The sequence below is a fragment of the Mirounga leonina genome, unplaced genomic scaffold (assembly GCF_011800145.1).
Source record: "Mirounga leonina isolate KUSES-001 unplaced genomic scaffold, KU_Mleo_1.0 Mir_168, whole genome shotgun sequence".
NCBI lineage: Eukaryota > Metazoa > Chordata > Mammalia > Carnivora > Phocidae > Mirounga > Mirounga leonina.
In genome coordinates, this window is record NW_023270426.1 from 25,109,373 (window position 1) to 25,177,147 (window position 67,775).

Sequence of the window (67,775 nt, forward strand, 5' to 3'; positions counted from 1 at the left end):
CAGGGAAAGGTTCACATTTGTGGTTACTATAGTATCTACCATCACTCTTCACATACACATTAAGATAATGAGCAACTGGGTGGCTCAGATGGTTAAGCGTCTGCCTTCGGCCCAGGTCATGATCCCGGCGTCCTGGGATCGAGCCCCGCATCAGGCTTCCTGCTGAGCGGGGAGCCTGCTTCTCCCTCTCCCTCTGCCTCTCTCCCTGCTCATGCTCTCTCCCTCTCTCTCTCTCTGTATCTCTGTGTCTCAAATGAATAAAAATATATATATATATATTACAGACATCCTCTTCTAACTTGTTAAAAAAAAAAAAAAGATAATGAGCAACTACTTACGTTGGGCACTGTGCTAAGCACTTGACGTGTTTTATCCCAATGTATCTTCACCAACCAGCATCACACCATTTCAAACACCCAGGTTCAAAAACCTGAACTCATCTTCTACTCCCTCTTAAGCCAGTAATCTGCCCAGGTTTGTCTAACTGGTAACTAGAATGCTCTACTAACTCCTTAATATGAGTAACACAATCCACGTAGAATGCATACACAGGGCCTAACGTAAGTGCTGAATGAATGTTAACTATGATTTTTATTATATACATCATCACCCCCCTTCCTTCTCCTTTCATACATAGTCAGCTAGCAAGAATTAAGAATATTCCCAGGAAGGCAAAAGGTACAAAAAATACCAACTTGGTTTATTGGATAAAAACAGTGATAAAATGGACACAAAGCCAAAAGTTAGAACAGGACATTTTCACATCCTCCCCGGACTCAAAACCGTACTTCCTATCATCTGGGGTTAAGGTGTTAGGGAGCCAGAGCCCTCCCAAATCCCTCACTCTTCACCTGCACTGGAAACAAGGCCTGTAGTAGGAGAACCCAGGAAAGGAGAAAGTCAGAGGCAAAGTCAGCCCTGTCTACACCCTCATCCCTAAAAGTCTCTGGGTTGGAGGGAAGCAGGGAAGGAGTAAGGGGGCCAAAGTGGCTGGGACCAGCCTCTAGGGCCCACTCCCCAAGATGTCCTAGAGGAAGTTATCCTTGTCCCCATCCAATCCCTAATAAGTACCATTGTCAGGCCTTGGGAAAAAGAGGAAAGGGGATAGTTGGTTCAAAAACCAGATGTGGTCTCCAAACCCTCTTCCAGCATTGGGTAAAAGCCCGGAAAGTGACCATCCAGGGCTGGGGGCGCCACACCTTTTCCCTCCTGATCAAACAAGAGGTAAAAAGGAATTCCTTGGGACAGAGCAAGCCCAGCTGCTCTTAAATCTCCACGTCGCTTTCCTTGTCATTGTCATGGTCTCCATCATAGAACTCGTTGGGTGCCTCTGGCCTGCAAAGCAAGGGAGACAAATCAGGGTCCTATTCTCCAAGTTCTCATCTTCTCCCACACAGCTACCCTCTCTGGAACCACTTATTAGGCCCCTTTTGTCGAGGAACCACTCCTCTCCTGTTGGAAGATACTGGTCGCTATCCATCCCATCCACTCATGCAGTCAATAAACATTTATGGAGAGACACTCTGTGCCAGCCACCATCACAAGCCTCAGCGATACAGTAGAGATAGAAGTTGGATAAAATTTCTGCCTATCCTCAAAAAACTTACCGAATAAACAAGACTGACAACAACTAACAAAGTAAATAAATAAAGATGGTAATTTCCCATGGTGGCAAGAGCTCTGACACAATGAAATGAAGGGATGTGACCGAGGGTGAAGGGAGGAAAAGGGTAAATTTCAGGCAGAATTATTAGAGACAGCTGTTTTAGGAAGGTAAGACTTCAAGTCTGAGACGGGGCTGGCCAGGCAGAGATCTCAGGAAGCCCATTCTGAGCTGCAAGAAAGCTAAGTACAGAGTTGGAGGGAGACTGACGTATTCCAGTAAGAGCACAGAGGCCAGGATGGCAGGAAGCGGTGTGCGGGGAGGGGAGTAGTTACAGATGAGACCATGGACGTAGGGAAGCACCAGCACGTCTTTTAAAGCCATGGTCAGAAAATGGAGTTTTGTTCTAAGAGCAATGGAAAGGAGAGTTGTATGTGGGGGAGTGAGTGAAGGGATGTGAAAGCAACACAGGGCCCAGTAAGTACTCAATACTGATTTCTTTCTTTTTGGAAAACTCTTCTCTGGGAGAACACAAACAACTGAAAACCGAATTACCTTGCCCACAGCTAATAACTAAGAAAGAAGGGAGAAAGTCATCAATGAGAAGCTGGGAAACAAAGTCAGGAAAGGCCCTATCTGCCTGGTAAGCAATGTCTCAGTTACCTCTGAGTGCCTCAGGTGTGGAGGTGTGGAGTCAGAGACTCAGGTTTGATTCCCAGCCCTGATATTTAACTAGCCGTAGGACCTCTGGCAAGTTACTTAACCTCTCTGAGCCTTAGATTCCTCCTCTGGTAATTTACGGTTAACAGCCACCTCTCAGGGTTGTCTGGTAACAGTAGAATGATGACGTGATGATACGTACATTTTAATATAATGCATTTAGTATTGAGTCTGGTTCTTAGCAAACCCACAAAAAGTCATAACTCCTATTATTACTACTCTGCAAGTGATATGCAAGTTGGAGCTATAGGCATCAAAGAACAGGAGCTTGGTGGGTGGTCTGACAGTGAGGGAGGGTTTAAGGCAGGAAGAGGCCTGAGCTTCTGCTGGCTGTTGAGAGGGGTGGTACTTTACAGACACTAGACCCAGATACCAGCCTAGAACCAGAGATGAAAAAGCCCAACTTTGCCAAAAGGAGTAATTTAAAACAGGTTTTTTTAAAAAAATCTATTTCTAGGGGCGCCTGGGTGGCTCAGACATTAAGCGTCTGCCTTCGGCTCAGGTCATGGTCCCAGGTCCTGGGATCAAGGCTCCCTGCTCAGTGGGAAGCCTGCTTCTCCCTCTCCCACTCCCCCTGCTTGTGTTCCCTCTCTCGCTGTGTCTCTCTCTGTCAAATAAATAAATAAAATCTTAAAATAAATAAATAAATAAAAATTAAAAAAATCAATTTCTAGAAGTCAAGCTTCAGAGACCTGAAGAAGTTGACAAGGAGGTGAGACGTTAAAAAGGAATCCTTAGGCCAGATGTTCAGATACTTCCTCAACAAGGAGTGGGAATAAGGGAGTGTTCATGGAGGAGAAGGAATGGACTGGTCCCAAAGGTCCAAGTAGCAAAGCTCAGGTCTAAAGGAGAGATGTGGAAGCTGACCTCTGTATTAATACAGAGAAGCAGAGTCTGGAAGGGTCTGAGAAGGCCATGTGACTCTGCAGCAGAGTCAGCTCAAAGCTCTAACACTGCGTGGGAGGTGCAAGCGTCCAGCTGTGGTTATCCCTCAGCCACGTAAGGATATCTGTTCTCCATTAAGTACATCTGTTTCTCCACTTCTGTGTTCTGTTGTCTCTCCCCTTCATTTTCCAGACAAGCCTATTCTGGGATTAAAAAACAACAACAACAACAACACCTCTATCCTAATCTCTTTTTTTCCTAATTCAATGCATCTGCAAATATTTTAGTATGTATCTCAGAAAAATAAAGATTAAAAAAAATAACAATGTAATTATTATATCTGAAAAAATGAACAGAGGAGAGAAATCAAAAGGCCTTAGAGGGCAGTATGTGAGCAGTGGCCTGTCTAGCTCTGAACCTGGAAGGAGTAAAATGCTCAAAAGATTATAAACTGTTACAGATTGTTTGGAAGGCAATTTGGCAGCAGATACAAACAATTTTAGTGCACACAGCCTTTGACCTAAGCAGAAACAATTCTGGGAACATGTGTATCTATGGAAGGGGTTTCAAGGCCACGTTCTTTGTAATGGTGAAAAAATGGTAAATAATATAAATGCCATCAATGGTACTTGGTTAAGTTATGCTACATCCACACAATGGAATATTATAAAGCTGATAAAATAATGAAGCAGATCTATATATAATCACATGGAAAGACACACTGTTTTGTTAAAAAAAAAAAAAAACAGTTTAAATTGTAGAGCAACCTGCATAGAATGATCCAACTTGCATTTAAAAAAAAAGATGCACAAACTCTAAGAATGAGTGTGCATGTGCATTTGTGTTCCTACGTGCATGCTAAATAGTATACTTAAAACCGATTAAAAAAATCTATTTGAAAAGATATAAATCAAACTATTAATAGCAGTTACTTTGTGGAACTGGTCAGGGATTATGTGAATGCAAGCTTATCATATTTTGGTGCTGTTTAAAATTTTGACAATAAATATATTACTTATTTATGGCCACACACACACACACACACACAGAAAGAATGGGGGATTACAAGAGACCAAAGAGTAGGCATACTAAAGCAAGTAAGCCAGGGTCGATTAAGCTAATGCCTTCCAATTTACTTTTTTCCCTCCTCAATTCCCCAACAAGCCTGCTGGAAGCCCCTGCTCTCAAGTCGCTGCCCCAGACCTGCTATAGTTCTCCTCAGGACCCCTCTCCTCTGCATCAGCCTCATCAGTTCTGTCATAGGTCAGGAGGTCTGCGGGCACATCATGAATCTGGACGCTGGGTGCGTGGTTCAGCATCTTCAGGTTTTCAAAGATTGTCTGGCGGATCTGGTCTAAATACTGGTTGGGGATTTGGAATAGAGAGCGAGTGATTCCCAGAGCATCCACCCTTCTAGCTGCCTTCCACCCCTACCGTCCTAGTTCTAATCCCTGCACCTGATAACTGTCCCTCCCAACCCGGACTGCCTCTACTTTAACCTGGGCTGCCTCCTAGCTGATTAACAGTGATAGTGATAGCTGAGAACTTTTTTCTCTTCTCTGGTTTCTCCAGTTTCCCACATCCTGAACCCCTCCTAGGCCCTCCCCACCTTTGTGTTCAACTTCTCCAAGCTGCTGACCTGGCGTGAGTTCTGATTTTCGATGCGGGTGCTGACATCCGGGTGGAGCGTGAAGTCCGGGGCAAAGTACTCAAAGTATTCTAAGAGGGGAAAGGGAGATTAGAGGAGAAGACATGGCTCAGACAGAGACAGGCAGGTCCCAAGACTTCCCAATCTATTTCCTTCCCATTCAAAACCCCTGCATAATAGCTGTCTAATCTTTTCCCTGCTCTGAACTCAGCAATTTAGTCTGCAGAGCTCCTGGAGTGTCAAATTTCCCAACTGTAATAAAAAAAAATTTTTTTTAAATTTCCATCTGCCTTCAAATCAGGCCATTCTGGGGGCGGCTGGGTGGCTCAGTCTGTTAAGTGTCTGCCTTCAGCTCAGGTCATGATCTTAGGGTCCTGGGATCAAGTCCCACATTGGGCTTCCTGCTCAGCGGGGAGTCTGCTTCTCCCTCTGCCTCTGTCCCTCCTGACCCCCCACCTGTGCTCTCTTTCTCTCTCTCTCAAATAAGTAAATAAAATCTTTAAAAAACAAACAAAAAACAAATCAGGCCATTCTGGGGTCTTCTGAGAATGCCTCCTGCTGTGGGGTAGCAGGGAGTGGTCCTTACCACTATAGGGAAGCTCCTCACTAATGGCTTCTTCTACCAGCAGTGATGTTTCGTATGTCCTGAAACCAAATAGCAGAGTGGGCTAGGCTGAGCAAGTGGGCTGAAGGGCTCACCTGGCCATCTCTCAGGGAGCCCCCAGCTCACCAACTCACACCGGACAAGGGGGAGGAGGAAAATCAGGGAGCATGCTCACCAGCAGCGGGCAACATTTCGAACAGTATAGCCACCACCACCTAGCACCAGTAGAGGGATATTGAAGCTCTTGACATATTCGACGCATTCCCTGTTAAAAGGAACCACAGGAATGGCTGGAGGAAGTAATCAAAAGCCAAAGTATACGTCTCTAGGTATTGCCTGGAAAGGGCACAAGGGAACTAGAAAAGGTAGTGAAATTCACTGAGTTACACTCTTGAGATACATGTACTTTATTGTCTATATGTTGTGTCTTAGTAAAAATTGAAACATAAAGGGCATTCCCACCTCTCTCCAGCTCAACACCCACCCTGGCACCTCATCTGCTAATCAACTATTCTCATCAAAGTACCAGCAAGTGCGGTCAGCTCCAGCCTCCACAATATAATTCTAATCACTTACTTCTCATTGGCCACCAACTCCACCTAAGCCCAGGCACCACATCTACCTCTGGACAACACCAATAGCTTCCTAACTGGCCTTCCCACTCCCACTCCTGTCCCGACCCTCACCCCAAACCTTCCTCCATTCAGCAGTCAGAGCAGTTGCTTTCAAACATCAATTGGATCATGTCCCTTCCCTGTTTAAAATCTTCCAGCAGTAGGGCGCCTGGGTGGCTCAGTTGGTTAAGCGACTGCCTTTGGCTCAGGTCATGATCCTGGAGTCCTGGGATCAAGTCCTGCATTGGGCTCCCTGCTTGGCAGGGAGTCTGCTTCTCCCTCTGACCCTCCCCCCTCTCATGAGCTCTCTCTCTCTCATTCTCTCTCTCAAATAAATAAAATCTTTAAAAAAAAAAAAATCTTCCAGCAGTTTCCGATCATATTTGAAATACAATCCAGACTTCTCACCAGGATCTAATGGCTCTGCACGACCTCACCACGGCCAACTTCTTAGGCCTCACATCAAACCATCTCCGGCTTTATCCCCATGTTGTCGCCTCACCACTTTGACTTCATCTCCTCATTGGCAACACCAGCTCTTCCCTGTCTCAGTGCCTCTGCGTGGGCCCTTCTCGCTGCTTGGGAGGGACTCTCTCTCTCCTCTTCCTATGGCCCTTTCCCCAACTACCCCCACTCCAGGTACTGAGGCCCAAAGCCACTTGAAAACCTGGGGGCAGAGAAGGAGGGCAGGTCTCACCCATGTCCTCGAATGCTGAGGTTGAAGCAGCCCAAACGATCACAGCCCAGGGAGTCAGCTCCACACTGCAGAAAGCAAAACCCCAGGCAGCTGCAGTGAGATAACTGATCAGAACGTCCCAGATGTCCTTCACTTCTTTTTCCCGACAAACGCAGGGGCTATCCTCCTCCCTGATCTCTTCCCCTAAGCCCAGGGAGAGCCCTCTTGAGGAAGCACCGGCAGTATTACCTGGAGCACAATGCACGTGGGTTGGTAGAAGTCCACCACCTGGTTGATAACCGGCTGGAAAAGGTGCTTGTAACCTGGGAGAGGGCCAAAGATGGGCACCTGGCACCCCAAGGGGATGGGGAGACAGGGAACAAAAGGAAAAAAGGGGTTGAGAGAGCATGTAGCCCAGGAAAAGGGACAACCCCAAGAACCAAATCACTGGTTCTGAACTTCTGGATGGGGTCCCAGACCACTTTGAGTGACTGATGGAAGCTAATGACCCTTTTCCCAGAAAAATGCACATACACATAATATGTTGCATATAATTTCCGGGGGGTTCATGGTCCCTCTGAAGGCCATTCTTCCTTGAGGACACCTGGCCCAACAGTAAACAATACCAGGCAGAAGACGTTAATTCCAGGAGAGGAAGAAGGGGCCTAGTAAGCAGGGAAAAGACCTCAATACTTACTCTGGTCATCAATGCCATCCCGCAAGGGCACATTGAGACAGTAGTAGCGGCCACTCTCTGCTCCAACCTCATACATATCACCTACAGGCAAGCGGAGAGTAGGGGTTAGGAGCTATACACAGGGGGCACCCAAATCCAGCTGCTTCAACTTCAATACATACACTGAGGGCCTCTCACTACATCTGTGTACCTCCACCACACATTCCCTAGGAACACTTAGTCTCCTGTGGCTTGCATTCATTCAACAAATAATTTTTGAGGGCCTACTATGAGCCGACCTATGGACTAGGCACTGGGGATACAGCAATAGACGGAACTAATGAAATGAATGAAATGCCACCAAGCTTATATTCTTGGGGGGTGGGCATGATGAGGGAGACAGTAAACAAAACAAAATTCAAACAGCAGTGAGTGCTCTGAGAGAGGCACACTGACATGACAGAGAAACAGGGAAGGACGAATCACCTTAACTGCGGTGGTCAGGATAGACCTCTCTGAGAAGCCACCTGAGCCAAGATCTGAAGGCTGAGCAAGAGGCTGTCACCGTAAAGGGCCGAGGGTGTGAAGAGGATGGTTATACCTATTCCCATACCTGTGCCAGGAAAGAAGTAGTTTCCATATTTGTGGAAGGAGACTGTCATCACCCGGTCAGTGAGGTAGAAGGCTTCCTGAACTCCATCACCATGGTGGATGTCAATATCAATGTAGAGCACCCGAGGGTGGTACCTGCGATGAGAGCCAAGCCAGGGTCTGAGGTAGAGTGGAACCCCAACCCACTCCTCCCAAAACAAGGTTTGGAATTATGAAGAGTCTACTTAAGCCCAAGTCTCCTGAAACCTAATACCACCAGTTCCCTACGGGCAACCCTGGGACTCCGCCTGGAGGCAGGGACAGGAGAGGGATGTGCAGAGAAGACTGAAATGTGAGCAGGCAGCAGGGAGCCTGCAGCAGAGCACGGAAGAGGTAGTCTGAGTAAAGCATTAAGAACTGTGGAGAAGCTAGTGTGGGGGTGGAGGAACGGGACAGGGCCAGCACAGCGTGAGATACCTCCTCAGCCATGGGTCTCATAAGTCCCTCCATCTCCTCCCAGGCTACTTACTTGAGCAGCTCCAGGATGCCAATCACAATGTCATTGACATAGCAGAAGCCAGAGGCCTATGGTGAGACAGTGGTCTTACAAAGACAATAACAATTCCTCTACCCAGCTGCCCCCTGGTGTCATGCTGACAACCTAGACTAGGGCAGTCATTGTCTCCCCCATCACCTCCTCACTCACCTCAAACTTCTTGGCATGGTGCAGACCACCAGCCCAGTTAATGGCAATATCACAGATCTGAAAAACACACACCCAACTCACAGTCCTCCTTGCTCACCCCCAAAGCTGGAAGCTCAGGGTCAGGGTTAAGGCCTTGAGTTGGAAGGACCCACAGGAAAGGGAGAACAGGACTCAGGGCCATGGTCACCTTGTTGTTCAGCTGGGTTGCTCCTTGTAGAGATGCGCCTGTGTAACGGGAACAGAACTCAAAGAGCCCGGGAAACACTGGGCTACAAGGAAGAGAAGCGAGTCAGAGTCCTTTACCTCTGTCTAGGTCCTTCCTACACCTCTCCCCTGACTCCAAACCCCTCCAACCTCCATTCTTCAAAAAACTTCTCCCAGCCCCTATACATCTAAGTTATCTGCAAATTTATTCAACAGATATTTTGGACCATGTACCAAGCCCTGTGTAAGGCAATGGATGGGAAGTAAAAAAGCATTTAACTCTGTCAGGGAGTTTGTATCCTGGTTGTGGAGAAAAGTAGGCAGCTTCTAGGTACTTAATCACACATGCCAAAAAGGAAATAATTTGAAAGGGAACATAAACTTCGTTTCTCTTTAAAGATTCTTTTATGATATCATATCATATTTTAACACAATGTTCAATAACATTCTTTAAGAGTCACACATTTTTGGGGCGCCTGGGTGGCTCAGTCGGTTAAGGGTCTGCCTTTGGCTCAGGTCATGATCCCAGGGTCCTGGGATCGAGCCCTACATGGGGCTCCTTGCTCAGTAGGGAGTCTGCTTCTCCCTTCCTCTGCCTGCCGCTCCCTCTGCTTGTGCTCTCTCTGTCAAATAAATAAATAAAACCTTAAAAAAAAAAAAAGTCACACATTTTTAAGCAAGAACTACATTCCTATATACCTGAAATAGTAATAATAATAATCCACAAAGAGCCTTTAACACAGTTAACACAGTGTGTGGTACCTAGTATTCTACACGTTGATAAATACTAATTATAATTATTACCATCTTCTTTTTTATAAAAAGGAGAGGCCTGAAGCCGGATACAAAAGGTTATATACCATAAAGCTCCATTTATATAACACTCTGGAAAAGGCAAAATATAGGGACAGACCTCAGATCAGTAGTTGCCTAGAGGTAAGCTGGAGAGAAGACATTGACTATAAAAGGGTATATGGGCCCTTTGTGGGAAAATGGAAATAAACTATATTTTGATACATACTGTCAAAACTCTTGAACTACACACCTAAAAAGGGTGAATTTTACCATATGCAAATTACACCTTCAAAAACTTGACTTATGAAAAAGGAAAGGCTTAAAAGATCCTTACTTTTAAGTCTCAAAAAAAAAAAAAATAGTGCAGCTGACACATTTAGCCATGTGAAAAAGAGAACTACAGGAAGTTTTATAGTTTCTCAAAGGTTCTAGGAAGAATTAATGATTAATACCTAGAAAACGAAGCAAATGAAAAAACAGTGCAATTATCAACTCCAGGAAAAACAAAAAGGTGTAGAGGAAGTAAGATTAAACCACAGTATACTATTTGGCTCTATAGTAAATGAATTTTCAAGATTTCAACAATGTAAACATAGAATAGTTATTTAATAAAAATTGTGATATAACTGTACTGTGAAGCTGGGAGGGGAGGGCAAGCCAGGGTGATGGTATGAGGAGACTAAATGCTCATTTCCCATACTAAGAGCTTTATAGACAATGCTTGAAATTGAAAAGTGAAAAAATAGCAATAGTAGGCATGAAGTATTACAGATTATTAGTAACAGTAGTAGATTAGTATCATTGCTTTGAAACCCAAAGATAAATACCAGAAAAAATAGCTAAAGGAGCTGAAAGTTGCTGCCCCTGGGGAGAGGGATTTATGAGTGGGAGGCATGGATATGGGACTGTTTTTTTTTTTTTTTCCATCAAAAGCCTTGCAGTATAATTGGGCTTTTTATATTGGATTAATTTGAAAACAATCAGAAATTAATTAAAAGGGAAAATCCCTGATTCTCAGCTGCAATACACAGATAAGCATGATTGTAGCTTACGTCTAACAGCACAACTGATGCAGTGCCAAGGGCCGAGTGGTAGTATTCCCTAACTGCACAGAGCAGTTACAGAGCCCCAGTTGGGGCCTGAGGGCTGACTCTGCATTCCCACACCTATAAAGTGAGCTCAGAAATAACAGTAGCAGCAATAACAAAAAAACAAGAAATCTCCCAAGATAGCATGCCACTAAACACCAAATGACTAGGGCAGCGTGTACAGGACAGACCTCTGCGCCTGGTGTGGTCAAGAAAGGTTTAGTGGTGTGAAGCTTGAAGGTGGTGGGAAGGTTAGGAAGGCCTTGGAGAGGTTGAATGAGGAACAAAGGGCATTCCAGGAAGGCATCCTGTGCAAGCAGGGGTTTAGGGATAAGCCTGGAAAGGTGCTCAATGCCAGCCTTCTATCTTCCAGCTCAGAGTGCTTCTATTGGTAGGATCTTCAAGGAAACAGTGTTGTGTTTAAAAACCAGGGCTCCAGGGGCGCCTGGGTGGCTCAGTCGTTAAGCGTCTGCCTTCGGCTCAGGTCATGATCCCAGGGTCCTGAGATGGAGCCCCGCATCGGGCTCCCTGCTCTGCAGGAAGCCTGCTTCTCCCTCTCCCACTCCCCCTGCTTCTGTTCCCTCTCTCACTGTGTCTCTCTCTGTCAAATAAAAAAAATTTTTTTTGTAAATCTTTAAAAACCAGGGCTCTGGATCTGAAACCTGCCACTTCCACTGATCAGTTTTGCAACTCAGGTTAGTTACCTAAATCTCCTCAAACTTTGGTTTCCTTATGCCTAAATTAAGGCACAAGACTATTACATCTCACTGTTGGTGTGAGAATGAAGTGAATGTACCAGCAAACCTCAGCACAACAGAGTAAGCACACAATAAATAGTAGCTGTTGTAGGAAACTCTATAGGACCAATAGCCTGGTTTCTTCAAGAAATAAATTCAAGGTAGAGGGGCGCGTGAGTGGCTCAGTTAAATGTCTGCCTTCAGCTCAGGTCATGATTCCAGGGTTCGGGGATCGAGCCCCACATTGGGCAACCTGCTCAGCGGGGAGTCTGCTTCTCCCTCTCCCTCTGCCCCTCCCTCCACTTGTGCTCTCTCTCTCACCCGCTCACTCTGTCTCTCAAAAAAATAAATAAAATCTTAAAAAAAAAAAAAAAAGGAAGAAATTCAAGGTAGAGAAGGAAACACTACAGATTAAAAACCTCAAGAGATGTATCAACCAAATACAATGTACGGACCTTGTTTATATCCTAAATACATCAACTGCAAAAAAGAAAAAATTAGGATGCAGTTGGAGAAATTTGAATACTGATTGCAAATATGATGATATTAAGGAATTACTGTCAATTTTTTAGGTGTGATAATGACAGTGTTGAGTGTGTGCATGTATGTTTTTAAGAGTATCATTTAGAGACACACAATATTTATAGTTAAAAAAAAGTGACATCTGAGATTTGCTTTAAAATAACCTGGGATGCAGGGGCGCTTGGGTGGCTCAGAGTTGGACTCCTGATTTCGGCTCAGGTCATGATCTCAGGGTTGTGAGATCCAGCTGGCATCAAGTCCTGTGTCTGCCCACGTCCCTATTGGGCTCTGAGCTGGGCATGTAGCCCGCTTAAGATTCTCTCTCTTCCTCTGCCTACCCCCCACTCCGCCCCTGCTCACTTGCTCCCCACCTCTCTCCTAAAAAAAAAAACAAAACACTAATCTGGGATGCAGATGAAGTAAGAATGGCCATTTGCTCTAAGTGTTACAGGTGGTGACAGATATATGGGAATTCACTGTACTATTCTTTCAGAAACATTTGAAATTTTCCTAAAAAAAATCTAAAAATAAGTTGAGTAAATGGTAGCTGTTATGATCGCTACATTTTCATGAATATATATGAGAATGTAAGCAAGGATATTGGTTTATCTTTGTTATCTTCCCTTCCCCACAGGGCCTCTGAGTCTTCTTCATATGATAAAGCTCAATGTAAACCTCTCTCAATGTAAATCACTCTCTTGCTTTTAGGACACTTTGATAATTTCCCTCTACTCTAGGGATAAGAACCCCAAATCATAATAGGGCTATTTAATTTTTAAAGGCCCTGCCCATCTCTTTAGCCTTGATTCAGATCACTTTTCTATTCATATTCAGTGAATGACCTTTTTTCTGTTCCTCAAATGAGTGACACACTAACCTCTCCTAAACCCTCAGCATACGTTGTCCCTAATTTCCACAACATTCCTGCCCTCACACCCTATCCTCCCAACCACCTTCCATCTAATTATCTCCTACTCTTTCTTCAGATCTCACCTCAATCTCCATTACATCCTCTAGCCTCTACTGACCAGCCCACTCCCAAGACAGGTAATTCTCCTGCATATACACTCTCACAGTCAGCCACCTACCTCTCCTTCACAGGACTTAGCACAACTGTAATATTAAAATTTTGTTGTTATGTATCATTGCGTTGCCAGCACTTAGCACAGGGCCTGGCCTAGAGCAAATGACCAATATCTGTTGAATAAACAAATCAGTAAATGATGATTCACTGACAAATAGGACCCCCTTCACGTGTTCCCACTGCTGCCACAAGACCTCACTCAAGTGTTCTATATGGCTGGCATTAAAAATCCCAGTTCTCCCCTCACCAGTCATCGCCCACGTTGAAGGCATTAAGGCTCTTGGTGAAGCCTTGCATATTGGTGGGGCTGACTCTCTGCAAGAAGTCGATGTAGTCCTCAGAGTGAAAGCGACACATGTCATGCTGGGAGGCCTGGTACGGCTTGAAGACCTCGGGATGGAAACATAAGGAGAACCCAGGGGAGATCAGTCGCATTCATCGGGCTGAGACTGCCCACACTGAACCCAGCCCCGTGGACTGTCCAAATTCACACACATCAGCAGTCTCCTCACCCCTCCGATCCTTGTTATTCTATTAAGCAAAGGTCAGTGAAGAAGAGAGGCTCTGATTAGCCAGGTGGGGTACTATGATCAAGTCTCCCAAAGAACAGTGCACTTGCCTTCTCCTTCCCACTTCCAGCCCAACCTTTCCCCACCTTCTCAACCTTGAGCCCTTATCCACCTACCCTGTTCCTTGGATCTCCTATGTTTTATTCTTTCCATACTCATCTCCTCCCCCTGGCTCTGATTCCGTCCTCTCCTCCGAATCCTTAATTTTAGAGTTAAATAATATGGGATATGTGACAACCTTCTAATTAAAACCCTGGGGTGCCAAGGTGCTAAGCCAGAGATTTATTATCTTTTGGAGGGTTCACACACTTCTTTAGAAATTGGGCAAGAACAAAAAGCTTCTCTCCCCAGAAAATGCACACAGGTATGTACCAGCAAACAATTTCAAGGGCTTCATAGATTCATGCACTAACCTCACCTCAGTCTTTTCTAAAGCTAATTCACTTGTCTGTGCCTCAGCACAAACAGTGGACAACATTCATTCATACTGTTGACTAATTTCCCTCGTGACGCATGAGGGCTGAGCTTAACTGTTATAATCGCCTATCACAACTATAAATTCCAAGTTGGGGGTTGTCTATCTCCATGTGCATATCTGGGAGATGGAGGATTGAGTAGCAATTAAGTAGAACCATGTGGGGAGTATTCTAAGTTGATAAGGAAATACCCAGGACATCTCCTGCTCTCTTCCACACACACATACACATTTGCACACAGGGCTACAGAGTCCTCCCTGGAGCTCTAGCTCCTTGGAGGTGGAGAGAGGTGGCAAAGAAAGGGTGAGAACTGCGGTGGGAACACCTACATCCAGATAAAGTGATCCAGCCCCTCTCTCCTGAAGCCACAGCACTGCCCACATCCTAAGATGCTGGGGAGGAAAACACTTTCTATCGTCAAACCAGCCCCACTCCACCCTAACCACAGGCCAGATGTTGGTCTACCTGAGGTCAAAGGGTGGCCGACCTAAGGTGAAAAAGTAACTCCCATTAGGTCAGTGGATCCATCCACCTACACTCTGCATATGGCGGGTGTTCCTGGCTCCTTCCATCCACCCTGCCCCCCACCCCAAGGGTGGGTTGCACTTGGTGCATTCAGGGCAGCCCACCTATCCTAGGGCCACACAGCTCGCCGCACCCTCAATACCCAGCAGCGATGGCGAGACTCACGATCATCTTCTTATAGAGACCGTAGTGAAGGACCAAACTATGGGTCAATGCCAAGCGATGGGGCTTCATAGGGTGCCCTGCCCCTGGGGGTGGGAGAAGAGAGTTCGTCAGTTCCCGACGCCGGAGTTATAGCCCCCGCCTCGAAACTTCCGCGTCCCGAAGCTCCTCGTGTACAACCTTGCTCCCTCACCGTAGTGGAAGTTGCCCACGTCGGGGTCGTAGAAATAGGCCACGGTCTTGGCCATGGTGCCGGCGGGAGCAGGCCCCGCGCCTCCGCCGCCCGCCCGGCCGCCTGCCCCACCCCCGCTCCTACGTGCTGCGTAAGCACGCAGCCTGCCTCTGCGGAACCGGGAAGTCCAGGCCCCGCCTCCCTGACCACGCCCCCTGCGGAGTTCCGCCCCTCGCTCGGCTTTGCCCTTCTAGGTTCCCGAGCTTAAGCTTCTGGGCTCTGCGGAGGACGGGTAGTATGGTCCTAGGATGCGAGGGTCATTTCCTTCCGGGCGGGGGTCAAATCCTCGGGAATCCGAGACATCTCGTCCAGCCAGCTGCCCCAAACGGGGCGCAGGCCGTTGTCACCAGTCTAGGAGACTCCAGAGAACCGCCACGCCGTCCCTCTCGGGTGCGGAAAGCCAGCTTCCCCTGGCCCGTTGAGAAGGTTCCTGGCTATCCACCGGACCGAAGCATTTGAGGGCAGGAGCCGCGCCAAGCATGCGGGATAGACCAGTGGAGAGCACTTTGTTCTGACCCTGTCCTCCCCACCCAGACCGAGACTCGGCGGCGCACACTCCCCCCGGGGGGGTCGGGGGGGCGGTGCAGTCACGTGCGCCCCACACTTGCGCTCACAAGCGCGCAAGGCTCTCGCTCTCCGCCCCGCACACCTGCGCTCCGCCCCCTGGTCCCGGGCTGGCGACCGGCGAAGGCATTTGGGAACCTAGATCGGCTGCGGCGGCGCCCCCACCCCCATCTCCTTCCCCTTTCCACAGCCAGAGTTGTCCGGAGCCAGCCGCCGCTCCCAACTAGCCCGCATCCCTCTTCATCCTTCCCTCCCCCTGCCTGCCGCGGCACCGGTATCTGCAGCCGGAGCCCGGAGCCGGTGAGGCGGCGAAGGGGGGAGGGGGAGGAAGCAAGGGATGAGCGCCGGGAGGGCGTCGGGGGCCCTGAGCCGGACTAGGACGTCCCTGGAGCCGGAACCGGAGCCGGAGCCGGAGCCAGAACCAAACCACCGGTACCGAGTGGGCCAGGTGGTGAGGATGGGAGGAACCGAAAGGGGTGGCGTTGTGCGGGCATACAGGCAGGGGAGGGGGTTGCAGAGGCCTGGCTCAGGCCGAGGCGGAGGAGGTGCGGACGCTGACTCAGGCGCGATTCTTGCGCCGGCCGCCTGAGAATTCCGTCCCATCTCGCTCTGCAGTGTCCTTGGGAGGGACGGAAGCGCAGGACAAGCTGGAAAGGGGAACGCTCTGGGCGTCGGGGAAGCAGGATCAGGGTCGTGGAAGAGGGCTTGCGCAGCCGCCGTCTGGCACCCTTGCCCCGGACCAGCACCCCTGGCACGGACAGCTCCTTGGTTGGGTAGGGGGGTGGGGCGGGACCTCAGAGGCTCGTCGGTTTCGGGTCCTGAGGACCGAATTCCTATCCCTCCCCCAGTCCCTAGCTGCAGCCCCCTAACCCCAGGAGGCTCCCTGGCCCGCGCTCGCCCCCCAGGGCCTCATGTCGGAACCACAGCCAGACCTGGAGCCGCCCCAACATGGGCTATACATGCTCTTCCTGCTTGTGCTGGTCTTCTTCCTCATGGGCCTCGTAGGCTTCATGATCTGCCACGTGCTCAAGAAGAAGGGCTACCGCTGCCGCACGTCGAGGGGCTCAGAGCCTGACGATGCCCAGCTCCAGCCCCGTGAGTGAGGAGCCTAGAACCTGGCTCAGTCACCTTTCTCCCATACCCTTCACCCTACACCTATTTCTGCCTTCCTGGCCAAGAGGCGAAATCCTGACCAAGCCTTCAGGAGGCTTAATGACGCTTTCTTGAGTCAGCAAGTGGGATGACCCCACCCTGAAAGCAAGCCTAGGAAAGGCAGCATGGATGGGAAGGGCCCACTGTTGGTAGTCTTGGGCTCCCACTGACTTTCCCATTTTTTCTGCCCTGACCCCTAAATGTTAACATCCAGCATGATGGCAAATAGACAAAGGGATAGGTCTTGAGCAGTAAGCCACAGAAGCCACCAGGTAATGTCCACCCAAAGCTGACTCATTTCCTGCTTCCTTGCCAACCTCTCATCCTTCAGCTGAGGACGATGACATGAATGAGGACACCGTAGAGAGGATTGTTCGCTGCATCATCCAAAATGAAGGTGGGTGTAGACTGGCCCTTTGCTCTCCCCAGCCCCGCTCAACTTTCTCTTGCCCTGACCTCCACCTCCACTGACTCCCTCTTTTCCTTCTCCCCTCAGCCAATGCTGAGGCCTTGAAGGAGATGCTGGGGGACAGTGAAGGAGAAGGGACAGTGCAGCTGTCCAGGTGAGCTGGAAACAAGGGCCAGCATGACTTAGCTTGCCTTGGAGAGTACCCTCTCCTCCAGCACAATCCTTTCCCAATGTTCTCGCATGTCTGGGGGGAGGGGGGAGGCAAAGCTGCCTATCCTATATGAAGAAAGAAGTTTTATAGAAATCTGAGTTCTTCAAACCATACTTCCCATCTGGGTATCATCAAGCCTGACATTTATCCCTGTGCCATTCTTTTGAGTTAAACATTGCTCTCTTTTTAGCAAACAACCCTGGGAAAAAGAACACATGACAACTAAAATCTTAATATTGTGTTTATTAGATAAATACAAGAATGCTGGGGCCTGGGGAAAGTGGGGCATCTGGGGGTTTAAGAAGCTGAAAGAACAGGAGCAAATGGAAAAGGAAAGGAAATGGTAATGTCACTCCTGCTCCCTTCTTCCCTATTGTCCAGCGTGGATGTTACCTCCAGCCTGCAAGATGGAGCCCCTTCCCATCATCACACAGTGCATCTGGGCTCTGCAGCCCCTTGCATCCACTGCAGCCGCAACAAGAGGCCCCCACTTGTCCGCCAGGGACGCTCCAAGGAAGGAAAGAGCCGCCCCCGGCCTGGAGAGACCACCGTGTTCTCTGTGGGCAGGTGGGGATAGAAAGCCCCAGAAAGAGGGAGTTTGAGGTGGGAGCCCCGTGATCAGGCGCCTGACTCCAAAGGTGGGCCCCAGCTCTGTTCTCCTAGACTGTGAGCTACAGCAGAAGTCAGGCTGTACAATGTGCCCCATAATCTGGGGAGGTCTCTCCCCTCCCCCTAGGCCAGAGGGAAGTGGCCATGAAACCCAGGATGTCCCTGGTTGAGGGGAAGCCGAGCAGTCTCTGAGTTGTGGTAGTAAGCCCCAGTGTTCCCTCCCTTCCCAGGTTCCGGGTGACACACATTGAGAAACGCTATGGACTACATGAGCATCGTGATGGCTCTCCCACGGACAGGAGCTGGGGGTCTGGTGGAGGGCAGGACACAGGGGGTAGTCAGGGGTCTGCGGGAGGGCAGCCCAGGGCAGGGATACCTGCCACTGAGAGTGTGCCCCCTGAGAGGCCACAGCCCCTGGGCCTCGCCAGTCCCCCAATACAGAACGGAGGTCTCAGGGATGGCAGCCTAGTCCCTTGTGCACTTGAGGGGAACCCTAGAGCCTCTGCAGAGCCCATGCTAGGGGCTGGAAGGAAGGGCCCAAGCCCAGGACTGGCCAGTCGAGAGGCAATTGGACAGCCAAGCAAACTGGACACCTCAGATCACCAGGTATGAAGGCATGGGCAGGGCTACGGTGGGCTCAGCTCTTATTGCCTCCTACCCTGGGCGCAGGGGAGATGGCACTTTTATGACCCACATCCTGTTCTCCCATTGTTGACCACTTCTCTCTCACAGGTGTCCCCACCACGGGGAGCAGGGGGTGTGTGAGGTGAGTCTGCTTGGGCCCCAAATCAGATAATCTCATTCTCCCACCCCCTACACTCCCACCCCCTACGTACACCACCTAAGCCCATAGCTCGCTGTACTCCCAGGGATGGCCTTTGCTACAAAGTCTGGTTTAGTGGTGGGGAGTGGGCATGTGCTCCAGGAGACAGGGAAGGTCCTGCAGCCCCCGGGGAAAAGCTGAGACACATCCTGAATAGGAAGCAACACTGTTACCCTTCCTCTCCTCCAAGGCTCCTTCTTCATTGTGCTGATGGGACTACGAGCTGGCAGGGCCAGGGGGTGGGTGGGCATAAAGGAGCTCCTTTCCACTGGACAGCACTGCTCCCCAGCTGAGGAACCAGCTCTACGTCCATCTGGAGTTGCATGGTTTCAGGCTGGGGGACCTCAGGAGAAGTCTCCCCACCCCCATCCCTCAGTTTCTTTCACTTCCCCTGCCTGCCAACAGGCCGCCTGACCCCTTCCCCATCACCTCGCTCCATTTGCTAGAGCGTGGCAGCTGGGAGCAGGCCCCTGCCCTCGGTGGGCCCTTAAAGCAATAGCACCTTAGGCCCCCTGCCCTCTTGGCACAAGAGGCCCAGGCCCTGGCTTGGGCTTAGTGCCCTTTATTCACTGTCAATAAATCCGCTCAGACCATTACAGCTGTTTTGCATACTGGCTCCAGCTCCTTTTGACAGGCCTGCTCCTGTCCCAGCCCCCAACCCCAGTGGCCATGGGTCACAGACCCAGTGGGGTGGGTCACAGAGCCAGGGTGGAGACACAGATGGGCTAGAGCCACTCAAGACTTTGGAGGATGGGTTCCAGCCCCAGATATTTCAGAATATTTCACCACCCTACAGATGGGGTGGTGGCAGAAGAAAGAGGGGTAGTTCCAGCCCTAGAGATAGCAGAAGTATGATGGGGGAAAAGGAGTGAGTTCCAGCCCCAGAAATGGGGAGACGGAAAGTTTCTACCCCCGGAGGTGAGAGTGGAAATGGGGGAGACTGCAGCTTTTGGCTGTGTCACTCCAGATCATTGAGGGGTTGGTCTCTGACATCATAGGAATAGGGACAGCAGCATCACTGGGGGGACAGCAATCCCCCTGGCTTCAGGTGAGAGAATCTGGGTGGCCAGGATCCGGGGCTTTAGCTGGTGGGGGAGGCGGTGGACGCATCTGTAGAGAACACAGAATCAGTACTCCAGAACCCTCCCTTGGGGATATCCCTATCCATTCCCTCAGCCTCGCAGACAAAACAGGACAAGTTGGAATGACACAATCTCCTCCAAGGGAGGGAACCTTACCGGCCTGAGTCGAGGTACCATCATGTCCAGGGGTCCAGGGCAGTCCAGGTCTTGGTCTGCAAACAAGAACCACAAGTCAGTCTTCAGGCTTTGTTTCGTTCATTGCTGCATCTCCTACACTTAGGACAGTGGAACTCTGTAAATATTTGATGAATTAATGAAGAGTCCCTAATCTTAGAGCCATAAAATCCATCAATCCATCCATCCTCCACTCTTACTTGGCACCTTGCTGAGAGGGGGAGATGGACTCACAGCACCCCCACTCCCAATGGCTGTCAGCAACCCAAGAGTGAAAAAACAATAAACACAATGAATGACTGACTGCTAAATCATTCCAAGTGAACTACAGATGCCGGAGCAGGGGGTGCAGAAAATGCTCACAGGGACCTCTGGAATCAGCGAGGGAGACTTGGTGAAGAAAGTGGAAGTACCAGAAAGTTTTAGAAAAGGTGGGCATTCCAAGAAGGAAAATGATGACACAAACCACGGCGTGGGCAGGATTCAAGAACATGAAAGGCAGAGGATGTGTAGTGGGAAAAGCTGGCTAATTTGTAAAATAATCTTCAGGAGAAAACAGCTGCTGTGGGCATGCGTACTATGGGCCAGGCACAAAGCTAGGCCCATCTTTCTAACTCTCACAACAACTCAGTGAGGTAGGGACCTTTCTCCTCACTCTGTAAAGGCCCAGGCAGGTTAAACATCCACCCCAAACCACACACTGGGAAGTCACAGGCAAAGTCTCAACAACACACTTGCCTCCCCTCCAAAGCCCAAGCTCTTCTCACCATCATGCTTCTGTGAGCCTGATGGAGGAGGTTCCTGAGGGCAGGCAGAGGAGCCAAGGGCAACCTTTCTCCTCCTTCCCATCTCTTCCCCTCCCAGGGCCCCCAGGGCCCTCTACTCACCCACAGGCAGCACAGGTGCAGGGGCTCCATCCAAGGCAGAGGTGGGCACAGGAGGTGAGAAGCTAGGAGGAGAAGGGGATGGCAGCATCTGGGAATGAGGGGCACACAGAGTTATTCCTGGCACGTGGGAATTGACTCATTCCTCACCAGCATCCCATGAGGTAGGGATTTTTATGATTTCTCATAGAGGTGAGGCTCAGGTTAAGCCATCTATCGAAAAGCATGGAGCCTTTTAGTGGTAGAGCCCCGACTAGAACCCAGCTCTCCTGACTCCCTCTCCTAGGCTCTTCCTGCTGTAACGGTAGGTACCACATATTAAAGGACCTCCTGTGGGTCACTGGGCTAAGGGCTTTACCTCCATATCTCTAGTCACAACAGTTGGGCTGCTGAAGTTGGTATTATGACCCCTGTTCTACATGTAAAGAAATTTGTGCAAGGTTATATCACTGCCCGAGGCAATGCAATACGATCTGAACTCAGATCTATCTAGCACTAAAATAGGACCACCACACTCTTATGAAGACTGCCTGAGTTTCCCTCTTCTCTGCCCAGCCAAAGGAGATTGGGAGGTCCAAGCCAATATAGGAAGTAAATCGGGAGAAGGAAAGGGGCATTAAGATGAATATGGGGCCTCATTGGAGTGGAAGGCTCAACCTAGAGGTGCCTGGGGACCCAGGGAGAAGGAAGCCTCACCTGTTCCGGGTCTGAGAGTTCAGGCGGTGCTGGGGGACCAAGCAGCTCCTCCACTAGCAGGGAGGGGAAAACCCCCACATGGCCCCCGAATTCTCCCCTCCAGAAGCCATCATCCACTCCATCCTGGGCCCGGGGCAGCAGGCGGATAAGCGCCCCCTCGGGGAAGCTCAGCTCCTCTGCACTCTGTCCTGTGTAGCTGTATAGAGCACGGGCCAGGAAGGCTGCAGAAGCCCAGGAGAGGTGGTGAGGGGAGTTGATGGGCAGCAGTGCCCCGGGGCCACGACACCTCAGGGCCACAACTACTCAAGGTCCCCTGACCCAGAATTTCCCATTCTCACCTGTGGGCTCTGCCCCTGAGGGATTGTCGCTGTCGTGGCCACTCTCAGGGAAGGAGAGGTCCGGGAAGTTGAGATACCGCTCAGGGACAAAGCCTGCCTCGCCGTGCTGGTTTCGAGCCTGTTCACCCAGCAACGTGAACAGATAGCAGACTTGCCTCAGCAGCCCGTGGCCCTAGCCCTCCTCCTCGGGCTTCTAGCTTTGTCTGGCTGGGTCCTTGCAAGCCACAGAGAAGTCCTTCCCATTGCTGTGCCCCCTGCCCACCACCAAGGTCAGAATCTAAGGTCCATACCCACCTTGACCCATTCATCAGCATCTCCCTCTTCTATGACCTCCAGCCACTCGCCCTCTGTGATGGTCAGCTCATCCTCATGCCCTGCCTGGGCCCCACAAGGAAGGATTCAGGACATGGCTGTCGCCCATCCCCACCTAGGAGATCCCCACCCCCATGCCCACCTGATACCTGATAGCTGAACACCACATGTGCGGGGCAGGGGAGGGGCCTAGTGGTCAAGGCTGCTGGGGCAGGCTCCTCAAAGAGCTCCCCTGTCTCCTCACATTCCTCAAAGTCAGAGAGCTCAGCATCCTCAGCCTGGAGGGGATAGAGAACAGACATCATTGGGGGGGCCCACTCTCAAGTACCCATTTTATCTCCCACGCCTCCATTCTACTCTTAAAGAACACCGATAGATCACTCCCCAAGGTGGTACCACCCATCTGTCCACCATGTATCACAAACAAAATCACCTCAGAGCAGGGTAACGCCAACAACAATCGCAGAATTACAATACTGAGTGCTTACTCTGTGCCAGGTATGACGCTAAACATCTTATGTATAGCACCTCATTTAATCTTCACAATAACCCAGTGATATTTTACATAAGTGTATCACCTGTTTTACCTATTTTTTTTTTTATGTTTTAAAAAGACTTTATTTAATTGAGAGCAAGAGCACGCCCATCCATGTGTGCACACACTGGAGAAGGAGAGAAACAAGCAGACTCTGTGCTGAGCATGGAGCCTGATATGGGGCTCGATTGCACGACCCTGAGATCATGACCTGAGTCAAAACCAAGAGTCAGATGCTGACTGACTGAACCACCCAGGCGCCCCCACCTCATTTTACTTAGGAGAAAACCGAGGCTCAGAAAGGTCAAGCCACTTTGCAAGATCACACAGCTAGTAGTAAGTGGAGTGGCTGGCACTTGAACCACGTAGAATCCATACTTTGAGCTTTAATTCATAATTGTCATCCTATATTCATGATAAAAGTTCACTGAGAACACTGTGTTACAAACTATGCAAGAAAATTATACATATTTCATTCCAGCCTCACAACAACCTCTTCGACTTCGGTACTGTTAGGATCCCCATTTTATAGAGTCTGCCCTACTCTGGGGAGATCTACCCTTTACCGTCCTGGGTGTACAGGGGTAGGGAGCAAAGGGCACTCACCGTGGGAGAGAGGTCCCTCTGGGACAGCCGGGCCTCACTGAGCCGTCGCTCCTGCTCCACCTCATCCTGGGCCTGGGTCATGGCTGGCTTCAGCCAGCGCTGCACATCGAGGCCAGCCCCTCGTAGCAGGGCCAGCCGGGCAGCCCCCTTCACCTGGCTCACCTGTCATGGGGAAGAGAGATCAATCAAGGCTATGGACGGGCCTGCCTCTGGGCGGTGAATGGAACCACCCCAAACATGTCCACCTTCTACCTCCTGCCTCCCTGCTCCCCACCAGGCAGATAGAGAGGAGGAGGGTGTTGCATGAGGAGCTGGGATCTCAGGGGTCCCAGGCACAGGGCTACGCCTCACCTGTGCCCGCCGGATGCTCTCCCTCACTTCCTGCAGCCGCTGATCTATACCTGGAGCCTCCCGCTCTGGAGCCTGCTGTCGCCTCTGCTCCAGCCGCTGCAGCACCTGGTTGCAAAGGCGGAGAACAGAGGTGGGTAGAAATACTCTGTGGGACAACGGACTATGGACCTGGCACTTTGCTGTTGGCTTCACGTGCATTAAGTCACTTAATCTTCCTCATGCAGCGGGTACTATTATTGGCCCCACTTTAATGATAAGGAAACTGAAGTCCAGAGAGGTTAAGTCACTCCCTTACTTGGGGTTACATAACGAGGAAAGAACAGAGCAGGATCTGAACCCAGGTGGGTCTAGCTCCCAAAGCTGTGCTCTTAAATACTGTACCACACTATTGGCCTAAAATACCTTTCCTTCCCCTCCTGCCTGCAGCCCTATGACATCCCCCACTGACTGCAGGGTCCTCATCTCTCAGCTCTTCCCGCCCACCCACAACACCTGCACCCCCCACCTCACCCGATGCCCATGGTTCTGGATCTTGTAGTCTCGGGCAGCTCGGCTCGTCCAGCGCTGAACCTCTTTCTCCAGGCTATGGTCCCCTGCCATGCCTCCTGCATCCTCCTCCAGCTCCAGGGCACACACCTCAATGAACAATGTACACAGATGCTCAGAGGAGGACCTGCTGTTGCCCCCGCTCTACAGTCTCTTCCTTTTTCCTTCTCTCCATCCTAACCTCCAGGGACAGGGACAAAGAGGTGAGGACACAGGTGTGCATTCCTGTGGACACACAGAGAGTCCCCAAAATGGGATCTGGGTTGAGGGACAGAGGGAGAAGGAAGAGGATAGTGTAGTGAAGGGCCAGAAAGGTGGAATAAAATTTGTTTGTGTCCTGGTGGGAGGGAGATGAACTAGAGTTCTGAAACCCCTTCTCCACAGTTGAACAGTCATCAACCAGGACAAGGATGATGAGGGAGAAGGCCTAAACCACAGTCCCCTTTACATGTAGTTTGGTTCCAATGAACAGAAAAGTCTCACCTGATCAGTCCCTGCAGGCTGAAACTCCTGAGGCGGTGTAGGGGAAAATACTCCAGGCTCCTGAAGAAAGAGCTTCAGATCCTGCTCCCAGCTTACCTGGGGGTTGGAAAAGGTCGAAGTAGTCGCTCACTGGTTACCACTCCAAGCCTGTCCCCAGCCCCTCTTGGAAGAAGAAGGATGGGTGAGAATAAAAGGGGCAGACATGCAGTGGGTGGTCTGTACTGAAAGAGCAGGGTGAAGAGGATCTCTGGGGAGCTTTTATAGGGCACAGCCCTCACCTGGGAGGTTGCCTGCCCTCCACGGCGGGCATGCTCCAGGGCCATCTCTGCAGCTTCCAGCTCAGTGCGGCTTAGGAAGGTCAGGGGGTCCCTCAAGTGTTCCAACAGCTCGCTGACCAGGGCCTGGAGAGAACCCCAAGATAATGACACCACCCTTCCCCCAGCATCTACTGCAAAGTAGGCTCTCTGCCCAGGTTTAGATGGGTGATGGGCATGAGGAATTGGATTGAGGGAAGGAATAAGACAGTTAACTGCTTCTAATAATAGGCCCTCATGTATGCATAGACCTTAACAGTTTAAAAAGCATTTTCACATCCATTCTTTCCCCGGAGCCCCATTAGTCCTATAAAGTAGGCAGAGCAGAAGTTGTCCCTAATGAGGCAACTAGGCGTTCAGAGGGGCTAAGTGTCCTGTACAATGTCATGCAGCCAGCTAGAAGCAGAGCCCAAACCAGAACCAAAGGATGTAACTTCTACCCACTCAAAGCAGGCTGGGTCCCTAGCCCCACCCAGCCTGACAGTGGTAGGAAGCAAGGAGAGGCTCTCCCACAAGGCAGAGGCAGGAGAGGCAGGGGTATCTGGGCTGGGACTGGCCTTGAGCAGGGCTGGCAATTCCTCCTGGTAGTAGTGGTCAAGGTGGGCATTGGTGGCCACCAAGTTGAGCAGGTACTCATTGCGGGCTGCTCTCAGCTGCTGCGAGTACTGGGCTGACTGGGCAGACAGCTAGGAGGAGAAAACAGGTGTCAGCAGGGAGCCCTGGACCCATGGGGTCCTTCTAAGGCCAATCCAGATCCAGAATGGATTCTCACATTATTGAGTGCTTACTATGCACCTGGCACTAGACAAAAAATTTTGCATACTCGACAACTCCTGCTCAAAATGCTCGAGTGGCATCTATGTCCATTTAAAACAAACTCCCCACTGCTCCTTACTGTGGCTTGCCAGGTGCAAAAAGAGCTGGCCCCTGCAACCTCTCTGACCTCTTTTCACAGTGCCTGTCCCCTTGCTCAGAGTGCTCCAGCCACACTGGCCTTCTTTCAGTTCCTCGAGCCCACAAAGCTATTCCCACCTGGGAACCTCTGCACTCACCATGTCCTCTCCCTGGAATGTTCTTCCCCTAGATCTCTGCATGGCTGAACACATTCAGGCCATGTGTTCAGACAGCCTTTCTCTCTAAATTACATCCTGTTACCCTTTACCATAGCACCTTGTTTTGTTTTCACTTAATCTGCTTGTTTCTTTACTTACTATCTGTCTGCCTCCCACCAGACTCTGAAGGTAGGAACTCCACAGACTCCTCAATAAATGCATAGTAAAGGAATAAAAAATAAATGTACTATTTCCACATTCCAGATGAAGAACACAAGACTCCAAGAGATCAAGTTAACCAAGGGCACACACTGAGGATGTAGCGGAGCCTGGATTCGTCCCAGTCTCTCAGATTTATGCCCCTGGGTTCCAAACCACTAGACTACTCTGCCCACCTCTTTCCCGCCTCCACTCATGTCCACATCCCCCCAAACCTTGGTGCTGAGTTTCTGGAGACTAGTCCGAGTGTGGAAGAGCCCGTGGTCACTTCGGTTCAATCTGTGCAGGAAAGGGAGAAGAGTCAAGGTCAGGCCCAGCTGTGGTGCCTTGGCTCCCTTCCCCCAGCCAGGTTTCCCAACTCCCCATGAACCCACCTAGACTGGACATCAGCCGCCTTCTCCTGTGCCAAGGCCCACACACGTTCTCGCTGGCCGTATAGCTTCCGACTTCGGCTCAGCTCCCGGATAGACTGCAGCACCTCAGCTTGCGCCCTCTGGAGGTTCTCTGCTCCCTAGGGGCATGGACACACACAGTCCTGACCCAGACCACTTCCAACCCCACGCCAGCCCTTCCTTCAGCCCATCCACTGCGCCATACCTTCCTGAGCACCTGCTCCTTGGCACTCCGCCCTGTTCCCCCTGCCAGGTCACGGTATCGGTCAGACGCCTGAAGCCGGGCTTGGCCCCCAGCCACGGTGGCATCCAGCAGGCAGCGCCAGGCACCAAACACCATCCTGCCTCTCCCAAGAGAAGGTCTGTGTTGAGGAGGAGAGCACTCCAAAGCTTCATGAGAGCCCCCCCCCCCCCCCACCAAACCGAACACCATAGGAGACAGAGTGCTTTCCCATCCCCCTTGTCTGGGAGCCTATAATCGATCAGTGCATTAGCTCAGCCACAAGGATCACTCATGCCCTCCGCCTGCACCCACAGTGTCCTTGCTGGGTCAGCTCCTCTCTGGCTGCTGTGTCAGCTCTACCTGAAGCTCACATGCCCTCCCCCCTCACTAGCCCTTCACTCCCATAGGTTCCTGAGTTTGAGCTCCTCATCCCTTCTAGGGCCCCTGAACTCCCCCCTCGATGGGACCCACCTGCTGTCCATCTCCCCACTCCGGTGACCTTCCCTCTTCAGGAATGGCCCAGCCAGTTTCTGGAGTGCCTGGTGGGAAAGCCATCACAGACTCAGTTACCTTTCAAAGACTCTCACCAACTGGGAGAAAATGAAATCAGAGTATAATAATGCCATTCACCAGATGCATATTATGTGCTAAGTGATTTACATGCATTTACCTATTCCATCCTTACAACAACCCTGCATGAAGATATGATTATTATTCCATTCTACAGAGAAAGAAATTGAGGCCAAGAAAGGCTAAGCACCTTGTCCAAGGTCACACAGGCAACAAGTAGCACGAGAGATCTGACACCAGTCTGCCTAATTTTAGGCCATTGCTCTGGACCAGAAGAGGAGTATGTGCAGAGAGACAATGCTATGTGTAAAGGAGGCTACAACAAAAGGGAAAATCCAGAAAAAGGAGTCCCATACCTGTCCATATTCCCGTTCAATGGTTGCCCTCTGCTTGCTGTAGGACCTATGAAGATTAGAGGGGAAGAGTGGTGTCACTGTCTAGTCCTGTTCTCCCACCCTCAATCCTCTCCTCAGCCTGGGCAGGAAGAAGAGGGGAGCCAGGCCTAAAGTGTGAGTACACCAGGATGGAATGAGACTGAAGAGAGAGTCCTTGAGATCACCTCAGGCAGCCGCAACCCAGAACAACCTCACCTCATTGTTCAGAGCCTCGGCAGGATCCTCCCCACCCCTGGAGAACCGTCTCCGGGCTTGGAGGTGAGGACGGATGGGGGCCTGGATACGTTCCAGCCTTCCAACAGGTATGGAAGAGGGAGGGGAGATTCTGCCCCAAGCTTGATTGTGGGGCGGACGGAGTGGTGTGGAGTCAGTGGGTTTGAGAGAGGGTCCCTGTATGTTTCTGTGTGTTGGGTTAGGAGGAAGAGTAAGTCCTATCCGGTATCTGGAGAGACAGGCCGACAGTGAGGGCCGGGAATGGGCAGGTTGGAGAACTCTTCACCCCCTGCTTTCCCCTCCCCCGTCCGGCTCCCACCGACATCTGTTCGAGAAGAGGCGGGGCGCGCAACAGCGAAGGTGGGGGTATGTGGCGGAGATCAGAAGCTACCTGATGTCCTCCAGCAGATCCGCCTCCCTCTGCTGCCGGGTCTGAAGGATGCTCAGCTGCTCCAGGAAGCGAAGCTTGACCTCCTGGGCCGGCTTCACCTGTGAAGGTTAGAAGAGGTTGAAGACCCCTGGCGCCGGGACCTGAAAAACACTCCGCGCAGGGAGCGGTGAGGGGGCGGGACCGGGGACGGACTGGGGTGTTTCCTGGGTTACTTCAGGGTTAGGCCCTGAACCTTTACAACTCCTCGCCCCCCACTGCGGGTCCAGTGCCCCCCTCAACTCCCACCATTCCCCCAGCCCACCAGGAGTCCCGATTCCCAGGACCAGCTCACTTTTCGGGGCGGCGGCTGCATCTCCACTCCGGCCAAGGGAAGCCACTCGACTCCGGAACTCGAGAACGCCCCGCCCACGCCAGAGCCCCGCCCCGGACCCGGCCCGGCTCCGCCTCCGTCCCGCCCACGCCTGGTCCGGCTACGCGCAGGGCTGCTAAGCGCGAAGGTGCCGCTGAGAAACCAAAGAAACTCCTGTTAGTGCTGCGAATACCCCGGAGAGGGTCCCGACCGCCGAGTGGACGCGGCGTCCGCTGCGCGGTAGGGGAACCCCAAGTTTCTGAGTCAAGACGCCTGGATTCTATTTCTAGTGGAGCCACTGACTCAGCCCGTAATTACTACTAATCACTCATTTACATATGCAGATCTCTGGTCGTCCGGTCCTCCCTCCAGCGCGAAGCGTGACGCTTGGCGAGGAGGGACTCAATTTGTGACCAATTTGTCACTGGATGCCTGAGCAAAGATGCTTCTGACAAGGGAAACAGGGCTGGTCTCAGACCTTTCCCAAATTCCCCCAGAACTGGAAAAACCAGTGAGTGGTGCTGAGACGATTGCCCGGAGCCAGGAGGAAACCAGTCCCAGGGGAAGACAGGTATGTCATGGGCCAATGGAAACTAAATGATACTAGTGAGTGGACGTAAGTGGGGAGATGGGTGTAGGGCCTTGCGTCCCAGGAAGCCCCTGTCACCATTAGGGTCTGCCTTTCAGGCTCTGCGCCCCAGCCCTGTCACTGCTTTCTGAGAATCCCCACGCCCTTTCTTCATCCCCCTCACCTATCCTTGGCCCACACCCCTGACTTGGAAAAAAGCAGTCATCTGTGGCTCCAGACTCCAGATTCACATTTCCAACGGCCCATTGACACCCATTTGTAGATCTAACAGGTACCTCAAACTTTTAAAACCGCTCGTCTACCTGATCCTTCCCCAGACAATATACCAAATGGCACCTCTCTCCATCCAGTTAGGAAAGTCTGAAACCCAGAGTCATTGTGCCCTTTCTCCTACCCCACATTCCGTCCATCAGCAAGTCCTGTAGGTTTTATTTCTAAAAGATCTCATATTAATCACCTTCCTTCAATTTCCAAAACCACCAACCTAGTCCAAGCCCCAGTATCAGTCCCCTGTCTAATATCTGGTCTCTCACTCTTCCCCCCCATAACCCACTGCTCACAAAGCAGCCAGAGTGATTGATGTTTTTTTAAGACTTTTTTTTTTTTCATTTGAGAGGGAGAGAGGGAGCAAGTGAGAGCACAAGAGCAGGCAGAGGGAGAAGCAGGCTCTCGGCTGAGTAGGGAGCCCGATGCGGGACTCGATCCCAGGACGCTGAGATCATGACCCAAGCTGAAGGCAGAAGCTTAACGGGACTGAGCCACCCAGACGCCCCCCCCCCCTTTTTTAAAGATTTTTGTTTGTCTGTTTGTTTTTAAAAAGTAAATAAGATCTCATCACTCTCTCCCTTCAAACTTCTCGATTGCTTCAGAATAAAATCCAAACACCCTAGCATGGCCTATAAGGCTGTGCATTATTGGCCCCTGCCAGTCTTTCCCCTTTTAGCCCATACTCTTCTCTGACTCCCCACTCGCTATGCTTCAGCCACTCCAGCCTCCTTTCTGTTTCCCCAACAGGCCAAGTCTCTTCCCACTGCAGAGCCTTCATGCTTGAGGCTTTCCCTCTTCTTCTGGAGTGCTCCTTCTCCCAGCACTCCACATGTCTGGCTTCTTTAACTCTTCACAGAGGCCTTCCCAGCCTAAAGGCCACCTCCACAAGCACATCATTTTGGTTTGATTTCTTCACGGCACTGAATTAATTTGTGTATTTTCTGTCTTCTGTTCCCCCTCTACAGTGGAATCTCCATAAAAGCAGGACCCATCTATTTTTTTTTAAGATTTTAAGATTTTAAGATTTGTTTATTTGACAGAGAGAGCACGAGAGAGCACAAGCAGGGGGAGCGGCAGAGGGAGAGGGAGAAGCAAGGAGCCCAATGTGGGGCTGCAGGGCTCAATCCCAGGACCTTGTGATCATGATTTGAGCCAAAGGCTTAACCGACTGAGCCACCCAGGCCCCCCAGGACCCATCTATTTTGTTCAAACTTCATCCTGAATACCTGAGACCTAATTAGGTGTTCAATACATATTTGTTAAATGAATGAATGAAACAATAATAGCTTTTTGGTTCCAAGATTTATTAACAGTGACACATCCTTTTTGGCCCCTCTTTGCCCCAGCTCCCAACCCCAATCAACCTCCACACTCTAGGTCTTCAGTGTAGTCCCCAAATGTAGGAGGTGGGGTAGGATAGACTTGGAGATCATTTAGCTCTCTGGCTTCCAAATCTTTTTTTTTTTTTTTCTTTAATGCTGTAAGACCATTCCTTTCAAACACAAAATCTCTCATAGAACTCCTACATATCAAATATATAAAGTAGGAGTTACTCTTGTTGAGGGAAATTATGTGGGGCTTACAGCTCTAAGACACACTTTGGTGTTTCACTGGCTCCTTATTTCAGTGACTTCATGGTACATGTAAGTGAGTGGAGGTTCAGTGAGGGGCCATAATCTGACCCTCTCTGGGCAGGAGAGTCCAGAGCCCTCAGTCCTGTGCTCTTTCCATAGCACCACACTGGATTCTAGAGTCTTTCCAGCCAGAGCAGAGGAGGCTCCCAGCAGTGTCTGCCATGGTGAGAGCTTGGGTCCTCTGGTTACCTCCCCCTTCAGACTACTCATCTTAGGGTCATGTGAGCGGCTGGCTGGAGGGTGAACTGGACGTTTGGGTGGGAAAGCCAGGAGTCTGTGCCAGAAGGCCATTGGGGTTTGGGGACTGGGGGCTGGAGGGCTGGGAGGGGCTGCCCAGGCCTATGGTGGTTTCTCCCTTCCTCAGGATGAGGCTGCTAAGCTCCTGGAGCAGCTGCTCCTCCAGGGACCCATGTGCCTGGGGGCTGTTCTTTGAAGGGGGGCCAGGAGGGGGCTCAGGTGGCCTCTCCTCTGGGCCCGGGCCACCTGCCTTGGGAAAAAGGGGTTTGTCGAAGGACCTCTGGCTGGTGAGGGGGGTCTCCGGGTTGGCTGTCTTTTCTCTTATCGTGGAGAAGGGGGTAGAGATGTCCTTGGTCAGCTCGGGGAAGGCCCCCACTTCTTCATACACTGGCTCCTCATAGACAGGCTCCTCTGGTTCCTCTTGCTCCTCCACAGACCCCTGGGATGACTTCATTGGCTGGATGGGAATGGGTAGCATGATGCAGGCACAAAGTTAGAGTTACTGGATTGCTAATCGCTAACGTTTATTGAGCTCTTCCTCTGGGCCAGATGCTGTAAAATACTTTTCATGTATGATATCAAAACAACTCTGTGTGATGGGTTACACTGCAGGTGAGTGAAGCGAGGTGCAGAGGGGTTAAGTAAGTTGCCCAAGATCACACAGTGAGTAAATGGTAGAACTGGGGCTTCAGCCCAGGTCTATCTGACTCCAAAATGCGTTCACTTAACCACTTTCCTTCTATTTCTCAGATCTTATGACCACTTTCCCTTTTCCTTATCATATCCTACCATGCCTCATTTTCCTCATTCCTTCTCACCCCTCACAATACTCTCTCTCTCTCTCTCTCTCTCTCACACACACACACACACACACACACACAGATGGCCTGCTGCAGAACAAATACAGAGGGCACATGGGTTCAGGCAGCACAGAGGAACACAGGGCTGGTGGCACAAAGCTGAGACAGGTACAGTACTCACAAAGAACATGGACAGGGTCCTCCGGTTGTGAAGCCGCCGCTGGGCACAGGTGGGATGGGGATGAGGGGAGGGAGAGACACAGAGACACAGTGAGGCCTGGCAACAGAAGGCAGGGGTGGGGAGTGGGGGCACAGAGAAGGCAGAGGGGGGCACCAGGCTGGCAGGCACACCACTCCCACCTGCAGGGTGACAAGGACATGGGCAGGATTCAGGAGGGCACAGCAGCAGGCCGGGGGCAGGGGGGAGAGCCTCACCAGGGTCTGATTGGCAGAGAGGAGGGTGGCCCCACTGTCATCTCCTCTGATGGGCAGCAAAGGCATGGTGCCAAACTTCTGACGGGCAAGGTCAGAGGAGGAATGGCGTCGTAAGACCACTGGCTGCTGGTCATCATGCTGGCGGGAGAGTAAGGAGTTGGCACAGTGGACGTGGGACTACAGCTGGGACCTCTGACCTCATCCTCAGCTTTTTCCTTCCCCTCACCTGGGCTTTGAGGATGCTGGTGGTCCAGTCCCACATCTCATCCTCGTCAGTGCAGGACAGGTAGCTGGGGGTATCAGAGGGGAATTAGCCAGAGAGGAGGGGTTGTCGCTATAGGGATGGAGGATAGAAGAAGTAGGGAGGTAGAGGACAGGGTGCAGGGCTGGGCCAGAGAAGCCAGGCCGAGAGGTACTCACAGGTGCATCTTCTCCAGTATCAATGTGAAGCCCCACCTAGGAGGCAAAGGAGAACAGAGATGGGTGATTAGAAAGGCTGGAGGGGTGATGGCAGGAAGGCCCTAGAAATGTGGGCTGGGGGAGAAAACTCACGGTGTTGGAGGCTTTAACTTCTTTCGGATTCCCAGGTAGACCTTGGAACCTTCCAAAGGCCACTCTCGTTCTGGTTTAGAGCTCTGAGAACAAGAAGGCAGTCAGTGAGGTCAAGAGGTGAGAGAAGGATCACAGTCAGGTCAAGAGGTCATGGAAGCGCTAGGTTATGTGATGACAGGGTCACAGAGGTCAAAGGACCAGGGCAGCCCTGAGATCGAGAAGCACATGGGCTGTGGGGTGTGAAGGTTGGTGCATTCATAGCTGCTCCCCCGGGGCCGCCAGCATCTGCCCCCCCCCCCCCCAGCATCTCACCTTCTTTTCCTTGAGCAGCAGCAAGCAGCGCCCACGCAGCAGAAAGAACCTCTCCTGGAAGCGGTTTCCCAGTAAGCGGGGCGGCTCCTCCCGACACCGCAACAGACCCACCCTTGGGCTCTCACGCCGGATACCTGGGCACAAACAGGCAACACTGGGTGGCAGGTCCTGGGGGGTAGGCCTGGGCATGGGGGTGCTGGGCTGAAGAAGGAGGTTCACCTGTGAAGAGGCAGCCGGCCTGGGCCAGGGAGACTTTTCTCAAGAGCAAGGAGGCCGAGCAGGGCTCTGGAAGCTGGCACCATTGAAGGGCCTGCTCGAGGACCCTTTCCTTGGGGTGCAGTGGCCGCTCTAAGGAGTAAAGTAGGGGTGCTATCAACCAGAATATCCATCCACACCCTGGAGCCTCCAGCTCCTTTCCCACCAGCCACATTTGTTTGTCCATTCCACAGCCCAGCCACAGGTATTTATCTAAAGACCAACTCTATTCCGGGCATTGCTGGCCCTGGGGATATGATGGTGAGCACGAAAACCCATGGCCTACCTTCACAAAGCCCACAGCAAAGTGAGGGAGTAGACAGTACACAGGTAAGTAAACCAAAGAATTGCAGGGAATTAAATGCTTTGAAAGAAACAGTAAGAAGCTGAGAGAGAGTAGGAGGGCAACTACTGGGGCAGAGTGATGACTGGGCAAGGTTTTTGAGAAGGGGGCATTTGAAGCTGAAATTGGGGCCTGGAGGAGGAAGAAGAACAAGCCATGCTAAGATCGGGGGAAGAAGATTTCAGGCATGACCCAACGCAGGAATAAAGACCCTGAGTCAAGAAAGATGTGTTTGAAAAACAGCTGACATGGCTCAAGCACAGAGAATGAGTTATGTGAGATGAGGTCCAAGAAATAGGCAAGGGCCAGACATTCGGGGTCTGTGAGCCATAATAAGGAATTTGAATTTTATTTGAAATTCGATGGGAAGCCATTGGAAGGTAATGGCATGATCTGATTTATGTCTGAAATGCGCGTTGACTGTTGTGTGGAAAATGGAATGTCGGGAGGCAAGAAGGGAACACTGGCCAGCTATTCCTTTTCTGGGGCTGCACATTTTAGTGGTTAATGTTGGGTGCAGAAAGATAGCGGTGACTTCGATCTGGGTGATGGGAATGGTGGAAATGGGGAGAAGCTACAGATTCTAATAGAATCAACAGGACCTCTTGGTTGGGTTAGGTGTGAAGTGGAAGGAAAGGAGCACTCTCAGGTTTTTGGTCTTGATAACTGGGTGAATGGAGGGGCCACCGACTGAGTTAGGGAAAACTGGAAAATGGCCTAGGCTTTTTGTTAGGCAAAAGGTCTGGAAATTGAATTCAGTGTTGCATATTTTAAATTAGAGATGCTTGGGGTGCCTGCGTGGCTCAGTCGGTTAAGCGTCCGACTCTCTATTTCGGCCCAGGTCATGATCTCAGGGTCGTGAGATTGAGCCCCGCATCAGGCTCCACACCCAGTGGAGCCTGCTTAGGATTCTTTCTCTCCCTTTGCCCCTCCCCCAATAAAAAATAATAATAAAAGTAAATTAGAGATGCTTGTGAGACATGCAAGTGGAGATGTGCAGTAGACAGCTGGATATGTGAGTCTGGGGCTTGGAGGAGAGGTCAGGGCCAGAGACCCAGCTTATTAATAGCATTTAAAGCCATTGGAGTGGATGAGTCATCCAAGGAGAAATGTAGATAGAGAAAGGAAAAGCGTCCGGGGTTGAACTCTGGGTCCTTCCAATATTTGGAATATAGGCAAAGGAGGAAGAAAAGCCTTCTTTGGGGAGGAAGGGAAACCAAGGATTTGTGGGGTCCACAAAAGTCAAGAAAGAAGAGAGTACTGAGAAAGAGGGAGTGGTCAACAGTGTAGACTGTCCCTTCACATGCACGAGGACAGTGTCACTGTATCTGGTAACACAGAAAACATTGGTGACTTTGACTCCCCCTATCACATGTGAATGCACACACGCGTGGTCATGCTCACCAAGTTCCCCGTGCTCACGAATCTCAAATGTCACCCACAAGTCCATCCCAGCCTCTGTCCCCCTCATCTCCAATACCTGGTTAGTCAGCTCCTCAGCAGTCAGTGTCGGAGACACCTGGGGTCAGGGCAAGAGCAGAGGACCCATGCTGGTCAGTCCACTAACCCTGCCCCCCATCCTCTCATCTCCCCTCCAGTCCCCTCAGGACTGACCTTTAGGGTGACACAGTTGTCTGGGAGCTGCTGTTCTATATAAACCTCCATGATGAGGTCTCCAGCCTGGGACAGCTGAGGGGAAGGGGTAAAGAAGTCAGGAGGACACAAGAGGATGCAAAAAATCAAGGTCAGAGGACTCCTTATGTTGCCTGCTAAACACTCCCCCCCTCCATAAAAGTCTCCTCCTACCCCCATCCCCAATGTGGCTCAGGCCCTTAAAAGCGAGAATCCCAGGAGAGGTGGAACTGCATCTTCAGGCTGCATGAGTGCTTCCCAAGGCAGTGCAGCATATGCTTGGAAGGACAGGTTTAAGGTCAGATTCTCTGGGTTCCAACTCTGCCACTCGCTACAGTAGGACTTTGAATAAGTGACCCTCAAGGCCTCTGATTCTTTATTTGAAAAAACGGAATTGTCTACCTCATGGAGTTGTGTGACACTAAAGTAAGATCATAGGTGCTTGGAAGATAAGTCCTTAGCTGTTTGCTATCGTATTTATTGCTATTATTCTCACTGCTTTGTCTACCTTAGCTAACTCTTCCTTTAACCCAAGTATTCTACCGTCATTTTGTAATGAAGAATCCTCGTGGTGGAATAAATAGAGCAAATCCTAAACCAAACCCCTCTTCCCAAAGCACTCCCCTCCTTGGGTTTCCCCTGTGTCTCAGAAAGCTGAGGGCCATTGTCCAGCAGCAGAAGGGCACCTTCCTATCTTGATGTCCCCTCCTGGCCTACTCAAGAGTCTAAGGTCAGAACAGGTTACCTGTACATCCTTCCAGGTGGTGATAAGACTGACCTCCAAGTCAATCTGAGCTACCTGGTCAGAGTCAATCTGTGGAAGAGCCCAAAAGGAGCATGTGTATTGTGGGGCAGGTGGGGGGTGGGGTGGGGAGGGGAGGGCAAGGGAAGGTGTGGGGGGAGGGGTGCTAGGAAAAGAGAGAAACAGGAAGAGTTTGCAAGACCAGAAGACCTGTATGAGAGCATGAGAGGCGAGAAGAGCTAAGAACCAAGGGGGCATGGGCATTTGGAGTGAGGTTATGGGATAGAGGGGCCCAGGGCTATGGGAGGTGATTCTTGGTGCAGAGGGCCTTAGAGGTCTGGGCTGGGGGCTTTTGGCGGGGAGCAGGATCCAGAATCCAGGAAGAGGGACTACAGTCAGGGTTGGGGAGAGCTTACATCAAAGACAGAGACGTAGCCATCGATGAGCTCCTGCAGCACCCGCACCTCATGTTCCCCCCGCCCATCCGTCTGGAACACGCTGGGTGCGAACAGCAGGGCCAGGTTCCGCGTGCACATCTGGTTTAGAGCGGCACACTTTTGTACCCTGCAGAGGGGTGTGACACGGGTCATGCGGGATGCAGCTTGTGCTCACCTACTGGTTGATGCGTCCATTCATTCAGGAAATACTTATTGAGTCAGTATGCCAGGCCCTGGGCTAAGCACTTGGGATACAGTTGTAAGACACAACACTGGCCTGAAGGAGCTCCCAGTCTAGGGGAGAGACAGATGAGGAATGGGTGATTGTAAATATAGCATGGGGCGGCAAGCTTTTTATGGAAAGGGACGACAGTAAATATTTTAGGCTTGTAGGTCATAGATTCTTTGTTGCAATTCACCAGTTCTACTGTTGTAGTATGACAGAAGCCATAGACACTGTATTCGTGAATGGGTGTGCCTTTACACTTCATGTAGAACCTTTATTTATTTATTTATTTTAAAGATTTGTTTATTTATTTGAGAGAGAGAGAGAAAGCGCAAGTGTACGGGGGGGAGGGGCAGAAGGAGAGAGAGAGAATCTCAAGCCAACTCCCTTCTGAGCAGGGAGCCTGATGTAGGGCTCGATCTCATGACCCTGGGATCATGACCTGAGCCAAAATCAAGAGTCAGATGCTTAACCGACTGAGCCACCCAGACACCCCTGTACAAAACTTTACGTAGGGACGCGTGGGTGGCTCAGTTGGTTAAGCACCTGCCTTCGGCTCAGGTCATGATCCCAGGGTCCTGGGATCGAGTCCTGCATCGGGCTCCCTGCCCAGCAGGGAGCCTGCTTCTCCCTCTGCCTGCCGCTCACCCTGCTTATGCGTGCTCTCTCTCTGACAAATAAATAAATAAAATCTTTAAAAAAACCAAACACAACAAAACTTTACTTAGAAAAACAGACAATTGGATGGATTTGGCCCATGGGCCATAGTTGGCCCATCCTTGTGATATAGAGTAATCAGTACAACACAGCCAGGGTTCACCTTGGAATCATTTAAAGACCTGTCTCCCCAATAGGCTGATCAAGGTAGATCTGCATCTTATTCTTCTTTGTGTCTCCTACATCTAACCCTTTGCCTGGCATAGAATAATAAAACAAAATAACAATGATTGCTCACCATATCTGAATGTTTACTACCTACATGCCAAGAGATGTGGTAAGAATTTTATAGGGATTATCTCATTTAAGTCTCATCACCTAGGAGGTGGATACTATTCATTACACCATCTTCCTTTTACAAATGAGGAAACTGAGGCTCAGAGAGTGCAAATAACTTACCCAAAGTCACATACTAGAATGGTAGAGCCAGAGTGAAGCCTAGGTCTGCCTGACCCCAGAGTCCACACTCAGAACGTTTGTGCTATGACACTTTCACTTAACAACTGTTTGCAGGATGAATGAATAAATGTGAGGTGGCGGGGATGGGGTGTGTGGGGAGTTGGACAGAGGTGACAAAGGGTCAGTGAGGAGCCTGCAGGGGTTCTGGCCCTACTGACCGATAGAGGTGCCCGATGAGGGTAGCCAATGTGCGGCGGTTGACCTGTGGCAAGCAGCCAATCACTTCTTTGTATTTCTCCAGGCGCTGATTCTTCTGGGGTAGCTCTGGGATGGAATGGGGGAGGGGTGGAGAGGATCAGGGAAGGGAGCAAGGAGGGATTTTTAGAGAAACAAACCCAGGATGGATGTCTCTCTGCCCCCTTCCCACCTTGACCTAAGCTGAGTCCCGGAGTGATCCTGGGGTGTGGGGGTGGGGGGAGGGGAGGACTGGGGAGGAGAGCTGTCAAATCCCACAAAACAGCCTCAGGGATTGGGGGGAAGGTGGAGTTCCAGGTTGCCTCTTGGTTGCCTGTGAGGAGTTCTTAGGGATCTTGGGAGTACCAGCAGCCTCCCTCCAGCGAGGCAACAACCGTGCAGAGGTCACAGGGTCATCGAGCTCTCGAAAGAAGCGTTTGAGTGTATCGGTGACGTCTTCCACAAAGTGCTCTCCTGGCCGGAGCTTCACTGACCGGGCATCCCGCCGGAATTCAGCCAGGAGCCGAAGGCTACGGGCACGGGCGCCCCCTTTCCGGTATATGCCCTCCAGCTGGAGCCCTGAGAACAGCCAGCATCTCTGCTCACCACTGAGCATCTCTGCTCACCACTGCCCAGAGACCCAACGACCCACCCAGTAAACAGTATCTGTTACCCCCCCACACACATGCTATATCACTTTTGGGGTAAGGGGGCCAGAGAGGAGGAAGTCTGCTTCCATGGTCTTGATTCTCAAGACCCTGCTCAAGTCCTGCTCAGAAAGTCCTTCCCTAACCATGACATTACACATAGCCTCCATCACTCTCTATCTCCTCACTGTTTTGATTTTGAAATAGCACTCTCAAATTACATTATAGTTGATCCTCCCTATTCACAAATTCCACACTGTGGATTCATCTACTTGCTAAAATTATTTGTAACCCCCAAATCAATACTTGGTGCACTTTTCCAGTCATTTGTGACCATGCGCAGAGTGGAGAAGAATTTGAGTTGCCTGTTGGATGCAGTCCCAGCAAAGCTCTCATATGGTAAACAAGTGTAGTTTTCATGGTATATATAGAACCATGTTTTTTTGCATTCTTGTGCTTTTTTTGGGTAGTTTCACTGTTTAAAATGGCCCCCAAGTGAAGTGCTGAAGAGCTGTCTAGTGTTGCTAACTAAGCGCAGGAAGACTGTGTGTGCCTTATGGAGAGAACATGTGTGTCAGATAAGCTTTGCCCCTGTATGAGTTACACTGCTGTTGGCTGTGAGTTCAAAGTTAACAGATCACAAATATATGTTAAATAAAGTGTCTTTAAACAGAAACACACTTCAAACAAGGTTACATGTTGATCACTTGATGAGAAGGTGACCAGAAGCTCCCAGGAACCTAACCCTGTATTTCCACTGGGGCAAGGATTTAGGATTCATTAATTCAGTGTTTGCAGTAAGTTCATAGAACAAAACTGCCGTGAATAACAAGAACTGACTGATTTTTCTCATTTATTACCCATCTCTCCCGCTAGTCCCTGAGCTTCATAGAACCTTCCCTCTTCACTGCTATATGTCCAGTGTCTGGTGCACGGGAGCCGCTCAGTAAGCATCTGCTGAATGACGAGTGGCGGTGTGAACACCCATACTCCTTCTCCAGGGCTCTTCCCTGGACCTCTGACTTCATTCCTCCTTTGGACATGAGGGAGACTGAGATGAGGATGGGATCTAGGGAGTGGGGGTAGCCATGGGGAGGATGGGATCTAGGGAGTGGGGGTAGCCATGGCATGAGACTACTACCAAGGTGTGGAGAATGTCACTAGCCACTGACTAACCACTGTCCACGCTGTAAGCACAACTATTTGTAGTTCATGGATGTGCCTTTTTTGCCCTTTACTGCCTTCCTTGGTTTTCCATGAATTTTCCTTCTCAAGAGTCCAGCCTTCTGAAAAGGGGGCTCGCCAAGGAGTTAGATTCTACTTGGTCCTCCCTTGGGCTGGAGAAAAAAAGCAGAGGCCAAAAAGTCACAAAGAATTCTGGGAACCACTTGCACAGCTGATCTTTTATGCCTGGAAAAACTCCTGTACAGAATAATTCTGCTCCACTGAGCATCTCTGCTCACCACTGCCCAGGGTCATCGAGCTCTCGAAAGAAGCGTTTGAGTGTATCGGTGACATCTTCCACAAAGTGGAAGGTTTTCACTGCACAGCTTGGCTCTTGCCTTGTAGCTGCCCTCTCTTTGTTCTCTGTGGCTCTCCAGTCCTATTTCAGTGCTGCTCTCCCTCCACACCCACGCCCCCATCAACAGCTACCTTGGAACACTTACTACCTGCCAGGGGCTGTGCTAAAAGCTTTACATATGTCATCTTACTATCACAACTATCCTAGAAAATGAGGTCTGCTAGTAGTCCCATTCCACAGAAGGGAGAGCTGAGGCTCAGAAGGTAAAGCAGCTTGCCAAGGGAGATACAGCGGGTTGCTGTTAGGCTGTGGTCTCTGGAGGCAAAGCTCTTGTAGGCAGATCACACCCTCTGGCTGTGCCCATGTCCCCCATCCCCTGCTGGCTCAGTATTGGCCAGTACCCACTCACCATGCTGGGTGACAAAACTGATGCAGGCATCCACGATGATGGGGATGTCACCCCGGCTCATCTGCTGCTCCTGCAGCCCTGTGCCGCCACCGCCGGCTGCCCCCTCAATGGCTGCATTCCATGCTGAGAAATCCAGCCGGCCCTCCCCCTGCAAATACAGGGTCCTGGGACCCGAGAGGCCTGAGTCAGAGCCAGCTCCAGAGGGTCCTTTAAAGTTAAGAGGCCCAGGATCACAAGGACCAGACTTCTCAGAGCCACCAGCAGGGGGCAGCAACATTCAGCCCAGATGGGGCCCCTGAAGGTGAATTTTTCTTTTCTTTTTTCTTTCCTTTCCCCTTTTTTTTTTTTTAAGATTTTATTTATTTATTTGACAGCGAGAGAGGGAACACAAGCAGGGGCAGTGGGAGAGGGAGAAGCAGGCCTCCCACGGAGCAGGGAGCCTCATGTGGGGTTCGATCCCAGGACCCCAGGGATCATGACCTGAGCCGAAGGCAGACGCTTAACAACTGAGCCACCCAGGCGCCCCCCCGCTTTTTTTTTTAAGATTTTATCTATTTATTTGAGAGAGAGAGGGAAAGAGAGCATGCACATGCGGGGGGAGGGGTAGAGGGAGAGGGACAAGCCAACTCCCTGTTGAGCACAGAGATTGACGCAGGGCTCAATCCCAGAACCCCAAGACCAAGACCCAAGCTGAAGTCAGACGCCCAACCGACTGGACCACCCAGGCGCCCAGTAGGCAGGCGAATTAGAGGAATTGGGCAGTGGTCCAGCAGACCAGGGTGGAAGGTGGGGGCTGAGCTCTCGAAAGAGGGACGCCAGGGTCAAGGATTGGGGTAACAGTTACCTTCCTGTCTCCACCAGGACCAAATGCTCCTTCTTGTCTGGGGTGTCAGCTGCTGAAACCACACCTGGGAGAAGAATCATCAGACATTATCATCATAATTGTCTTCATCATAGTGACAAATAAGTCACTAAGTATTTAATGTATGTAGGTGCCAGACTAGGAGCCTTACAAACAATGTTGCATTAAATCCTATAAGTTACATACTATTATCCCCATTTTACAGGTGACACATTAATGCTCAGAGAGGTTAAGTTTCTTGTCTCTTTACTTGTTATAAAATGGCAAAGCTGAGCTTGAACTCAGGTCTCTTGTCTCCAAAGCCCTCCAATATTATCCCACACTGTTCCTCTTTGAGGAAGAAGTGAGAGTACCCAGTCCCCTTTCCCAGTCTCTAACCAGCAAGTGACTCCAAATAATACTAACAGTAACATTAATAACATATAACATTTATTAAACACTAATAAGATACCTTCTGCCAGGCTCTGTGATAAGTGCTTTACATGCATTACCTTATTTGAAACTTACAACTCTTTTATCATGCCCATTGTAAAGATGAGGAAAATAAGGCACAGAAAGGCTAAGTAACTTGTCCAAGGTCACATAGCTAGGAAGTGATAGAGATGGGGGTCTGTATCTGGGCAGTCTGACTCCAGAGCTTGTGCCTGAATCCACTATGTTCCGCTGCTTCCCATAGGGACCCCAAATAGATGAAGGTCCACTGCCCCCTACCCCATGGCCACCTTTCATCCCCGTCCCCACCCCTGCTCACTGATTTCCTGTAGCCGCCGCAGATGCACCATGTCCTCGGGGGCTGGCGGGCCAGGGCCCGGTGCTGGACACAGGAAGAGGTGGTCACCACGAAGAAGTCCGAACCCTGACAGCCAGAGGCCAGGGGCCAGGGCTGAATGGGTGGGAGAGCGCAGCCACAGGCGGCCCAGCCGCAGCAGCCCGGGACCCAACAGCTGGTGGCAGCTCAGCGGGGAGAACCACTGGGAGGCAAAAGGAGAACACGGGCAACAAGGAGGGTGGGGAAAGAGACAAGATGGGGGGGGGGGCGGCGTGAAATAAGAGTGAGAAGGATGAGGAAAGACATGAAGAGAAAGCAGAAGAAAGAGAGGAATGAAAAGGAATCAGGAGAGAGCAGAAGAAAGACCCAAGGAAACAGGAGATGGATGGAGAAAGACAGGAAAGAAATTCAGTTCAATTTAATTTGCTCTGGCCAACACAGAGAAGACCTTCTGCCCTTTGCAGGATGTCGGAGCCAGAAGGAATAGGGAGTCACAATGCTGTAACTGAAGAGTCATGATGCCCTGGGAAATCCCAGCATCGTAAGCGGCCAGGGGAGGCTTTGTGGAGAAACAAGTGTTTGAGGTGGTCCCAAAGGAGTGCTTCCCCAACCACCCGTGGGGAAGGAACAAGGGGTTCTTCTTTCCTTTTTTATTCAAAATTCCAATCTGTTACTAACCAGTAAAAAACAAAAACAAAACAACGCAAAACTACTAGCAAAGTGAAATTTAAAAAGAAACATAAAATATAAGGCCCCACTTTAAGAAATTATTCTACACCTAAAGTCACTCTGTTACATTGCTAAGAAAGATTCTGAATGCTCACTCTCAAGTTCTGTTCTTATCCTGCCAGAGGCCACGACAAAGGGTGAGCCAGTGTGGTGCCCCAGGCTGCAGACTGCACTTCGGGGAGCACGGCCTTTAAGGAGGAGCTACATTACTGGGAAGTGCAGCTGACAATCAGAGGAGAGAGCATGGTGCTTCGAGGGCCATGGCAGAGCCCTGAAAGGACATGAAGACAATTTCTTGGCGGGAGTTCTACTCCTCTAGCTAGGAGAGTGGGGTCAGAAGCCAGAGAGCAGGTGAGCATTTCCCACAGAGGAGTGCCACGTGCTGCAGAGCCGACCGGGTGAGGCCAGGAGGAGGCCCTTGGACTTTGGTAATGGGAAGTCACTAGGCACCCTGCAGCATGGCAGCTCAGAGGGCTAAGGAGGAAGTGCAATCCCGCCAGGGCGCACAATGTTCCGACGGGCCGTCAGGAGGGCGCCAGTGGGATGAGCTGACGGTAGAGCAGGGCTGAGGGAAAAGCTGCGTAAGGATGGAAGCGACTGGCATCCTCATCACCATTACTATTTCAACACCCACAGATGGAGGGCCTGCTGTGTGCCAAGCAGTGCGGGCCTCACGTGTCACTTAATGCTCACCCCCCGAAGGGCATATCTTGTACACCCACTCTATCCCTATGGAAAAGCTCACGAGGCTGAGAGTTGGAGGACTCAGATCCCAGCATGTCTGATTCTAGGGCATGAACATTTAACTCCAGAGAGAGGGTGCAGGGTGGAGACTGGCTTGCCTGGGAATGGAGATGCTGGGGCATGTAAAGGCAGCCTTCCCTCTGGACTGGGAGAACTTGGGGGGTGGGGTGGGGAAATGGGCGTTAGAGGCAGCCTTTTCTTGGGCGGAGGCCCAGCACAGTGAGGTGGGCCATGAGCTTTGGAGACAGAGGTCTGTTTCTGATCCTGTGCTCTGCTGCCTCCTAGCTCTGTGACCTTGACCAAGTGACTTCATAACCTCTGTGACTCTGTTTCCCTATATGTGAAATATTGATAATCCTTTCCTCTGAGGGTTGCTGTGAAAGTTAAATGAGAGATTGAGTGGCTAGTGTCTGGTCCTAGCACAGCTGTTAACCTGAGCTGTCAGTGGACAGTGGTGGGAGTGGCTGTAGGAATAAGAGAGGGCAGGATAGGGGCAGCTGGGGAGAGGGAAACCATGAGCTGTTGGGGAGGGGTCTCAGCTGGCTCACCTTGCCCACAGCACTGGTCCAGGCCTCTAGACTATCAGCGCCATCTGTGCCAAAATGCTGGATCCTCCCCCCGGTGAGGATGAGCTCAAAGGAAAAGGGGAACCTAGAGAGAAAGTGAGGTCAAGGAGGAGAACGCGAACCAAGAGGGGGCTGGCAGGCTTTGGATCACGAAGGGCAAAGGAGGAGTGCAGGGAGCACAAGGCGCAGTTACCTGTCGAGGTCACCTGGGTCAGTGGGTGGGGGACTCACACCCAAACATACAACATCCTGGGGCTGGATGAGGCTGAGGGGTTCAGGGCTGCTTTCTGATGCAAACATTTCCAGAGCCGCTCTCAGCACGCACCACAGCCTGGGGGGAGCTAAGGGGGAGGCTGATGGTCAGCAGGCAGAAGACCTCGGTCCCTACTATCATAATTCCCATTTACCAGATAATTATTCCATCTACGCCACACCCTCTGCCTATGTATGATCTCATGTAATCTTCACAACAACCCTATGAGGTGGGTAGCACTTTCAGTTCTCTTTTGCAGATGGGGAGACCGAGGCCCAGAGTTTGAGTAGCTTGCCCAAGTCACATCAGTAGGAAGTAGCAGAGCTGGGATTTGGCCCAGGCAGTCTGACTTCACAGCACAGTTCGCGGCTATCTCCCAATGCTGCCACTGGGCATGGTCCCTCTCTCACTCCCGGCACCCAGCCCCCATGCCAGGGTGTGGCCCTGCTTGCTCTTTCCAGCCCTCTGTGCTACACTCTTGCTCATTCCAGTTTCTGCCCCATCTCCTCCCACACTCCGCTCCGCTCTCACCATCCCGGCCCCTGCGAGGAGGTGGGGGTCCAGCTTTGCTGCTGATGGGACCACAGTACAGGAAGCTGCTGTAAGTGGCAGGTACCACCACCTCATTGTACACACCAGGGGAAGGGTCTGCAAGGGGAAGAAGTGGTCAGTCAGTTCAGGGCAGCGCAGTGGGATGGCCTGAGCCCCCTGGGGGAAAGGATCAGGTTGAGGAGGACAGTGGGACCCGACTTCACTGGTAGCATGGCCAAATCAAGCCTTGCGGAGGGGTCTCGGCTGGAGTAGGAGCAGGACCCCTCACCAGCCACATTAGAAAAGAGGGTGGCAGGAAGTGAGACTCCAGCCCTTGCCCACTGCCTGTCGCCACCAGTGAGCCGACCTAGGGGTGGGGGCCTCCGAGCATGGGCCGTCCTGTAGGTGTCTCAGCCCCTCTGGCCTGACCACTGGAGGAAAGCCTCTTTAGATGACCATTTCTATGATCAGACTTCCCCCAGGGAGATGAGACCTCACTTAGGGGTTGACCTTGTCAGGGGTAGACCAGCACTAACACCTCAAGCACCCAGATCCACCCCAAGCAGTGGCCACCATTGGTCATTTCATGACATCAGGAAATAGACCCCATGGGATCTAGAAGTTTGGGGAACTGCCCAGACTGGGCTATTGTGATGGCCTGAGTAAGAGGACACTTGGGGCTTCCTGGAATCATCAAGGCACAAGTCAGGGCTGAGAATGCTTGGAGAGTGAGAAAGGGGGCCCTTGTGGGAATTACCTGGGAGCAGGAGACCAGGAAAGCTGCCATCGAGGGCTGAGGGGGACCAGGGCTCCTCGCCCTCTGAGGCCTCAACACAGAGGAGCTGGGTCATGTTCTTCAGCAGGTTGGGTCCTGCCACAGCTGCACACAGTGCCTACAGAGGGGGAAGGGCCTCTATCAGCCCCAAGACCCAACCTGAGAGCATGGGGACAGTCTTGCAGTTATCAGAAACAGCCCCCAGCACCCCAAGTCTAGGCATTTCGGCTTAGAGACTGCCCTCCTCCCCATCGGCTCCTACCTGGAGAAGCTGGTTATGATCCGGATACTGAGGGTGGGGCTTCCGGTAGAGACCCAGCCGGTACTTCCGGGAGATGAACTCTCCCCGGGGGCCAGGGCTTGTATCTGGATGCAGCCCCTCGCCTAGGGGTAGTGCCCCTGCCCAGAAGCGGTTGGCACGATCATTTCCCAGAACAATGAACAACTGTAGGATGACAAGGGGCAGAGGCAAGTGACAGGAACTCAAGAGTCTCAGACATTCCTGCCCCCAAGCTGGGCCCAAGGCCTTTTTTGGGTGCTCTCCCTCCCTCTTCCCACTTTCTCCCTCTTCAGACTCCTCACCTGCACTATCTCATTACTCCAGACACTTGTGTCCAGCTTCAGGCTCTGTACCTTGGAGATCCCAGAACCCAGGGCCCGGTGCTGCCCTGTTGGGGTGTGGAGGGTACGTGGCACAGATACTCAGAGCCCCCTGCCCTCGCCCCCCTCCCTTTCCCTGTTTCAGCGAGAGGCCCCGGCCCTCACCTGCACACTGCTTGCAGATGACCACCCCCAGGTTGACAGCGGCCCAGTCTGGGCGGGAGGCCCCACAGTCCGCACAGTGCCGGTTTGCCCGATTGGACCAGATTTTCTCAGCCACCTCGTAGTCAGACAGGGTCTCGGTTACTGCTTCCTGCAGAGCGGCCGCCCAGCTCTGCCGAGCCCCCCCAGACTCGGCTGTGAAGCTGAGGGGTGGACAGCCAGTCCGTGGGCATGGAGACCCCCTCCAACCTGTCCCATCCCACTGGCCGTTCCTGCAGGAGCCACCACAGCCACCGCTGGGCCAGCCCAGACCCTCCTGAGACCTTGACCCTGCTCACTGGACTCCCGTCAGTGCAGGGAGCTTCCTACTGAAGAGGCCTCCAGTCCTCTGCCCACCCTGTGCCTCCGTGCAAAGTCTCTCCCCCAGCCCTGCCTCCTGCCAGTCTGGGCCCCACCTGAAGCAGCGATGGGGTGTGAGCAGATCAAAGCTGCGACTCTTGGTCTCCCGGACGCTGCAGCCTTGCAGTTCAATGAAGCAGATGCCGATGCCCAAAGAAAAGGCCTGGTGGGGATGGGGGCGGGGGCGGGGGGGTGGTTGGAGCAGGCACAGTGAGGCGCCAGAATGGACTAGGCCAGGCTCCTTGGCCCCGGTCCGGCCCTTCTCACCTGCTCACTCTTGTACAGCGCCAGCTCCCCAGGACTCAAAGCGGCAAAAACCTTGGCCTTGTGTCCGCGGAGCTCCAGCATGCCTGTGCGGAGGGGTCGGGGTGGCTGAGGGGGCCGGGGGTGGCCCAGCAGGCGCTGCTCCCTCAGGCAGGATTGTAGCGTGGAGCACCATGTGTCCCGCTGGGCTGGTGGGGGCCAGAGAGGCAGGTGAGTCAGCGGGCCGTGTGCCCACACGGCCTTCCTGCCCCCACCCGGACACAGCAGACACAGCAGGCCCTGATTCTCACCCTCGCTCTCTGTGCGAAACACGAACACCCTCTGGCCAGTGATGACCTGGAACTTGTTGTCCTTGCTGCTGCGGGCCATCTCAATGGCAGTCAGAGGGATCACGCCCTTGGGGAAGGGATCCTGGAGAGACAGTCCAGTGACACATAGGGACAGAAGCTCAGCCACGTGTGCTGACCCGGGAGCCAGCACCAGCTTTTAATGAGGTCAGCATTCATGTCACAAGCAGTGGGGTACAGCTGCTAGCGAGCTACTTTAGATGCTGACATCAGTCATGTGGTGACCCCCCCCACCACGGCCTTCCCATCTTCCAGTCCTCAGCTCTCCCCCTCCCTCTCTCTGTCCCCAGGCCCCACACAGCATCTCTCAGACCCCCACCTTATCGCTGCCAAAGTACATCAGACTCCTCCCATTGAACTGCACAAAGCGCCTCTGGAAAACGTAGTTTCTGGGGACAGGAGGGGCCAAGATGAGTGAGCAGTGGAGGCTGTATCCTGGGGGGTTCCTAGGGTCTGGGAGCACTTGGGACCTGACCCCCCCCACACCTCCCCCCAGCCTCCCTCCCCGCCCTCCCCTCCCTAGCAGCCCCACCCCTGAGGGGAGAGCTTGTCTAGCCAGCCACTGAGAAGCGGCGTGGGGCGGTCTGCTGTGGAGGAGAAGCTGGCATAGGGTGAAATGAGGTCATCGTTGGTCTCCATGTCCAGGGTGGGTGGTGAGAGGGTGGCATCCCCGGGCAGCTCAAGGCTGGCATAGCCAGCGTCCTCCCGTGCCTCCAGATCCTGCCTGCTGAGCCTCATGTGGGGCAAGACAGAGGAACACACATTAGACCCAGGTCCCTGGACATCCCCACCTGCGGTGTTTCGTAGAATGCCTGGCAGGTACTGGATCGCTTTTCAACAGGGGAAAAGGGCGGTTGGGAACCCAAAAGATTGGCACAGAGTCTCTTCCCTGAGCACACTTAGATTTTTGATTAGAGCAATTTCAGTCCCTGCTCTCTGCCATTAGTGTTACTTGGTAGAAAAGTCGGGGAGGGGCTGCGTAGCTGGCTCTCTGCCACAGACGCCAATAGCTAATCAAGAAGTCTTCTTGATCTTTTCTCCAAAAAGGGCTTGACCTTCCCTCCCCGGACCAAGTTCCGGTCGGTTCTCACCAGGGTGCTATGAACTGCCTAACTGGTCACCTGCTTCCCCTCAGGCCCTCCCTCCGACGCCCATTTTTCCACCACCATCAGAGTGCTCTTTTAAAAATGCAAGTGAGATCATTTCACTCCCCCCCGCATGAAATCCTGCAATAACTTCCATTTGCAATTAGGATAAATCCAAATTCCTTACCATGGGCTGCAAGACCTTATACAGTGAGACCCATGGCCAATCCCCTGACCTCTTCTTACATCACCCTCGCCTTTGCTTCCTACCATTCAGCCACATTCTCTTCTCTCTTTCAGAGTCTTTGCACATGCTGCTCCCTCTGCCTGGAACATGCTTCCCCAGTCTGCTTTTTCCCATCTGTTAGGTCTTTGCTTAGGCCATCTTCCCAGGAGGTCCTCTATTATTCTCTGCCACTTTCCAGTAGTCCTTACCTCAGTAGCACAAAATCACTTGCAAAACCTTAAAATACGGGTATATGGGCCCCATACTAGACCCCTGAGTACGGTCTTCTGGGAGTGGGGCCCAGGCATCTCTAGCTCTGAAAGTTCCCCAGGCTGTAGTGCAGCTAAGGTTGAGAACCATCACTCTACCCTCTTTGTTTTCTACTTCACTGAGAAACTGAAGCAATCAGACAAGAACCCCACAGACTCACAGTGCCTCATCTACCAAGTTTCACACATACTTTGCATTCCTTCTGCTACCATCGTAAACATCTCTGTCTGAAGCCAGTCCCTCCTCTGTGCACTGTCCTCTCACCTATGCAAGGACATTGCTCCAGACTTTCTCCCCTTTCTCTCCTCTACAGCAGCTAATTTTCCCTCTCTCCCAGATCACTGCAATCCACCTATAAACACACGTAACACTCCATCCTACAAAAAACATTTCCTGACTCCATTTCCACTATCATCAACCACTCAACTCTCTGCTCTTCTCTGCAGAAAAACTCCTCAAAATTGTTGTCTATACATTCCAACTCCTTCTGTTATCTCCTGAGACCCTTCCGATGCAGCTTTCACCTCTATCCCTTGTCAAGGTCCTCGGTGACCTCCATGTTGTCAATTCCAGAGGCCAATTCTCAGTCCTCATCTTCCTTGACCTCTGAGCAGCACTTGACTCCGCTGACCTCCGCCTCCTCCTTTCTTCACTTGGCCCCTCTAACACCATATTCTCCAGGTCTTCCTTTTCCTTCACTAGCCATTCCTTTTCAGTCTGTTTTGCGGGTTCTTCCTCTTCTCCCAAACCTCTCGATACTGGAGTGTGCCAGGACTCTGATCCTGGTCCTCTGCTCTCTCGACACGCACTCACAGCTACATACACCCACCTAGAGGCTGACAACCCGCAAATTCAGATATCCAATTCAGACCTCTCCCCCGAACTCCAGACTTGTATATCCAATGGCCTATCTGTCATCTCTTCTCAGGCTTATAACATATACCTCAAATTCAGCACGCCCAAAATGGAAGTCCTGATCTCCCCACGCCCCCCACCCCCCGAGCTTTGTACACAGCCTTCCCCATGTCAGAACAGAGCAACTCCAGGAACTTTCAGTTGCTCAGATGGCGCTATCCAACAGAACCCAATGTGAGAACCACATGTGTGATTTTCAATTTGCTAGCAGCCATGTTAAAAAAAATAAAAAGAAACAGGTGAAACTAATTGTAATAATATATTTTATTTAATCCAACATACCCAAAATATTAACATTTTATTATGTCATCTGTATAAAAAGTAAGATGATTTATGTCTACTTCTGTTACACGCATCCAGTATTGCTTTTTTCGCACTAAGCGTCTGAAATTTGGTAGTTTTACAGTTACAGCACATCTTACTCAGACTAGCCACATTTCACATGTTCAGTAATCACACGTGGTTAGTGGCTACCACCCTGGACAGTGCAGGCTCAGCCTGAAATCCCTGATGTCATTCTTGACTGCTCTTTCTTCTCACACCCCAATTTCCTAGGATAGTTTGCCTTTAAAATATAACCCAAATCCAAACATTTCTCACCATCTCCACTACCGTGATCCTCATCTGAGATGTCTCACCTAGATTACTGCAACCACCTCCTCACTGGTCTCTTTGCTTTTGCCCCCTACACACCGTTCCCAACATAGAGACCAGAGGGGTTCTTAAAATGTAAGTCAAAACCCTCCCAAAGGCTTCCCATTTCACTTAGAGTCAAAGCGAAAGTCCCTACAAGGTCCTACCTGATCTGGTCCCTTTTACCACTGTGACGTCATTTCTTCCCACTCTTCCTGCACTGGTCACTCTGCCCCAGCCCTGCTGGCCTTGTCGCGGCTCTTGGGTCCCCCTGAAAGCCTCTATTCTGGCCACCACCACCGCCCCCCTCCTGGGACACTTTTTTCCCAGATATTGTCATGACTAACTCCTTCACCCCCTTCATTTTGCTCAAGTGTCATCTTAACACTCTGGCAACTCGTAATGAAAAACTGCAGGGCGCTTCCCCCTCGCTCCATCCCAGCCTTCTGACCCCGCTCTGTTTTTTTCCATGGCACTTACCGCCTTTTAACATATGATGTAACTTACTGATTGTATCTATTGTTATTTGACTATCTCCCCACAGGGGCAGGGATTTCTGATCTATCCTAAGTACCTACAATATCTGGCATGCAGTAAGTGCTCAATAAAGATTTCCCAAATGAAAGCATGAAAAGCCCTTCTCCCTATTTTAAATCATATGCCCATTTGTTTGTCTGCTTGTTTCATTGCCTGTCTGGCCCACTGAGTCACAAGCTGCCTGAGGAGGGGACTGGGTCTGTCATAATCCTCCTGTATCTTAAGTACCTGGCTGGCACACAGGGGACACTCAATGTACCCTAATGAATAACTGGATACATGGCCACCACCAACCAAGCTCCTCAGGCTTCCCTCTTCCTGCCATCACCACCCTCCTGACTACTCACCTTTGTTCAGCCCTGTCCTGACAGACACCTCTGCCTTCTCTTCTGTCGGGTGGCCCTGGGACGCCCACAGGCTGGACACCATAGTACAGACAGCCAGGGTCCATGATGTGCACTGGCAGGGGGAGGGTGGGGAAGACAGGAAGAAGAGGTCAGGTGGCAGCGTCTGGGGTCCTGAAGGGCCCTGTCCCGCTCCCCCGAACCCACGATAACGCGCCTACCTGTGCCTGTTGTGGGCCGGAGGGCAGGGGTGGGGGCAGCTGCCTGGGAGCTGTCCGGGGCCCTGAGGGAAAAGGTCTAGTGATCATTAAGGGAGAGAGGAGAACGGACTAGGCCTCGCGTCCTGCTCCTCCCTGCCCCCATCCAGCACTGGCTCCCAAGGGAGCCAACCCCACTCACATGTCCTGAGCTGTCTGCGCCCCGCCTCTTAAGTCCAGGCCAAAGTAGATGGCATTGGGCATCATCTCCATAGTATTCAAGACTGAAGTCTGCTCAGAGGAGGCTGCGGGGAGAGGAGGGGACTTCGGGCTGGACTCTGGGCTCCTGGGCACGTCTGGTCTCCAGAGGGCTGGGCTCACTCCAGGCCTTTGGGTGGTGGTAGGGCCGCTGAGCCCACCAAATACTGTCCTGGGCTTAGGCACAGGCTTGGGGGGCTGGGCTTGGGGAGCTACGCTGGGGGATGGCTCCATGGCACCGTCCGACTGGGGATCCAGGGAGCCCTGTGCAGCCCCGGCCTGCAGCAGGCGCAGAATGCGTTTCCGGTGCCCTGTGGCGCTGATGCCCAACTGCTTCAGCTCCTCGTGGCCCAGGCCCCGGGCTGCACCCGCCGTGGCCAGGCCATGCCGCCGGAACGTGTCTGCATACTGCTCCAGGTGCACCGTGGCCAGCCACACAGCGATGTCCAGGTCCTGAGGGGCAGCCATGGGGGCTCAGGCCATTGCTGGGGGGAGCGGCAGGGTGAAGGGAGGGCTCAGGCTGAGATTCCCCCTCCCTGTCCCAAAGTCTGAGGCCTGGACCGGGGATAGGTACCAGACTCCAGCCTTCCTCCAAAGAAAAATGACCAGTGGCCGGCAGTCTGGAGGAAGAGCCGTCCCAGAACATCAGAAAGGGCTTTCTTATTATAGGAGAATCCCTTCATTTGCAGGTGAGGACACTGAGGCCCGGAGAAGGGAAGAGGCTTGCCCCAGGTTCTCAAGAAGTTGGTAGATGTGTTGGCCCCCAAGCTCCTGCCCACCCTAGGTCTGGATCAAAGCTCTGCCTTCGCTTTACTGCATACTCAACCAAGTAAGCATAGGACAAGATGAGAGAAGTCTGCAGGGGCAGAATGGAGTGGGATGGTGGGGAGGAGGGGCCCCATGATGTGGCATAAGGTGGGGACAGGGCAGCTGTCGCATGGGAGGAGGGAGGAGGGAGGAGGTGCAGACCCCACTCCCCCTGGTTTGCAGAGCTGAAGTCCAGGCCATCCTAATCCTGTCCTTCCCAGTTCCTCCTCCCCTTCCACCTATTGTCTCTGCTCAGACTTCCTTCCTGTCCCTCCGGCCCTGGCCGCCCCCACATCCTGTCTGCCTTGGTCAGGCTGCCCAGAGAGCCCGAACTCGTCTCAGCAAGTAGGGTCCTGGCCCTGGGAAGAGACCACTTGGTGGAGTGCGGATAGGATGGAGAACTGGGCCACTCCACCAACCTGCAGCATGTTCACACACGTGTATGCACACATGAGCATCCTCCCTGCGGGGACTCAGAAGTGTGAAATGACATCCCCCTACCTCTGCTTTGTCCCAGTCTTCCTCTTCTGAGCCTTCCCGTTCCCTGCCCATGCCACTGGGCTCATGTCTCTGAGGCTCTACCCTATTCTGCCAAACTGCCCCTGCCCCTGGTCTATTCTCTGGACCCATCTCAGATTCTGCCTCTCTGGAGTTTTCCCTCTGCCTGTCCCCATCTCTACTGCACTCCATCTGTCCCCACCTCTACCTAAATCCATCTTTGTTCCTCTCCTTCTTTTGCTCTCTCTCATTAAGCCTCTCCTTGCCTCAGTCTCCAATTTCAACTAGATCCTTAGTTGTATGTAACTCCAGATTTCTGTCTCTCCGCCTCTGCCTGGTAGGCTCCCTCCCTGTTGCTCCCTGTCGCTCTCTGTGGGGTTCTGACCAGGACGGCCTCTCGCCCCAGCATCAGTTCTGGCCTCTCTGCCTCTCCGCAGTTGGGCCCCATCCCCAAGCTTGTTAGGGCCTGACTCAGAGCCCAGTTTCCCAGTGACTCAGACCCATCCGAGGGCACGGGACTGGGAACCGGGAGGTGCGCCGGGGCCCGGAGTGCCGGGGGCGGGCCGGGCAGCGCGGGGCAGTGCGGGCTGCGACAGGGGAGGGGGCAAGGAGGGAGGGGGCAGAGGCCGGGCCACCGGAGGGAGGGGCGGGTCGCGGCGGGGAGGGGGCAGGGGAGGGCCGCCGGCGCGGAGGGAGCCCTCGAGGAGGGGACGGGGAGGAGTCTGGGAAGCAGGGGCCCGTGGGCGCGGGGGTCCTCACCTCACTACGCGGCCGCCGTCCGCTCCCGGTGCCTGTCGCGCCGTCCGAGGCTCGGGCCGCGCCGCGCCGGCCCCGCCTCCCCTCAGCCCTCCCCCGACGGGCCGGGCCCCGCCCCGCCGGCCGGTTCCCTCCGCGGGCCCCCCGGCCACTCCTTGTGCAAGCGCCGGCCTTCAAAAGGTTCGGGCTCCTTACCCAACCGCTGCGCTTATCTCGGGGCCTGGCCAGCTCTGCCCTCTTAGGGGCCGAGAAAGGGACCGGAACAGGGCTGGAGGCCAAGACAGCCTCAGAGAGAGGGACAAAGGGGCAGAGACCAGAATGGAGGTGGGACAGGGGTAGAGCCAGAGCAAAAAGGAGAGCGCTGTGTGGAGGACGGCTTTGCATCCCATCTGCTGTTCCCTCCCCGTCGTGACAAAAGAGGAGGGCAAGGGGTTGGCCTTAAGCCCCCAGGGTGGCAGGCCCTCTCCGACGCCCAGCACGGTGGCTGGGCCCTGGCACCCTGTTAATGGGAAGACGGAAGCTAGCATCTAGAAGTCACGGATAGCCGTAGCCTTCCAAGCTGGGGAGCCCTTCAGCAGCAGCCCAGCGATTGGAGGTGGGGGAAGAGGGGCAGATGCCCAGCAGAGGAGTCCCCATCTGCTTCTCCCTCCCCGAGGGCCACGCCTAGGTTTCTTCTCGGAGGTGAAGGTCAGCTAGGCAACATTCCTACTCCTAAACCAGGGCTTGGGGCTGTCTTTTTGAGGACAAGCCTGGTGGCCTGCAAGCACGGTGACCCAGCAAGCAGTCTTTTCTTCCTTGGGAGAAACCCCTTCTCCTCATTCTCTTACTGCAATTTTTTTTTTTTGCCGGGGCGGGGGGGTTGCCTGAGGAGAAATGGCTCCTCTCCTCTTCCCCACTCTTGCTTGGGACCCCCAACCTTGGAGCCTGTCCCCCAGAGCCTGAGGCACTTCCCCCCTCAGAGCTGGACTGGCTTAGCTCTGTGTGGTGGGAGGGCGGAGGAGGAGGGAGGAGGGGGGAGGGGGGGGAACACCACTGTCTGGCTGTGTTTTCCTGTTTGTACGAGAGGAAGTTGGCTGTGAGTCAGCAGACACGGGAGCTGTCAGCAGCTAGGGGAAGACCCCCCCCCCCCAGCAGAAGGTGAGGGGAATGTGGAAAAGGGGTCCCCACCTCTCCCAGCTAGCTAGCTTCTCCAGCTTGGACAGGATTTGCCATCTTCAGCCTCCTGGAGCTCTTCTCTCTGAGAAAGAGAGCGATTATGATAATTAATCATTAAAATGGCCATAGTAATGGCTACCACTTACAGAGAGCTGACTCTGTCCCGGGCCCTGTGCAAATATTGCGCTGCAAGTTTCCATTAATCCTCACAACTCTTAAGATAGGGAATTTTATCACCTCCATTTTACAGATAAGGAGACATTTTTCTGGATGGGCAACTGTGCGGCCAGGAGAATGCTCTCCACGGACCTCCTACTCTAAAGACTGAAAATTGGCCAAAGGCCTCAGCTACTTCTCTCTGAAGTCCATGAGGTCCTAGTTTAAGACCAGCTTCCCACAGGGCTGCTCCCAGCCAATGACCAAGCTCAGCAGAGACCCTAAGGTAGGCCCAATCCTGAGAAATAAGGGGACTCCTCTGACAGCTGACCTTGACTCAAGAGTCCCCCCTGTGCCCTTGATGCACTTTCCTTCTCCTGCACAGTGGTCTAGGATGCTTCCTCCCAACCTTCCTTCCTTTGCTCTCTCCTTCATCCCTCTCCCAGCCCCTGGCTCCCTGCCTCTCCCACATTTCCCAGTAACTCAACAAGAGAAGGGAATCAGGTAAATTACTATGGGGCACAGGGAGTTTGGAGGGACAGGTACTGGGGGCTCCTGGTCAGGGTCCAGATGCAGGAGTTCTGAACCTTTTTTGTGTCAAGTTCCGCTTTGGCAATCTGGTAAAACCTAGGTACCCAGTCTCAGAATAACGTTTTAAAACGCATAAAATGAAATCGGTAGGCTTACAAAGGAAACCGATTATATTGTAATACAGTTGTAAAACTATTTTAATGTGATATAGTAAGATATGTGCTTCTTTATCGATGCTTTAAATAAGATCTAGCAGTAGGTTGATACCTCACATAATTCTGAAGCAGTGAGGAGCATAGATGATATTTCAAAATATCTGCAATACTGTAAGAGGATACAAAAATACAAGTGATTTTTATCGGTGACAAAGCCATACTTATGGCTCATATGACTGGTTTGTGGCTACTGTCATAATTGAAGGAAATGCTAAATTTCAGCTAGAGATTCGTGAAAATAGTATAATATTTTTTCCCAGCCAGGTTTAGCGACTCTACACTGAGGACACCTGAGTTAAGATGGTCAGGACAGAGCTGCAGAAAGGGAGACCCAGACCTCCTCTGAGACCTCATGCTCCCTGTCTGGCTCAACCCTCTGGTAGTGGTGGGTGAAGACTCTGGTCCCTGGGTTGTACCTCCCTTCCCTCTTTCTCCCTGGCTCTCTCACTTTCTCTCTGTCTCTCTCTAACATGCACCTCTCATATCTATTTCTCTGTTTCTCTTATTTCTGTCTCTTTTCTTCTTTGTCTTTCTGCCTTCCTTTGGATACCTTTCTTTCTTTGCTCTGAAACTTCTTGTGTTTTTCTCTGTGTGTCCATCTCTCTGCCTCTTCTCTCTCTGTACCTCTGTCTGTCTGTGCCTCTCTGTCCCCTTAATCCGCCACTGAAGGGACAGGGCAGATTCAAAGGATTCCTGTAGCCTGAGCCCAGTGGGACAAAGACAATGCCAGTTGTAGGGTCCTTGACAGCTAGGAGAGAGCGTATCCCTGGGCCTGCAGCTCTGGCTCGGGAGGCAAGGGTCTTCCTTCCCCACTCCCTCTTCCATTCTCAACTTTCTTAAGGGCAGAAACAGGTCAAGACAGAGATGAGTGAGAATGAAGGCAGTGAATGGAAACATTTCAGGCTCTGGAAGATAAGGGCTAAAGCCTCTGTGACCCTGAGCTTGGATACAGTGGATCTTTCTCCAAACTCCCAGGAATCCTGGTGTCAAGGCTGTCTTCTGCTCTCCTCCATGCCTGGGCAGAGAAGGGGAGGAGTACTGAACAGGTCTGGTGTGCGGGCACAGGGACTCACAGGTTAAGCCTGCAGCAGATATCTGCCTTGGCCCCCAGTGGGTGGGCAGAAGGGAGCTCAGTGGGCTCAAGGAAGGGGAGCAGAGAGTTCTGGGATTGATCTTTCCTCTGAGTACTTAAGAGTGGGGTCAACTGTTCCCTTGGGGCAGTATATGCCTCCCAAGAAGATTTAGATGAGGGGAGGGCTGTTGGTCTGAGAAAATGGGGACAGAGAGTGGTCACGGAATGCCCTAAAAGAGCTGAAGGCACCCTAGGAAAAGAGAGTAGGGGGAACAGCAGTGTGGGAGGTGAACCAGTTCATAGGAGTGAGACTGAGATCATGTGGGTGGCTAGTGTCCCTTAGAGGGGCTGCTTCTCCGGGAGGCTGTCGTGGATCCCTGCTCTTTAGCCAAACCTCCTTCATCCTCATTGTCCAAGGGGTTTACCTACAGCAAGATCAGCAACGCCAAGCTGAGCCAGGCAACTCACTTTACTCCAAGGACTGCCATGGCTGGGAATCTGGGCTGAGCTGCCATGACCTTTTGGGGTATCGTCTGTGACTCTTTCAGGGCCTGGTGGGCTCAGGATGAGAGGAAAGGACCCTCTCCAAACCTTGACCCTGGACTCCCACCAGTTCACCCTGGCAAGAGAGACCCCATTATTGACCATCACCATCTGATCTGCCTGCTCTGGTCTAATCCAAATGACAATTGCAGGGCTCATGTGACCCCATGTATGCATGGAGCCACAGTTTAAAAATAAGGGACAGTCCAGAAACCAAAAAGAATGAACAGGTTCTCCAATGCTTCATCTCTCAGGAGATCTTATAACCTACAGCAACCCTTCTGTGTTGGTCACAAACCTCAGTGGTCTGGGACTTCTCCCTCAGCTATACCCCATCTCCCCAAAGTCCTCCCCTTGGCCAGCACAGTCTTTCTCTCACTCATACTCCTTATTGTGCAGTTTGATTCAGCCTCTCTGGCATTTTGCAGGGAAGGAGTAAGAATACATGTGACTGACACACAGAACAAAAGGGGTACCAGTGAGCAGAAGAAGGGCAGAACCAAGCAGTGGGGATTGTGGAAGGGAATGTTCTAATACCCCTTTCCATGCCTCTCTTTGCTTTTCCACCTCCCCACCCAAATCATAGACCACCACAGCCACGATCACTTAAGAGGCCATTTTGTTCACCAGAAGGGGATGGTGCGATGCAGTAAGTAAGGGCAGTCTCCAGAGTCCAATCCTGACCCACCTCTACTGCTATGTGACCTGAGCAAGTTACTTAATCTCTCTGCACCTTGGTTTCCTTTTCTGCAAAACGGAGATGATAAAATAACACCTACATCACTCGTTTGTTGGAAAGATTAATCAGTGGAATATACGGGTATGGTGCACTCACTGTAAGTGCTCAATAAATGTTTCCCAGTCCTTATTTCTATTTTTTAAAAAATGTTTATTGTTATGTTAATCCCCATACATTACATCATTAGTCTTTGGCGTAGTGTTCCATGATTCATTGTTTGTGCATAACACCCAGTGCTCCATGCAGAATGTGCCCTCCTCAATACCCACCACCAGGCTAACCCATCCTCCCCCCTCCAACTCTAGAAGCCTCAGTTTGTTCTTCAGAGTCCATCATCTCTCATGGTTCGTCTCCCCCTCCGATTTCCCCCTCCTTATTTCTATTTTTGCTAGTCACTTCCACAGTGACTCTGGATTACAACCAGCTTACCTATTACTCCCTCATTCTGGTACATGCCAGGATCTTGTTTTAATCAACCACCCATGGTGTCCTCTTGCCGCATTAGACCACATTGCTCTCCTTGTGCTTCTCCCATCTCCCAAGGTCCCCAGTTGTCATCTTGTTGACTCCACCACTTTTATTACTCCTCATTCCAGGATCCGGGCACCCCGGCACTCCTGCTCACCTTCATTGTCCCCAGAGGCCTCCAGGGCTCATTCCTTCCCCTGCTTTCTTTTTGGGTGGTAGAGGTCACATGCATCGCCCACGCTGGGTCCTAATGAGATGAGCCAGTTGGAGGGCGCATGGACTCTGAGGAGCATGTTTCTGGCAGGAACGAACACTTCTATTCAATCATTTCATTTATTTCTCATATTTTTACTAAGCATCTCTTCTGGACCAACCACTGCTCAAGGGTTTAGAGATATAACAATAAGCAGAAATAGACTGTGGAGAGCTTGGTCTACTAAGGGAGTGAGACATTTAACAAAGAACCCCTAAATAAATGTGTAGAGTCTTTACAAACCAAGATGAGTATAACAAGCAGTATAACAGTACACATCAGAGGAAGCTGACCTGGCCTGGGGGTCTGGGAAGGCCTCTCCTAGAAGCTGGGTTTAATTAAACTGAGATCAGAAAGATGGGTAGGAGTTAAATGGGGGTGGGAGGAGAGAGTGTCCTAGGCCAAGGAACCACGAGTGCAAAGGTCCTGAGGTGGGAGCAAACCTAGTAATATAGACGGAGCAAAGAGATGGGAGTTTGGGGCCAGCTGAGATTAAGGGACCTCAGGGGCCACGCCACGTAGACCCTTGTAGTCCTTGGTTGGGATTTGGTCTCCATTCCAAGAAGAGTGTAAGCATGGGGTGATAGGTGCAGACTTGCATTTTAGGAAGATGGCTGCATGGAGAATGGTTAGGATCAACACAGCGGTCCCCACCTCTAATTTCTCTGGCCTGAGGACTGCACCATCTCCCCCACCCACACTCCGCTTCTCCAGCTTCCCTCCATGAAGCCCCTCCCCATTGCCCTTCTCATATTTTTGTGAGGATGAGGTCATCATGGGGGAGGGGAGGGAGTTCCAGACCTCTAAGCCTCCTTTATCCTAAAGGGCTGGGGCAGCCCCCGGGGGTGGGGGGGTGAGGGACAAACACAGTACCCGCCCTTCCCCCCATCCAGAGGCCCAGCTAGAGCCCTGTCTCCTTCCATCCCAGGCTGTTGTGGAACAGTGAGCTGTATGTGTAGGAAGATATTTTTATGCAATTTTACATTTTATGAAGGGCATCTCGTCTTGCTGTGACCGCTGACTCCCCTTGGGGTCTTGGGCAGCTTACCCCCTCTTTAGGTCTCAGTTTCCCTGTGCAAGGTTAATGGACTGGGATCTAAAGTTCAGCATGGTGACTATAGTGGACAATACCGTATTGTATACTTGGAATTTGCTAAGACAGTGGATCTTAAATGTTCTGACTACACACACACACACAAAACGGTAACTACGTGATTTTGTGGTAATCATTGTGGTAATCATTTCATAATATATATGTAAGTCAAATCATCAGGTTGTAGGGGCGCCTGGGTGGCTCAGTTGGTTAAGCGACTGCCTTCGGCTCAGGTCATGATCCTGGAGTCCCTGGATCGAGTCCCGCATCGGGCTCCCTGCTTGGCAGGGAGTCTGCTTCTCCCTCTGGCCCTCCCCTGTCTCATGCTCTCTCTCTCTATCTCATTCTCTCTCTCAAATAAATAAATAAAATCTTTAAAAAAAAATCATCAGGTTGTATACTTTAAAGTCATACAATTTGTTTATCAATTATACCTCAGTAAAGTGAAAAAAAAATTTGTAGTGGGTAGCACTGTCCAATAGAACTTTCTTACTGATGAACATGCTCTGCGTCCGTTCTGTCCGACACGGTAACCGCTAGCTACATATGGTCATGAAGACATTGACATGTGGCTGGTGAGCCACAAGAGCTGGATTATTTTATTTTTACTTTATTTTATTTTTAATTTACTCTTAAATAGCCACATGTAGCTAGTGGCTACCATCCTGGACAGCACAGGCAGATCATAAACTTTTATGAAAATCTGATGACAGTTATGGACTCCTCCTTAGAAAAATATCTGTGCACTCTATCATAGATGGGCCCCTCTGGTCCCATTTCTGTATCCCAGGCAAGCATAGATGACTGCCTGGAGCTCAGATCCCTCATCTACTCTGTCCTTTCTGCCTCGAAATTGCAGGAAAAGTGGGTCCTTGCCTTGAGATGGAATGACTGGGATGTCCCCAGGAACTAACAGACCATAGTTTTAAGCCTAGATTTCTGCCCCCAGCCTGGTGCACTCCCCACACATCTAAAGTAAGGCAAGGTAGTGAAGGGCAGGGTGCACCAGTGACAGGAGAGACGGTCAGTCTCTTTTTCTCGGTCTTGACCTGAACTTCCTCCTGCCCTGCTTCCCAGCGAACCGCCCAAATGCTGCTGGGCCGGTTCCTCTTGCGGCTTACAACTCCATTGGAATGTGAGGCTGTGCTCTGGAGATGGGGTTGTGCCATGGGCCCCGCAGTGTTTATGAATTGAGGGATCTGGAGCCAGAGGGTGGGAGACCTAGGCCCAGAGGGTGGGTCCCTTGGCTCCAGTCCAGCCCCTCATGGCCTCCTTTTTATTTATTTATTTATTTGACAGAGAGAGAGACAGAGAGAGAGAGAGAGAGAACACAAGCAGGGGGAGTGGGAGAGGGAGAAGCAGGCTTCCCTCGGAGCAGGGAGCCCAATGCGGGGCTCAATCCCAGGACCCTAGGATCATGACCTGAGCCGGAGGCAGACGCTTAATGGCTGAGCCACCCAGGCGCCCCACCTCGTGGCCTCCTTGCACTGGAAAAGGGAGTTATCACTGGGTGCTGCTCAGCACCTTCTCCTTGCTGCTTGTCTCCTCCTGCCCCCAGCACCACCCACTCAGTCCTGGGGTTTTTACTGGTTTTTCAGATCATCTGAGAGTCAGACGCTGTGCCCACCCAGGAATATGGAGCTCTGGGGGGCTCAGAGAAACTCACTGCCCGCCCTGCATGAATGGGTGTGTCCTCTCGTTGTGGGGAGGGAATATTGTCCTCCCTTGTCCTGCTGGATCCAGCCACTCCTTCCCAGAAAGCTTCCTACATAGCCCCATTTACAGGGGACAACTTTCATGGGGACTTAACTTTCTATCCTCTGCTCTCCTCTCCCTCCTTGCTGTTCTTGCCCGCCCTCCCCTCCTTTATCTCTCAGGTGTCCACCCCTCTGCCCCCCATCTGCAAAAAAAATGGTCAGTTCCTGCCTCCATAGGGTCTCTATTCCTTTAGTTTCAGCAGTAGTCCTGGAGTGGTCAGACTCAGGCTCTGGGGCTGACCCTGGTGTGGGCCACACAGGAAGAGAAAGCTCTCAGAAATCCCTTGTCTCAGGTCCTCTAGGAGCAGAGCGTGTGGCCAGGATTCAGGTGAAAGCCCAGGGGTCTAAGGGCAAGGAAGAGGGAAAATTGGGCAGGGAAGACACAAGACAAGGTGGTTCAATGCCTTACTGTGTTGACTTGCTTCATATGGGCAAAGAGAGACACTGCAGGTGGCTTAGCCAGAGTGTATGCACTCAACATGTGGTCGGACTCCTCTAGAAGGCCATAAAGAGGAAGTCTACCTTGGAGTAGCCCACAGCTTCCAACCACAACCTAGCCCCATGGGTCAGGATTCACCCCAAGCTTCTGGATTCTGTCAACCAACCTTGTTGGCACTCAGAAACCAGATCCTACACTACACAGTGTGGCCTTTCATTTATGCCTGAAGGTGAGGGGCAACATCAGAGAGCAGGGAGGTAGTCAAGGCATTCGAGAAGAAAAGTCTGTGTCTCAATATGGTCCAACCCTTGTGCCACTGAGATCCACTCACACCCCTGCATTATATCTGACTTCCCTACTACAACACAGGGCCTCTGTTTTTGTCCATGAGAACAAAGTTGTCATCATTTTTTACCCAGAAAGGGAGGTATAATCCACTGTAAACAAGGCCCCTTCAAGATAATGCTAGATGTGAATCAAGGAAGATAAAGACAAGAGTGTTACCTTGTAGTCCTGTCTGCTGGACGCCCCTCAGCATCCAATTATGGTCCTGACTCCATAATTGATATTGTCTCCCGCCTCCTCCCCTCAGTTAACCCTCTGTAGATCTCAACTACTTGTCAGGTGAGATGATACAGGCTTTCATCCCTGAGAGCTCTGATCCCTTGGTTACCTTCCTTTTGGGGACTGTCATTGGTGAGGTTGTCCATTGCCAATTACAACTGGGTGGGAGGTTCTAAGAGATGCCCAGTGAATCTCCTGGCTGTGTTCAGACATAGCCTTCCCTGCCCTTTTTGCTTCTACATGCATTCCATCTACAGCTCTTGTTCCTCATGATAATCAGAATCAATGACCTTGACTGGTACCGTAATGAATGTCCTTTTTTGCTATTGGTCCCCTGGCATGAGGGGACCAGGTGGAAGTCACAGCTTCCTGTTCAGTGCCAACATTACTGTGTTCCCTGGTACAGTTCTACCTTGGTGGGAACTAGGACCTCTAACTGGCAGAGCCTACTGTTTGGGGAACAGGAAGCAAAAATTATGCAGATCCAAGAGTGAGATGGGCCACTTCCACATTGATTCTGGGACCTGTAATTTCTAGGTATAGGGAACACGGTGCTATTCAAAACAGATACCATGTCCAGGAGTTCAGGGCCCAAACCCACGTGTGTCACGTTGCTGCCAGCAACTTCTGAGCATTCAACAGGCTGCTGCACTGTTCTGCCAGGACCCTGCTTCTGGGTGATGAGGTGCGACTAAGTAAAACTGACGGATCTGTTGCATTGATCACCATCTCATTATTACCTCATGTCATATGCAAAAATTAACTCACAATGGATCAAAATCTAAATGTAAGAGCTAAAAATGCGTAAGTCTGAGGTGACCTCATTTTTGTACCTTCTCCGTGGAAGCACTGTGGACAAGGAAGACAAGCTCGAACCCCAGGCACACACTGGTTCTAGGAAGGACAAATCACTGTCCCCTCCAGGGTGGAAGGAAGGGATTCAGGACAATCCACCTGCCACCAGAGGCTCGGCTGGTCTTCGGAGGGAGAGAACCACACCCGCTGCTCGGCGTGGGTCTCGCTGTAGGCAGATTGAGCCCCCAGAGAGGTAGAACTAGCTCAGCCGTGGTGAGGGGCGTCCATGCTGTTGGGCCCATGTATCGCCCCCATTCCTGGCCCCATGACCACTGTGTTCAAAAGCTAATGTGCAGGCATTTGGGGTAGACAGGAAGAGATGCACTCACCTCATGAATCACTCTGTCTGCCTTATTGAGAGCCTCGCGGCAGCAGATGTTCTGTAGGGCATTGGCGACCCCGAAGCTTGCACACTTGGTGCCCACTTCCAGAGGTCTGTCCGTCTACCTTTCCCTAGCCCTCTTTGTCAGTGATTTTGGTTTTGTTCCTTCCAGGCTCCTGGCCAATGAGCCACGCCATTCACTACTTCTCTAGAATTAGAGAATATCCACGTCTCAGCCCACCTCCACTTCTAGATGAAGCTGATAACCGAATGTACTGCTCAAAGTTTTGCACATTGGGTGGAACTTCCCTTCGCCACTGTCCTTTAGGGTCACCCCCTCAGGGGGCCACAATGTGGCACCAGTCCACATCAGACTCTCACCAACATACCACACTGACCGTCTGTAGGTCCCTTCCTTGTCATCTGAGAAGGCACACGAGCTTTATGATCCAATATCCCCCTCTATTCCTATCTGTGCATGACTTCCTCTCTATTCCTGACTCACTGGGAAGTGGTCCCTCACCCCTCTGGCCTCCAATCTTGCTTCACATCCCTGCCAGACCAGACCAGGCCAGGAAGTAGCACCGGGAGCTGAGGTGCTACTTCCTCCTGGGTCTTGGGGCAGGGTGCTGCCTCCCCAAGGCCTTAACAGCCTCACGCAGTGACCATATGAGAACGTCAACAATAACTCCTGTTGATGGGCGCTCCTCGTGTGCCAGGCAATGTGCTGATAAGCAGGGCCGTCACTAGGGTGAAAAGAATGAGGAGCTTAGGGTGCAAATTTTAAGAAGCTCTCAGTGTCATACAAGTCCCAAGTCCCTTAAATTTTGGGCTCCAGGCACTTGATTTTCTCTAGTCCTGACCCGACCGATAAACTCTTAACGTGTTTCTTTTTCATTCTCACAAGTAAATACTATTGCCCCCCTTTTACAGATGAGATAACTGATTCGGAGGTTCATTTGCCAAAGTCACACTGTTAGCAACCAGCACAGCCATGAGCTCTTCACCTCTCAGCTGTATTCACCTGTCTTAACCTGGCCTGAGCCCCGTGGGAGGCTCCCCGAGGGTGATCCTCCACAGAATCGAAATCCCACTCAGATGTGGGCTGCAGGGCCAGGTTGCACTGATGCGGGCAGGCTAGGTCTGAGGACTCAGAGGAGGGTCCCACAGGATCAGCCAAGAGGGTCCTTGGCTTCACACAGGATAGAAATCAAACGTGAGCCAGAGAAAGTGAAAACAGAGATTACTGAATAGTGTGAGTGACAGAGGATAGCAGACGGAGTGTCTGGAGAGAGGAATGAGTCTTGTCGTTGCTTGGGGTAGGGGTTTGTTGATACCGAAAAAGGTCTGGGGTACCTGTTTCTTCAGGAGTCCATGGTAGGGTCCAATCAAAGGCGAGTGTCAGGTGAACACTAGGCATTATTTCATAAATTACCGAAAGTAGCCAGCATCAGCTGAGGTTCGTTTGAAGGTAATGTCCTGGAACATGTTTGGGCTCTGGCTCTTCCTAGGTGTCACCCAGGTGTTTGGGGCCTAGGACAAACTCGGAGAATGATTAACATTCTTGCTTCCCCCTTGATGTGGGAGCATAGCTTCTTCGGCTTATTCAGGGGCAAACTATGAAACACAAGTAAATGGGGCCTAGCAGAAAAACAGCGGAGACGGAGCCTTTCTGAAATGGAGCTTCCTACTTCAGCACCATGCCCTTTCTCATTACTGGCAAAGCGGAAACACGTTTTGTGCAGGCATCCAAAAGGAAGGGGCTGCGCCAGGGCGGACAGGAAGGGGGGTGCTTTCCCGAGCATGTCCACTAGATGGCGCCCCAACACCGAGCCACTGAGCTCGGCCCGCCGAGTGGGCGGCGCCCCGGCGGAGAGACGCCGGACAAGGCCCTCCCTCGCCTCTGGCCGGCCTTCCCAGGACCCGGCGCGGGGGCGCGGTCCCCACCCAGGTCTGCTCCTCGGCCTTCCTCACCAGCACTGCCCAGCGACCCAGGTCCGAACCCTCCTCTGCTCTCCCCGCTCTCTGAATCTCCCACCCCTTTCCCTGCTGCCCTCAAGGGATGGACTCAGGGTGAGGAGGCTTCCCAGGGCACCTGGGAGAGAACCTTCCTGCTTTCTCTTACAAATTGAGCAGTGCCCAGCACCTCCCAGTGCCTCCACAGCTCTGCCTCTTCCCTCCGTTCCCGTCCTGAATTCCCCAGGCCCTCCCTGTCACTCCCACCCTCTCAGCTTCTGCCAGTCTTCTGAGGCAGGGACCATTAAGGCCGTTTCCACAGATTTGGTGATGCAAATACATGCAAATATATGCAAATCGCCATGTAAAGGAGGCTTGCCACTGTGGTTCTAAGTGGCTGTCACAGCTTCTCTGACACCTGTTCTGAGAGACAGCTGCCCTGCCCCCTCCTGCTCAGGCATCTATCTGCTATTTACCCCCCTTTCTCTTCCAAGCTGGCTTCTGGCCCCTTTTCCTTCAGGGACCCTGGGGGTTTCTGGTTACAAAGGACCCTTGGGCGCTTGTCTCCAAACTGTCTAGAGGGGGCAAGGAGGGAGCTACATCTTAATGTGCACAGACTTTGGCATCTGAAAATTACACCATTTCCTGGCTGTGTGGCCTTGGAAAAACAGCTTAACTTCTCTGAGCCTCAGTTTCATCACCAGTAGAATGGGAATAATGATAGTATTCAC

General features: G+C 51.7%; 4 protein-coding genes across 10 annotated transcripts; 1 reads left to right on the forward strand and 3 right to left on the reverse strand.

The window, feature by feature from the left end:
• Positions 1–679: 679 nt before the first annotated feature.
• On the reverse strand, positions 680–15,199 carry HDAC3 (histone deacetylase 3). Its single transcript, XM_035014331.1, has 15 exons — positions 15,079–15,199; positions 14,889–14,971; positions 13,401–13,543; positions 8,911–8,992; positions 8,724–8,780; positions 8,547–8,602; positions 8,040–8,173; positions 7,448–7,528; positions 7,000–7,073; positions 6,772–6,836; positions 5,636–5,725; positions 5,443–5,501; positions 4,848–4,927; positions 4,412–4,569; positions 680–1,335 (listed from the first exon to the last, which is right to left on the reverse strand). The coding sequence occupies exons 1-15, from the start codon at positions 15,131–15,133 to the stop codon at positions 1,266–1,268; spliced, it is 1,287 nt and encodes a 428-aa protein (XP_034870222.1). The 5' UTR covers positions 15,134–15,199; the 3' UTR covers positions 680–1,265.
• A 659-nt stretch (positions 15,200–15,858) lies between these two features.
• RELL2 (RELT like 2) lies at positions 15,859–19,488 on the forward strand. The gene is made up of 8 exons (XM_035014334.1): positions 15,859–16,113; positions 16,297–16,776; positions 17,165–17,230; positions 17,330–17,396; positions 17,835–18,020; positions 18,293–18,668; positions 18,795–18,828; positions 19,076–19,488. The coding sequence occupies exons 2-7, from the start codon at positions 16,593–16,595 to the stop codon at positions 18,825–18,827; spliced, it is 912 nt and encodes a 303-aa protein (XP_034870225.1). The 5' UTR covers positions 15,859–16,113; positions 16,297–16,592; the 3' UTR covers position 18,828; positions 19,076–19,488.
• On the reverse strand, positions 17,678–29,091 carry FCHSD1 (FCH and double SH3 domains 1). 2 transcript variants are annotated; one of them, XM_035014333.1, is made up of 20 exons: positions 28,993–29,091; positions 28,662–28,759; positions 28,019–28,064; positions 27,564–27,631; positions 27,075–27,210; positions 26,852–26,988; positions 26,693–26,756; positions 25,764–25,892; positions 25,171–25,293; positions 24,893–24,988; positions 24,374–24,499; positions 23,864–23,968; positions 23,513–23,674; positions 22,521–22,649; positions 22,354–22,437; positions 22,060–22,177; positions 21,722–21,942; positions 21,029–21,116; positions 20,124–20,179; positions 17,678–19,995 (listed from the first exon to the last, which is right to left on the reverse strand). In XM_035014333.1, exons 1-20 carry the CDS (start codon positions 29,011–29,013, stop codon positions 19,930–19,932), a joined length of 2,073 nt encoding a protein of 690 aa, XP_034870224.1. In that variant the 5' UTR covers positions 29,014–29,091; the 3' UTR covers positions 17,678–19,929. The 2 variants fall into 2 exon arrangements, with proteins under 2 accessions (XP_034870224.1, XP_034870223.1); XM_035014332.1 differs by having other exon boundaries at positions 18,662–19,995; positions 27,075–27,231; positions 28,993–29,080.
• A 2,062-nt stretch (positions 29,092–31,153) lies between these two features.
• ARAP3 (ArfGAP with RhoGAP domain, ankyrin repeat and PH domain 3) lies at positions 31,154–55,009 on the reverse strand. Of its 6 annotated transcripts, none has more exons than XM_035014340.1 (33): positions 54,930–55,009; positions 52,810–53,318; positions 52,632–52,693; positions 52,414–52,525; positions 48,933–49,136; positions 48,720–48,789; positions 48,344–48,464; positions 48,057–48,241; positions 47,846–47,952; positions 47,394–47,593; positions 47,211–47,296; positions 46,891–47,073; positions 46,611–46,746; positions 45,854–45,970; positions 45,263–45,410; positions 45,052–45,154; positions 43,013–43,232; positions 42,244–42,307; positions 41,400–41,563; positions 39,188–39,400; positions 38,806–38,911; positions 37,225–37,372; positions 36,812–36,880; positions 36,049–36,123; positions 35,839–35,953; positions 34,056–34,184; positions 33,837–33,970; positions 33,525–33,607; positions 33,393–33,428; positions 33,199–33,262; positions 32,973–33,110; positions 32,719–32,757; positions 31,154–32,194 (listed from the first exon to the last, which is right to left on the reverse strand). In XM_035014340.1, the coding sequence occupies exons 2-33, from the start codon at positions 53,097–53,099 to the stop codon at positions 31,718–31,720; spliced, it is 4,398 nt and encodes a 1,465-aa protein (XP_034870231.1). In that variant the 5' UTR covers positions 53,100–53,318; positions 54,930–55,009; the 3' UTR covers positions 31,154–31,717. The 6 variants fall into 6 exon arrangements, with proteins under 6 accessions (XP_034870231.1, XP_034870230.1, XP_034870228.1 ...); XM_035014339.1 differs by having other exon boundaries at positions 52,810–52,912; positions 54,930–54,995; XM_035014337.1 differs by having other exon boundaries at positions 48,933–49,133; positions 52,810–53,350; positions 54,930–54,982.
• Positions 55,010–67,775: the final 12,766 nt, after the last annotated feature.

Excerpts from the sequence above, each read along its gene's own strand:
- RELL2 (XM_035014334.1), top strand. The coding sequence starts at position 16,593 with ATGTCGGAACCACAGCCAGACCTGGAGCCGCCCCAACATGGGCTATAC. Across the intron at positions 16,777-17,164 it reads CGATGCCCAGCTCCAGCCCC|CTGAGGACGATGACATGAAT; the intron begins GTGAGTGAGGAG and ends CTCATCCTTCAG. Across the intron at positions 17,231-17,329 it reads CTGCATCATCCAAAATGAAG|CCAATGCTGAGGCCTTGAAG; the intron begins GTGGGTGTAGAC and ends TTCTCCCCTCAG.
- FCHSD1 (XM_035014332.1), bottom strand. The coding sequence starts at position 29,013 with ATGCAGCCGCCGCCCCGAAAA. Across the intron at positions 28,760-28,992 it reads TGCAGCCGCCGCCCCGAAAA|GTGAAGCCGGCCCAGGAGGT; the intron begins GTGAGCTGGTCC and ends TAACCTTCACAG. Across the intron at positions 22,650-23,512 it reads AGAGGGACCTCTCTCCCACG|GCTGAGGATGCTGAGCTCTC; the intron begins GTGAGTGCCCTT and ends TATCCCCTCCAG.
- ARAP3 (XM_035014335.1), bottom strand. The coding sequence starts at position 53,333 with ATGGCTGCCCCTCAGGACCTGGACATCGCTGTGTGGCTGGCCACGGTG. Across the intron at positions 52,526-52,631 it reads CCGGCCCACAACAGGCACAG|TGCACATCATGGACCCTGGC; the intron begins GTAGGCGCGTTA and ends TCCCCCTGCCAG. Across the intron at positions 34,185-35,838 it reads TCGTGAGCACGGGGAACTTG|AGCGGCCACTGCACCCCAAG; the intron begins GTGAGCATGACC and ends TTTACTCCTTAG.
- HDAC3 (XM_035014331.1), bottom strand. The coding sequence starts at position 15,133 with ATGGCCAAGACCGTGGCCTATTTCTACGACCCCGACGTGGGCAACTTC. Across the intron at positions 8,993-13,400 it reads TTCAACGTGGGCGATGACTG|CCCAGTGTTTCCCGGGCTCT; the intron begins GTGAGGGGAGAA and ends TCTTCCTTGTAG. Across the intron at positions 6,837-6,999 it reads CCACGTGCATTGTGCTCCAG|TGTGGAGCTGACTCCCTGGG; the intron begins GTAATACTGCCG and ends TGCTTTCTGCAG.